The sequence below is a fragment of the Bidens hawaiensis genome, unplaced genomic scaffold (assembly GCF_021521415.1).
Source record: "Bidens hawaiensis isolate Kalapana, Puna unplaced genomic scaffold, B.hawaiensis_p1.1 tig00006805_1, whole genome shotgun sequence".
NCBI lineage: Eukaryota > Viridiplantae > Streptophyta > Magnoliopsida > Asterales > Asteraceae > Bidens > Bidens hawaiensis.
This window is the reverse complement of record NW_027491464.1, coordinates 379115-451203: the sequence shown is the minus strand read 5'-3', so window position 1 is coordinate 451203 and position 72089 is coordinate 379115. Positions and strand designations below refer to the sequence as shown.

The following is a 72089-nucleotide window of genomic DNA, read 5'->3' as shown; positions in this document are numbered from 1 at the left end:
TTGAGGACGAGATTAATTCAAAGGTAGGGAGGATGTAACATTCCAAAGATTTTCATACCAATTTTTGACAATTTAGGAAGTTGAGGGACCAATTAGTCATTTAGTTAAAATAAAAATATAAAACTCTCTTGAAGCGACACATGTCCGATGACTAATGGGATGAAATCGACATGTGTATGATGACTAATATAGTGAAGTTGACACATGTCCAATGACTAATCAAATAGATTGACATGTGTCGCCACATGTCACATGAAAGGACATGTGTCATCACAAGAATGAATGGTAGCAAGAGACGGTCCGACCGACGGTATAAGAAACAACTATAAATAGCGGTCATGGGTTGCTCATTTGTGAGATCCCGAACACCAAATCACTATCACTTCCACGAAGTTTGTGCCACAGAGTTGGAGTCCCGACGTCACTCTAGAGTTTTGATGTTTCATACCCCGACACCCTACGTATAGTCGAAGTACTCCTCGTTCGTCCATAAGCGTTATACCCATTTTAAGGTAAGAGTTATGTTTAAGATATTTCACTTCATAGTTTAGATCCTAGTCGAGTGTATAGCATAAACCTTAGATAGTTTATAGATATATTTAAGCTATTTATATACAAAGGCTTACTTAATTAAACGCTTCTTTATTATTAAGAAATATAAGTTTAACATGCAAAGGTGATTGTTAATTGATTTTCTTCTAAACGAAGAAATATTAATTTTTATATAAAATATATTTATTAATAATTAAATAAGAAAAGCGTGACGGGCATGTAGTAAGTGGAAGGGTGACAATACCGGTAGTCGAGTTTCTTTCTTAAGGAAAGTATTTCGTATAAATCCCAGTTAACCATGGGACCCGTTTACTTTCCTGGAGGGCTTGATGAGAGTGTTCGAACCTATTAGGCCAAGGCATGCCACACAAAACGTCATACGAATTAAAGTAATCATTTTGAATAAAAATGACTTATATATCAAAAGAAATGGTTTATCAAGATTTAAAGCTATAAATTGGACTTAATATTTGAAGCTAGATCATTCAATCTATAGATAAATTATTAAACTAGTATTATCGAACTATAGGTCCGAGATAATCGTTCATCAAATACAGAGAAATTGTTACTTGAACAACTCATCAAAAGGTGAATACGCTCAATACTTATACCTTTTTACAAAGGGGGTTATTCCATAAAATAGTAACCAACTTTGAAAGTTGTTCCAATCAGGTCACTGAAAAAAACTTTTGTTCCAATCAGGTCATTAAACTTTCAATTTTGTTTCAATCATAGATATTTTACCTGGATAACATGTAATCTGGGTTTTTTTAATTTATCAATGTTTTTATTTTACATAATAACTTTTAAAGGTTACGAAAATTAATAAAAATGCGAAATATAATATTAAAATTCCGAAAATTTGCAAAAAAAAGTTTGGAAAATTGCAATAAAATGCAAAAATTGTAAAAAAAATGAACAAAATGTTTAAAACGTCGAAACGGGTTAGGATCAACTGATTCGGGTTAGAACGGGTCAAGGTTGGAACGGGTCAAAACGGGTTTCGGGTCAGTTTTTTTTTGGACCAACGAATCAGCTCGTTTTCAACACGTTACAGCTCGTTTTAACAACAAAAGCTCATTTAAGCGATTTTTTCAATTCGTTTCAGCACTTAACAGCTCATTTAAGCAATTTTTCAGCTCGTTTCAGCACATAACAGCTTGTTTAAGCGATTTTTCAGCTCGTTTCAGCACCTAACAACTCGTTTAAGCGATTTTTCAGCTCGTTTCAGCACCTAACAGCTCGTTTAAGCGATTTGTCAGCTCGTTTCAGCACCTAACAGCTCGTTTAAGCGATTTGTCAGCTCGTTTCAGCACCTAACAGCTCATTTAAGCGATTTTAGCTCGTTTCAGCACCTAACAGCTCGTTTAAGCGATTTTTCCGCTCGTTTAAGCGATTTTCTGCTCGTTTCAGCACCTAAAAGCTCGTTTAAGCGATTTTCAGCTCGTTTCAGCACCTAATAGCTCGTTTAAGCAATTTTTCAGCTCGTTTCAGCACCTAACAGCTCGTTTAACGATTTTTCAGTTCGTTTCAACATCTAACAATGATTTAGGAACGGGTTTTAGGTTTGAACGAACCGAATATTTCGTTACCGGTACCGATACCACGAATTCACGATTTTTGGGACCGTGATCAGTCGGTACCGGTACGGTCCCGATTTCATCCCTACTCTAAAGTATTAAAACACCTATAAAATTTTTTTTTTCTTTTTAGATCAAGAAAATGTTTTTTACATAAACAAAAAAAATGTGTTAAAGAAAACAAAAAGAAAGTTTTATAATATGAAAAAAGGGGGGAAAACTCTTTAAAGTATAAAAGAAACTGTTTTAAAATAATAATGATAATAAAAGATAACAAAATGGTAAAGGAGAAACAAAAATGTTTAAATCGTATTAATACAAAATGTGATAAGGGAATACGTTTAGTAAAAATGAATGGGATGGAGAAACATTTAGTAGCACCGGTTGTTATACCGTCCATACTCTATATCTCTTATTCTCTTAACTACAATCAGATTAGAATATTTTTATTTACTAAAACTAATAACAACAGTATCTTTCTAAGTAACATGACTAACTAAAATAAGTTTGTTTTTTACGGACTTTCTAGAAAGAATACCAAAACCCATAGAATACGATAATTATCAGATTATGTGTGAAGCAAATCTCCCCTTTCGTATAAATTTTAATAATTGATTCAAAAATAATATAAAGAAAGAACGAGCCAGAAGCACGTGATCGAATAACTCAAAAGTAAAACTATGATAATTGATAAACGTACGTATTTTAATTAACGTCATATCTGGTTGAGTCTTTTAAATTGCTGTAGGATCTATTAAATCTATTAATTAATTACAGACACCCAGTTAATTTTTTATTATCCTATTAGAGTCCGTAAGCGTGTGAATTTTTTTATAAGATACGAAAAGGGGTGGCAACCTTGACCCAAATCATTTCAAATGGGTCAATTTGGTTTGTTTTAAAATTCAAATGGGTTGATTTGGGTCATAGGTTTTAATTAAATGGGTCAAAATGGGTCACTTGAAATTCCACATTCTTATTTTTGGGTCGATGTGGGTTAGTGTCTTAAGGATAAGTGACATGTTTGGGTTGAAACGGGTTTTAGATTGGAACGATATCAGTTTAGGTTTCGGCTCGGATCAGCTTTCGTGCCGAGACGAGTTTTAGCACTGGATGGGTTGGGTTTCGGTTTCTATCGAGTTTTCGCACTAAACGGGTCGATTAAGGTTTTTGATTCGTTTTCGTCGACATTTCAGTTTCGGTTAATTTGTCGTTTTTTTTTTATGAACGAGGATAACGGCGAAAATATTTTAGTTTTTTTACTTTTTTTGTTATTCGTTTATATTTTGAGTTATGATTTTTTATTTGTTTTTTTTGAATTTTTTTTTGAGGGATTTTGATCTTAATAGAAACCATCAAAAAATATTCAAAAAAATTAATAAAAAAAATCATAACTCAAAAAATAAAACAAAAACAAAAAATGTAAAAAAACTAAAACGTTTCGTCCGTTGTCCTCGTTCAAAAAAAATTGACAAATTAACCGAAACTGAAAAGTCGACAACAACGGAACAAAAACATGCTGAAACAAGCTGTTAAGTGATGAAAGGAACTGAAAAATCGCTAAAGCAAGCTGTTAAGTGCTGAAACGAACTGAAAAATCGCTTAAACGAGCTATTAGATGCTAAAACAAACTGAAAAATCGCTTAAACGAGCTGTTACGTGCTGAAACGAACTGAAAAATCGCTTAAACGAGCTGTTACGTGCTGAAACGAAATGAAAAATCGCTTAAACGAGCAGTTACGTGCTGAAACGAAATGAAAAATCGCTTAAACGAGCTGTTACGCGCTGAAACGAACTGAAAAATCGCTTAAACGAGCTGTTACGCACTCAAACGAACTGAAAAATCGCTTAAACGAGCTGTTACGCGCTGAAACGAACTGAAAAATAGCTTAAACGAGCTGTTACGCGCTGAAACGAACTGAAAAATCGCTTAAACGAGCTGTTACGCGCTGAAAGGAACTGAAAAATCGCTTAAACGAGTTGTTACGTGCTGAAGCGAACTGAAAAATCGCTTAAACGAGCTGTTACGCGCTGAAACGAAATGAAAAAACGCTTAAACGAGCTGTTATGTGCTTAAACGAAATGAAAAATCACTTAAACGGGTTTTGACTCAAACCCGTTTTGACCCGTTCTACCCTTGACCCGTTCTAACCCGAACCTGTTGACCCTAACCCGTTCCGACCCGAACTAAAACAACCCTTTTTTAAGTAACCCGTTTCGACCTTAACCTGTTTCGACCCAACCCAACCCATTTACCACCTAATTAACTAACACAACAATTCTTCGGTTTAAGTTTATTTAATTTAAACAATTTGAAATTACTTTTTATGTTGAATCCGTGAACACATTTAACATATTTTAATTAGATAAAAAAATGTTACTGCGACTAATTTAAACAAAATTCACCAAAATCATCATCTTGACCAATGAACTTCTTTTAAACTAAACATGTAATGCATCACATGTGTTTCATGGATGGCTGCAGACATGGTTTCAGGTTTGATTATATATCTTAAGAACAAACTTCAAGATAGATTATTTGTTGGAATACATTTGGTTTATTCTATATAAATAAAGATAATTTATTCTTATAGAAAATTATATTAGTTAAAAATGTTTACAGAACAATTATTAATATAAAATGCATATTTGACAAAGAAAAATATATCTAAAATTGTTTCCTCAATACAATCATCCCTTGATAATATTTGATAAACAAGCGATTGAAGTTTAAGTTATTGGCGATATATTCAACACGTTTCCTTTAAAACGGTACTCATCCGTTCACAATTTGTTTCCTAGGATACAACAACCAAGAAGTAATAGATGTACTTTCGGGATTAATAAGCACCTAATATAGTATGTATGTACCTGAAATATAGGACCGTTCCTGAGAATACATAAAATTTCGGGGCTCGGGACTTGTAAAAAAGGGGGCGTATAAAATCACATTTTAAGTATGTTATAAATAATTTGACAATTTACCAATCAAGTTGAATTTTCATAGTCCAATCAAACCAAAGCAATAGTAATAAATAAGCAAGTTATTAAATGACTCTATAAAACATAAAAAATGTTTTTGTTTATTAAAAAAACACTAATGGGAATTAAACTCACGACCTTTGATTCCAAGCCCTAGCATTCTTCGCATTGCAACAATTAGTAATTTTGTAGACTTTTCATTTTAAACAAATTTATATATAATATACACATAATTTTCTTATAATTATGGGCATCTCTAGAAATTGTACCTGCAAGGTCCGTCGCCTTCCTCGCCTCTCTTTGGGCCGGCTTTGTTGAAACGAGAGTGTAGAGGGCATAAAATGCCGAAAACTCTTCTTCTTGTGTGTGAGATTTTTGAAACACTTGTATATGTTTTCAAGTGTTCATAACTACTCTTCTTTAGTTCAAGACTTGTGTTGAAAACAAGACACAAAAGCCTTCTATTTGTACAAAGCATAGGGTTCTCATAAGGAGTGTAATATCAGTTATAAACATTAAGAAAAGTCTAATCTCACTAAGGATGAAGTTAACATCAAACAAGCATTAGTCTCACATTGACCAATATTTCCAACATTATTCCCTTTGCAGATCATACAGAGAATAATATTCATGTCTACAAATAAAACTAATTAAGAAACTAACAGACGAAACAAAACTGAGTTTCACGCTCAAAATAGTTACTTCTTGTTCCTGTTAACAAACAACCCTAGCAAATCTTGCTTGTAAGGCAGAAACGATTTCATCTTATCGCCTTTCTGTTCCGCTCTTTTCTTCATGTAAAACAGTTCATGATAAGACGGAGATGCAGGCAACGACATGGTTGTCTTCAGTCTTCCGTCCACCCGGTGTCTTTCTTTTGACGCGCTGTCCTCCCCATCGCTGTTGCTTCGACGTAGCGAGTTCCAAATCCTCCACCTTCTCGAACTCGATCCAGAACCACTAGAACTCTTCTTTTTAACTAAAGGCCTCCACATACAGAATAATCTTCCAGAATGTTTTCGGTTACATTCATTTTCATCCCCCGCTTCTGAAGATGACAAAGACGACGAGTATAACTCATGTCCATCAACCGAAGACTTATGTAACTGAATAACATTCGGAGAAGAGAATTCAAAATCATCTTCATTAGCATTACGGAGTTCATAGAACTGAGATGCATATTCATGATTTAATTCGGAGATGACTTTAGCAGCTGTTGATGCTGATGCAGTCAAACTATCATCTGAAGAGTAGCAACTGAAGCTCAAACAAAATGCTAAATCATCGGGTGCGCCTTGAAGTTGCATTGTGTTGTTCGTCTGTTTAATTAGTTAATTATTTTCTGAAAAGTTAGGGTTTGTTTTGGAACATGATGTGAAGTTTGGGGAAGCAGCTGGTATTTATAGTGTGGTGTGGCCGTATGGGATCAGCAGTTTACTAGCCGCGTGGATTTTTGATTGTGAAGTTTTACCGATTTCTTTAATTATGTTCACAACAAGCCAAGCTTTTCAAAGCCAGAATCATCGTGGAACCTATTCTTAGATTTAAAAAATTTGTGCACAGCATAAGTTAAAAATAGAAGCATATAATATGTTTGTAGAGACCGGAGCATAACCATAAGGGCTATGCATGGAGTGGCTACCAATGCGGACGAATTATGACACGTGGCGCCCAGTCAGCAAAGAGTTGAAATTTGTTTTTTAAGTGTAATGGTGTAAGAGCTACAAGTTGGGTCCACAATATTTTTTTTTATTATTTTCTTTTTTATAATTAAACTAATCAAATAAAAACCAATTTATTTAAATAATTAAATAAAAATGTATTAAATATAAAAAATACATAAAAACTAAAAAAAACACACCAAATAATAAAAAAAACACACCACAACAAAATACATATAAAAATACAAGTAAAAAAACTAATCTACTCGTCTTCTTCTTCGTCTTCGTCCTCGTCCTCCTCTTCGTCCTCAACGGGACGATTATCCCACACGTGTTGAACCAAATCCGCTTTCAGTTGGTTATGTATATCACTTGATGTGAGCTAATGAATGTTATACGTTCGTTGGTCTTGGGTTGGTTCAGGAAACTGTTCTGGAATGCTTCCTGGTATATAGTGTTGACATATTGCGTTTCTCTCGTCTTCTAAAATCATATATGCAATATGATACACGTATACATCGCATCGCTCATTTTTGCCAACGTCCATACACGACAAGGGTTTTTCACATAATGCCAACGTTTTTTTAGAACCCCGAAACACCTCTCGATATCCTTTCTCGCGGACTCTTGCTTCTTCTTAAAATAATCTCTTTTTTCTTCGATCGGGTCTTGAAACGTCTTGACGATGATCGAGTACTCTAGATATATCCCATCTCCCAAATAGTATTCGTGACGATAGAAGGTATCGTTGGCATAAAACGGTAAGACCGGTATGCTACGGCTGATGTAATACTCTAGCACGGGTGACACGTTGAGAACGTTTATGTCGTTGTTGGACCCGACTGAGCGAAGTAGGCTGACCAAATCCAGAGGTCGTGTGAACAAATGGCTTGAAGACTAACCGTTGGCAACCCATGGTCACCACGAGTGTATTGACCTCGCCATGCGGTTGGACAGTTGGCCCACTCCCAATGCATGCAATCTATACTCCCGATCATGCCTGGAAAAGAATGTTTGCTTTCGTGTACATCGTATATGCGAGTAAGGTTGTTTGAAGTAGGAATTCTCAGATAACGACGAGAGTATAATTGTATTATTCCTATACAAATAAATTATTAAAAACTATTTATATTAAAAACAATAGTTAATACAAACAATTTAAATTTTACCGATGCAAAAATTCTCAAACGCATCTCTCATTGTTTTCTCAGTCATCTTTAAATACTCGTCATTGATATCGGTCGTGTTGCCGTATGCGAGGATGCGTAGAGCCGAAGTACACTTTTGGAGGTGGAGAATCCTAAATATCCTCTTGCGTCAGGTTTCTGTTGAAAATACTCATACTTCCGCTCCATATCTCCAACGATGCGCAAAAATAAACGCTTGGACATCCGAAAACGTCGAAACATAGCGTCGTTATATGTAGGTGTGTCGTTGAAGTAGTCCTTCATCAAACGAGCGTTCGCTTGCTTACGATCCCGAAGGATATATGACCGTCTACGTGGAGGCGTATAGCTAGTAGAGCCAGACACCATGTTATTGGTGACGGCCCGAACTGCGTTCGTGACCTCTAAATGCTCTTCCGCCACTTGTCGATGAATCTGATGAATTCTTCGACTCTCGTTGATTAATTGATCCCAAATCTCGACAGAATTCGTGGAATCCGGGGAACTCATTGAGTTTGAAAAAGTATGAAAATGATTGGTATTTTTTATGTTTGAATTTGTGTATGATATGGTTAAAATGGTTTAATATTTATATTAAGTTTTTAATTTAATTTTTTTTAGTTAGCCGTCATCCCCAACGGTAACATTATTATTATATTATTATTTCCATCTCTCACCGGCGACAATATCACCTTGCCCCCGCCCCAAATCGCCCACATATCGCGGGGGGGGGGGGGGGGGGGGGGGTTCTCGCCCAAACCAACACCCATTACACATGGCATAAGGCATGTGTAGTGGAGGGGCTAAAAATGGGGGCGAATAGCGACACGTGGCGCATCCATAATATTAACGCATTTTTTCAATTCGTTGTCGTTGCAATAATGCAGCCTCTTCGTGTAACCCGGCCGCTTTGAGGGATTCGTATTCTTTACTCATTTCCCGCAATTTCAACATAGCGGCAATATTTTCTTGTTGTTTGTTGGTTTCTCTCATGGCATTGTTGAGTTCCTCGACACACTTTTCGTGTTTTTTGATGATTTCTCTCATGGTAGCGGTGAGTTCCACGGAATTCAGTTGGTTCGGGTTGTTTCTAGGATTCATTTTGCTAGATTTTTTGAAGAAGGTTTATGTTTATATAGATATAAAATGAAGAAGAAGGATATGAAATGGATATGAAATGAATATGAAATGAAGAAGGTGTATGTTTATATAGATATATAAATATAGGTGTATGTTTATATAGATATATAAATATATTGTTATAATTAATTTTTTTTATTGTTGACCGTTTGACAATGGTCAAATTGTTAAAATATTATTATTTTTACACAACTTTGGGCAACAATAATCATCCGCCCCCGCCCCTTTTCGCCCAAAAATCGCCGGGGCGGTGTTCCAAACACTTTTCGCCCCTTCTCGCCCAAATTGTAGCCCCATTACACATTGCCTAACCATCTTATATATAAAAGTTTAAACAAAATAATTAAAAATTTAAAAGCATTATATGTTTGTCTTGCTTCATAATATGATATATATGAAACGAAAGTCGATTCGGTCTTATATGGGGTACTTATATATTCCAACTATGTTGTGAAGTTTAGTATAGTACTAGTTAGGGGTGGAAAAAAATTGCAAATGGGTTGCTTTGGGTTAATATCGATAATTCCTGATATTAGAAGAGTTAGGATGGATCAAAAGAATTTTTCAAGTATGTCAAGATGGGTTTAGGAAATGCTATTGACTTTTGGTTATGGGTTAGAATGGGTTTGTTTATAGGTTAGAATGGACTAAAACAATCTTCATCCAATTTTATTTTAAACAAAACCCATGAAACTGAATAGAAACCGAGAAATCGAAATCTTTGAAACCGAACAGATACCGAAACCGACCGAAATGAAAAAAAAAAGCAAAACCAAACCGAAAATAAACAAAAAAATTCGAGCCTGAACCGATAAAAAACCTGGTTTTTTTTTATAAACGAGGATGACAGTGGAAATACTTTAGTTATTTTACATTTTGCGTTTTTGATTTATATTTTGAGTTATTATTTTTTTATTAATTTTTTTAATTTTTAGTGGTTTTTAAAACCCTTTGTATTTTAATCTTCAATTGGGTCAAGATGGGTTAACTTTACCCATCTTGACACATACTCATCCTAACCCTCTATTTTAAAAATCAATCATGACTCATACCCATCCTGGCCCATACCCGTTCTAACTCATCACCCAAAATCCAACCCACCCACTCACATTGTATTACTTTACCAATTACCAATTGTATTATTATTATTATTATTATTATATAATACAATAAAGAGTTTGGTGCCGCAAAGTCTAGGTTGGGACACTTTGTGGCACCATATTAGTCTATTTTTTGTTTGTTTTAGTTTCGGTCCGTAACAAACGTAACGAAAACCGACTGAATGTCAATTTTGTTTTTGCTTTTAGTTTTGGTACCGCAAAGAACGTGACGAAACCCATCGAATTCAAGTAGACTCAACACACGTTTTGTTTTAGTTGTACCGTAACAAACGTAACGAAAACCGACCGAATGTTGATTTTGTTTTGTTTTTGTTTTTGTTTTAGTTCTGGTACCGTAATGAGCGTGACATAAAAAACTGAATTCGTGTGGACTCACTGACTCAAGTCCGGGATCGACAACAGGGTCAGGTTTTACCAACGCCCGAGTTTACCGACCGACACCACCTCATTGGTCAACCTCAAATTTTATTATTTTTTGTTTTTATTTTGGTTTTAGTTCTAGTACAATAAAACACGTAATCGACACCGGCCAATTTACGTCGACTTACCGCCTCAACACATGCGACCGACAACGCTTGAGTTTTACCAATGCCAGGTTTTAACGACCCGCTCCGGCGCAACGCGCCGCATAAATACTAGTTTTAGACAAAAAGAGAATGGTGGTGCCGCAAGGTTCCTATCGAGCCATGTGATGAACCACCATTGGACCACCTCACTTGTTTTTCTTTTTTCCTTTTCGGTGGGTTGGTGGCACGTGGTTGTTAAGTTTTGATTTCGTAACGAACGTAAGGGAAATCGACCTTATTCGCATAGACTCGCCGCCACCACGCCCAGGACTGAGAACGCTCGGGTTTTACCAATGCCCAAGTTTTGCATCGTTCGCTCGGGTTTTACCAATGCCCAAGTTTTACTAAACGACGCCACTCCACCGGCCAACCTCCATTTTTATATTTATTTGCTTTTTTTCCCTGTTTTAGTTCTGGTGCTTTAACGAATGTAATCAAACCTAAGTTTATAAGAGTAATTAGACCCATAACCGGAACTAAGTGATGTGTTGAAATAAACACGTGTATTTATAAGTAATCAAACCCCTGTTTGAATATGTTTTGCTGTAAATCAGATATAAATAGATGAGTAATCCTTTGAGTGATTTACATGTATTGATGGAATATGAGATGAATTAGACGTTACGAAGGTTTGTAATCAAAAGATCGAGTTGAACCAAAGAATGAGGCAAAAACTAAGACATATATGTATGGTCCATACACATTCATGTACAACATGTGCCCTAATCCGACACTCCGTGGTGGACATTTATATTATTTATGAGTCATCTGAGTTAAACACCGGTCCGTCCTCCGACTCAGTAAGAGGTCCAGATCGACGTCTAAGCCGGGTCTGAAAATATTGATTATTAAAATTCAATTTACCATAAACTTTTAATAACATAAATAAAAATATTGTAATTTTTTTATTTTTTAGATATGCTTCCAAAAAAATTACACTTTCACTCGCGTTAGCCACATGACAATTGACATATATGATGTCCACAAAAAGGGCCTACTCAAGTTGTTACCAACGACTATAATATGGCATCATCCATCAGCACTTCTTCAAATATATTTTTGAAAAATCCTAGTATATATGATTTAAAATGGTTTCGTTGCTTCTTTATAAATTGATAATTAAAGCAATAGATAACAAAAGCCAAAAAAATAAAATCTATTCATTTAATTGAAAAACTAATATCATAATACATATATATATATATAGGTGGGATCTAAAGAGAACTCCTTTTAAAGAGAGAACTAGAAAACTAGTAAAGAATTATTTATAATTATTTTTAAAAAATTATTTTGTGTTTTTTTTTCTTTCCTCCTTCTAATAAGATGATATTGATACTAAAAAAAAAACCTTGTCAGTGTAGTACTGTAATGCATATGTGCACTAATGTCTATTTCATATATACAATAGTGTTTTATTGCATATAATATAACACAAATACATTATCTAAATACACACTATTGAATATATGCAAATACGACACTAATAATTGTATGCAAAACACATTATCGCATATATGTAATACAACACTAATGCACATATGCACCGATTTTTTACTTGAACCTGAAGTGAATCATTTTTCTCATAATTGTTTACAGCTCTAAAAGTAATCGCGTTGCATTCAAATAATTTCTAAAATGCTTGACATCGACTATCCGCCTAGTTAATTAGTTAAAGTCATGAGTCAAACTTACACATTTAACTGATTCCCTGTAGAGACGACCTTACTTACTCATACTAGTTATAGGTATTTTTGAGATTATATATACTTATTTTTAATTAGATCACGGCATCTACATCACATAGTGCTTTAGTTACTCAAGTTATGTCAAGAATGAAAATGATGGTAACGAGCTCACTAAGACGTGGCATTGGGTTCGGTTGCAATATTTTTAAGCATTATAAGTTAATATTATGTTATTTAGGAAGTTCATATACTAAATATGCAATTTGGGTAAGTCCATTGAGCCATTTGTTTTTTTGTTTTTTTTTTGGCTAATCTTTTTATTTACTCTCTTTTCACCCTATACTTGAATTGACACGTCCAATAATTCCTACATGTTATAACTAAAAACCATTTCCGGGTCGAACTCTATGGACATGTTTAGATAAACGGGGCATGTTTATGCCAACTCAACAGAAGGTCATGGATTTGTAAATATGAAATTACTAGCATGAATGTATGGTAATTATCATCTGCTTAATCGTATGTAAGTCACTCCACCGCAAGGCAGGATGGATTTGAGCCTCACGTTAGCAATGTTAACAGATGTGAGGCTCGGGGATTCACATTAATTATTATCGGCCTAAACGTATGTAAGATCGCTCCACTGCAACAAGCAGGATGGATCTGAGCATTGGGTTAGCAATGTTATCATATCTGAGCCTCGGGGTTTACAACAAGAAGCAAAGAATCTAGAATTAGAAAGACAATGTAAATGTAATAGTTTATAGCGGTTGAGAAACTTAACTTGCATTTACTCGTTAGCCTCCTACCAAGTAACTAGTGTTATCTTTAAATCAGTATAAATCATCATTGTACACTTATGTATGAATCATCACATTTTGTATGGACGGAACCTCGACGAATGTTTATTGACAATTTACGACGACTTCCGTTGATGACATCTCTTATTATTATAAATAGATATTATTTTAATTTTTATAACACGTATAAATAGAGGTGCACAGAAAACCCGAATTCGAACCCGATACATAGGGTATGGTTTTTAAAGGTAATACCTGGACTCGAACCCTACCCGAGTATTGCCAATACCCAATTTTCCAATGCACCATCTCAAGTCCCGTGTCAATAATCAAATACGAACTAAACGAATAACTCTCGTTTATATTAATAAGAAAATCTAATTCTAAAAACTGATTACAACTCTCTCAAACCCTAACTCGATTTGACTCTTGATGAACCCTAACTCGGTTACATCTAACTCACCCTATATGAACCCTAACTCGGTTACATCTCGAGTGTATCCAGATGAACCCTAACTCGGTTGCATCTCACACCCTAATCTATAATGTCAAACCATATATTGGTTTATATAGACTAACCTAACTTGCTGCCAAGACATTACCTATTATAATTACAATACAATTAGGAAACATGACGTAATTAGGAAACATAACCAACTTTGACCTACCTGTCAATATTAGTCCTTCAAGTTCACCAACATGTGACTTGGAGTCTGAAATTACTTCCAACAATCACCCCCTAATTTCTGACTCGAAATAAGTGGTTCTTCAACTCCAAGGATGCCTCTTCTGCCCTGTATGATTTGACCCATGAACTTAACCTTCTCGGTTTTCACAACCATCTTGGCCTTGATCTTCCCGGAACTTTTCTTGATCCATATATGTGTTCTTCAGCTCCCCCGAACTCGACTACCTCTGTGACCCTGTCCCCGACCATTCACTCGGCCGTATGAACTTGAATAACCACTCCTTTGGCTGCAATCCCGGTCATCTAATCGAGCGAACATCACTCTTCCTTGATCTTCTTTTATTCCCGAATCAAAATAAGAACACCTTTCAAATCCTTGGTCAAAACATAACTCGTTTAACCCGAATATAACGAACCAACCATAATTTGCCGCGATTGGTAAAATCAAACGTACAGTTTCCATTCTCGCCACCGGGGCAAAAACCTCATTAAAGTCTACCCCGTGCTCTTGCACGTACCCCTTCGCGACTAATCTTGCTTTGTACTTTGTTATTGACCCTTCTGCATCACGTTTGGTTTTAAACACCCACTTCAAACCAATCGCCTTGTGACCCGCTGGTAGGTTACATAAGTCCCACGTATTGTTTTGTTCAATTGAGACTAATTCAGATCTCATTGCTTCTCGCCATTTCTTTGAATTCTTTGCCTCTTCAAAGGTAGCTGGCTCTTCATCTAGGAGAAGACATTCTCCTTCACTTAGCATTACATAATCTTCATATCTTTTCGGTGGGACCGATTGACGACAAGTTCTTCGCAACTCAGGTTCAGGAGTTTCTTCCGGTTGGTCTTCAAATTCAGGCACGTTAAGGTTTGTTGGGTCTTCGTTTTCAACTGGAATTTCTTGTTGAACTTCTTCTTGGACATGCTCGATTATAAATTCAACCCATTCAGGTCCGGTTCCGACTTGAAACGAGTCGGTATGTCGAGACCAGTCAAAATTTTGATTTTCTTCGAAACGGACATCCCGGCTCACATAAATACGGTTTTGAGCCGGGTCGTACAACCTATAAGCTTTTGATCCCGGTTCGGTTCCGAGATGTACAACCTCCATACTCCGATCATTTAACTTGTGAAGGTTGACATTGGGTATCTTCATGTACGTTAAACACCCAAACACTCGTTAGTGTGTTATGTTGGGCTTTCGGCCCATCAAGGCTTCATAGGGGGTTACCATCTTCAATGCTTTAGTTGGTACCCGATTCAACACGTAAACCGAGTGTCTCACCGTTTCCCCCCATAAATTTTGTGGAAGGTCCATAGCTTTCATCATACTTCTTGTTGCATTAAGGACCGTTCGGTTTCGCCTTTCGACTACACCGTTTTGTTGAGGAGAGTAAGGAGCCGTAAACATTCTTTTTATTCCTTCTTGATCACAATATTCGGTGAAAAGTTTGTTGAGAAATTCGCCACCTCGATCACTTTTTAGAGTTTTAAAGAACAGAGTATATTCCAATATTATTAAATCCAATTAATCTCCAACACCATCATACTTGAACCTGATTCATACCCAAACCCGAATATTTAAAAAACCCGATCTGTGCACCTCTACGTATAAATAAAAAAGTTATCATGAAGAAAATGGACTACACTACCTCATTATCGTTATTTTTATACCAGAAGTACATACGCACCTATTGATAAGGGCACGCCAGTGTGAACATCATACCTTTTTTTATTATTACTTATATTGTTCTTTTTTGGTTAGATAACCAAACTAATTACTCAAATAATGTTTTGGTCCCTCTCAACAGTACTTCATTCCCCTCTGAATTTTCACAGCACAAAAACATGACAATAACCCAACACTTCGAGAGCTTTGCTTTGATATAAATTGGTTCGGTTCAGTTTCGAATCAAACCCGTTTACGTGTTGGTTAGGGTCAACTTGACAAGGATAGACCCGTTTAACTACTTTTATTTCCTTTTGAATTATGTTTAATGCAATAAATTAAAATGTTCCGTGTGTGTTATGCCTAAATATAAATCTAAACTTGAATTTTTCAATCAATATATAATTGTATTTGTTACACATTATTTTGTATTTTTTTTTAAATGTAAACTTAAAGTGTTAACATGTTCTGTGTCAAACGGTTACCATCATTTGTTTTTATGATTTTCGATCTATATAAACATGTTGTGACAAATCAAAGTTGTATTAAAGATAGTTTATTTTTCTATATTATAGACTATACCGGTGTTAGTATATCGTACCGTTGGAATAAAATTACATTAGCACTGGTATTAGTATTATTGGAATGATACTCGCGGTATTTCTTTTTATGGTTTTCGATCAATGTAAAACACATGTCTCATCCTTATGGACATATCATGACTTTATTTTTTCAGTTGTTTCCTTCCACTGCTTATTACGAGTGTTGTTATCGTAACAACCAAACGAATTCCAATCGAACTCCACTAGTTACCAAAAAGCGCCCACCGGAGAGGGTCGTTATCTTCTCATCATGCCCTCCATGTTCGTCTCTCCTTTTTACATCGGCCAAAAGCGCCCACCTGTGAGGGTCGTAGACATTATTATAAGTATTGTAATATTTTATTAAAATTTAAAACGTGTCATTAAACATTCTCGAAAGAAATAGATGACGTAAAACCAATGACAACATCATACAAGATTGGTTAGTGTGTCCGTGTGTGAATGAAGTGTAAGAATGATATATAATATTATATATTTATATATGGTTATTATAATCATTTATATTATAATATATCAAAATATTAATTATACCTTATTATATATTAGTTTGGTAATTGTTGATGGACCATATTACCTATAATTAACTAATAAAGGGTTTCTCCTTGGGTGTATATATATAGAGATAAATATTAACATCATAACCTAATCACACACATTATAATTTTGTGTGCCTCCTCTCTCCTAAACCCTAATACCATCCTTAACTATACATCCTAAAGGGGAACTCGACTAAAATGACAAACATGTATCTCATACTCTGCTGCGATTACTATTCTCAATGCTGTAACAGGTTCATAGGTTTAATATTTATTATGTTTACTATTACTTACATAAATAACTGATCAACATGTGGTATCAGAGCAATGTTGTTTAATCAATTCTTTATGTATTCCATACATCCGGAATTAAAGTTGGAAAACTGTTTGATTAAAAACTGATTCAAATTCGCATAATAAAAATTGATTGACCATAAACTTTAGTGGATGTTCTATATTATTAAAACAAGTTTTCACCTCATCATATTCGAGACCATATAAAGCTTGTTTTTAAAATTTTGATAAGAAAAAAATAAGTGTTAGATAACAGTAACGTAAATCAACTATTTCGATGTAATATGCTTTCTGCATCTGTATAATCATTTTTTCATCTCTCTAATTCTTCGAAATAAAGTATACATATTTGTTTATTTATATATTCTTCAAATCTTGAAAATTAATGAGATATATAACAGATATATATAGAACAAATTAATATTAGAAATAAGATTTTAACCCTTAAAGCATTGGGATTTGATTATATTTAATAAAAGGTATTATTTCATCTCTAAGTTTCGAGCGTCACTATTATTATTATTTTAAATTTAAATCGAATTATAAACTTAGATGAGCACACAATATTTTTTATGAAAATATGATCAAAATCTTTTATAACTAGTTGCATCATCTTATCGGGTTAGATTCATGGTTTTACGGTTTTGTTTACGCGTTATTTATTGTTTATGATTAATTAAATTTACGGGTTTTCCAATTAGTTTATGGGATTCTAACTATTTACGAGCTAAAGCGTAAACCTTACTAAGCCGTCAATTATTTACTGAAAAATGTTTTGTAAATAATTAAATCTTATAAGATTTTACAAAACATAAAAATGCTTAACTTTAATGAATTTTTTGATGTATCGCTTCTGCCCAAAGGTGATGTGTTACATCTACCCTATCAGTCAAGTCTAACTAAAGTTTTTGTTAGTTTTTCCTATCATGATCAAAATGTATCACTTCTGCCCAAAGGTGATTTGTTACATTTTAATCTAGCAAAACTAGCTCGTGCATAATTAAAATAATTGTCCCACTTCTGTCCAAAGGTGATGTGTTACAATTGTTTTGCACACATACTTAAATAAATTGTAATTCTGCCCAAAGGTGATTTATTTTTTGTTTAAGTAGAACTTTTAATTATAGTCTATTAGTTTGATGTTAATAATAGGCATATCACATCTTCAATAAAATATAATGATGCTCACATTAATGATCCTTCATTAATCTAATGATCATAAAACTTTAATCTATCTTACTTTAATATCCCATAGCATTACTCACTATAATTTTTTTCCATAAATAACTATCTAATTCAAATCATCCACTCTAATATTAAAACGTAATATAAGTTTTACATCATAAAGAGTTTCAATAATATTTAGTTCTTCTCAGTTTTAATATCCTTTAAGACATGATACGACTATCCTACTGCTCTTTCTAATAACAATCATTCTATTGAAAACTAGAGCATAACAAATGGGATGAGTCAATCATAATGTCTCCTATGATAATGACAATCAAGAACAAGAACTTATTTAAATAAATGTTATCACCAGAGTTATTTTTGATTTAGTTTTTCCTAAGACTAATCAAAATAACTCATAAGATGCATGCATTCCTTCTAAATTCTAACTATAAGGTTAAATGGTATCCCTGAATACATCATAATGTACAATTCCATGACCCATAAAATTAAGGGTTCACACATGAAAATAAGTACAATTTTATAGTACATTACATACTAAAATTTTCAATAGTATAATTTGGTGCCTTAAGAATTAACTATAACACTCAGAAGTACCAAAGGAAAATGAGTGTGGTGATCAGCAACATATACACAAGAAAATAAATGTATGGTATTGGAAATAAGATGTTATTCAACTCACTACCACTAAAACCTAAAAGAGGATAATTCTAAGGTTCATAGACAAAATACAAGTATTACTTCCAGCTCTAAGTTCTCTAAGGAGAAGTCTCTTTGCAAAAATATGTCATTAGATTAGGCATAAGCAACAAGACTATCCGTAATTCAAAAGAACAGCTGGCTAAAATTGATATTTGTCTGCTAATCCTAATATTCCCATTAACACATGATTGGTGAGTCTACTTCTGTATGTTTACCCGAAATCAACAAATAACGAACATGAGTGTTAGTGACAAATTTAAATGTTAAGGTTATTTGAACCATGATAAACTGTCTTTTAGTTACGCTTTATGATACCTTAAATATTCTGGAGATTAATCAGAATTTAGTATCAATACTTAAGCTACATTATGACAGTTGTGAGGTTTGCATAGCCAATATAAAGTCACTCTTACCTTAAAATCTCATATTATTTGTTATCAATATCTGGATTGAAACATTTATAAAATAGAATTAGATGATACTACATACTTTCACAACTTTTGTTATCATGCAAATAAGAATTTAACAAAAGATAAATGAGACTTATAAAATTCATTCATTAAAACCAAATTTCATGAGAAATCATGACATGGTTGATGGGGGTGAATTTCATCTAATATCATTCTTAGTGATTTTAATCATGTGTTAGATGCCCTAAACATTACTTGGCTTAAGGAATAAGTATGGGTCCACTGTAAGTTATATTTTTACTGGCATTCGTGGAACTTATTCAAAATTCAGAAAAAATTATTTTATCATTTAAAAAGCTATTTACTTGTATCTAATCTGACTTCTATGGTCCATGGTTTTAAAGAGGTCCATTCATATATACATAATACGATTTCTTCTAAATATGTCCCTAAGTTTATTATGACATCTGGACGTTAATGAAATCAAATCAAGTCTAACATATATATATGAGAAATTCTCGTACATCATTGAAACTCCTTATGTAGTTTTTCTAGAGATATTAAAGATTAGTGGTAGCCTTAAGTGTCTCAATCATAACTTACAAGATTTGCAAGAGGTGGGGGTGTGAAAACTTGATATTATCTGAATTGCACCTCTTGTACATGACACTGCTCCATCACAACACTATTTTACAAAACTTATCTCTTTAGAATCTACTACTACTACTACTACTACTACTACCACCACCACCACCACCACCACCACCACCACCACCACCACCACCACTACCACCACTACTACCACCACCACTACTACCACCACTACTACTACCACCACTACTACCACCACTACTACTACCACTACCACCACTACCACCACTACTACTACCACCACTACTACTACCACCACTACTACTACCACCACCACTACTACTACTACCACCACTACTACTCTTACAAAAGTTTCATTGTTGCTTAAATGTGGGCATATTCAGACTTCTTAATAAACTAATCCTCACCAAGAGAAACTACAACAACTTATATTATTAACTTGTTTCTCTATTAGAATCTATTGGTCTTTAAATATTAACCATAAGCATGTAAATTTTCTAAAGGTTTCTAAGGTCAGTGGGAGTAGTAAAAGTCTTTATAATGACTTGTTAGAAGTACAAGAGGTGGGGGGAAGAGAGTTATTAAATTTTACTTCAAATTTAACTCCAATTAGACCTCTTATACACCATACTGCACCAACTCTTACACACTTAGAATCCTGAAAATGATAGCAACCTAACCAAGAGCTAATCCTTAAAACCGAGACTTTTAAAATTACCCAATAATCAACCCAGGAGGCCATCTAGGTATTAAAACCTACTAACACTGATGATTATGTAACCTTCCTAACTAAAGTTGAAATGGATGCTGTAAAGTTTAATGATCATACCCCTTATAATTAAACCATTAGCATCAATCATAATTGACTCCATAAGTCAGGCTAACGTTTTGAGATTTGGTTGATCACCTAAGAGTGTTCATAACTAAACTAAATCCCAATACGAAACGTTAAGACAATAAGAAGCATGATTGATTATTAAAGGTTATATTCAAGGATAAACCAATTATCAAATAATCTTCTTACCTATATTACAAAAGATTTCTTTAAGGATCATTATTGTTCTAATAGCTTATAATAGTTAAGAGCTACATTAGATGAACATTAAAACAACTTTCCCTAACAATCGGCTTACATATTTATATGTTTATAAAACAACCTAAAAGTTATAAACTGGAGGTCAAAGAACATTTAGTCTATAAGTCAATAAAATCCATATATGGGTTAATGCAAACATCAAAATATGATGAAATCTTTATACAATTATTTTCATAAAAAACAAGTGGATTAATGTACCTACCTCAAGATGAGTAGGAGTAACTAAAAACAAACTTGTCCTTATATAGATGACATTCTTATGACAAGTATATGTTACATGAGTCAAAGCATTTTTTGCACATACTTTGATATTATTGATCTCAAAGATATTCCTTACACATGCAACAAACAGTATTGCTCTACTTTAGAGGATAATAGAATCACATAGATTATTTCCTTATGCTTCATCAAGTAGAAGCCTTATATAAGTTCAAGTTTATACTCGTTTAGATATTACTCAAATTGCAACACACTATATGTCTAGATTAATGTGAAGCATTTAAAAAGAGTATTAAATATCTTTAAAAGAAACGAAAGACTGAATTTAAAAGAAGAAGTGAGAATTCAAACCGGTAGATTAATCTAAACTTTGTCATATTCAAAAATAAGAAAATGTAATTTTCGGGATATATTTTTATGTCATTAGACAAATCTATCTCATGGATGAGTCATAATGAACTGATAACAACAACCTAAGTCATAACGACATAATATGCTGATTAATTACAACGTTGTTGTCAATAAATGTTGATGAACATTTATTAGTGGACTCATAAGTTTTTATTAAACTCCATATAAATTATATATTGAAGACTTATTATGATAAAGTCAGCTACCATGTTTTCTCAAACAGTAACAGTTTGAGATGTGCTGTATTAAATTTTGATATGAAATTAATTATTCGTTTATGAACGAATTGAAGAATCTTAATTTTCATATCGAATACATTCATGATATGCTTAAGGATCCTATAACTAAAGGTCTATTACCCATAAGTATTATAAAAGCGCTTATAATCATGAGGGGTTTATTGATGACCGCGTACAATTGCATATCGTAGTATGAATGATTAACTATTAAATTTCCTCATTAGTTTTGATTTTGTACGTCTCTTAATATATTTAGCATGCATATGACATATAGACGAATTAATATACAAATCAAACGTTCTGAAGGGCTTGCTTGAAAATTTTGATCATCACTACTTAGGTTTTAAATAAGGAATGCAGTATGATTAATGGGGGTCTTGAGCTGATGTTCAATTCAATGACTGTATTTCCCTGCTCTGATTTAAGTTTAAAGCTAAAATGAGTGTTAACTCCTAATCAGGCTTATCTAATACTCATAATAAATGATTACTCGGCCAAGTGGGAGAATGTAAGAATAATATATAATATTATATATTTATATATGGCCATTATAATCATTTATATTATAATAGATCAAAATATTAATTATACCTTATTATATATTAGTTTGGTAATTGTTGATGGGCCATATTACCTATAATTAACTAATAAAGGGTTTCCCCTTGGGTGTATATATAGAGAGATAAATATTAACATCATAACCTAATCACACACACATTATAATTTTGTGTGCCTCCTCTCTCCTAAACCGGGTTCCTTTCAAGAACCCTAATACCATCCTTAACTATACATCCTAAAGGGGAACTCGACCAAGATGACAAACATGTCGATTATCTCACACTCTGCTGCGATTACTATTCTCCATGCTGTAACAGATTCATAGGTTTAATATTTATTATGTTTACTATTACTTACATGAAGAACTGATCAACATGAAGTCTCACCGGTGTTAGACCAAAATAATTAAGAAGTGTCATTGTTGAGATAAACTTTGCGTACGTTTATTTATTTTTATTTATTCATCAAATACAAAGGCATGTATAAATATGGAAGAGTTAAATGTAATAAATTTGAGAGGGTATTTGAATTAACGATATCAATGTGTTGGATAAGAGGGTAGGGGCATCTGCGGGGCTATCCCTTGCGAGTACCCTTTACTCGAACGCCTACACACATTAAACATTCTTATTCGACCAAACTCAACATTAATCTATCAAGCTTCTACACACATGCAAACAAAATGGAAGAGGGATTTTATTCATTCCACCCTATGACTGCGACGTTTAAGTCAGTGCATGTATGAGTTAGTGCATGTATGAGTTGTATTACATATAAGTCCGTTTTGAATGAAATATACATCGAAATGGATAAAAATAGACATGTCACAATGACATTTCAAAAAATATAAAAATATCATAATTCAAAAGTTAAAAAAAGAAAGACAAGAAAGAAAATTCAAAATATTGTGTGTGAAATATGGGTGTTGGAAAAAAGAACAAATGGTAAGTGTAGAGTGCTGGGTTCCAGTGGTGATCAGTCAATGGTTTAATGATTAAACCCGGTTTTAATGGTTTCATAATTATTAATCATTTTAATAATTAAATAAGAAAAATGCAGCGGAATATTAAACGAGTAATCACCAAAAACGGAACCATACAGTATCTGGTTACATACGATACGAGTACGAGTAAGAAAACCAAAGAAACATAAATATTAACTGACAATATTTAAGTTTACCTCGGTTAATAAATAACCGGTTGAGACACCGAGGGCTAACTGACGATGCTAGGTGACCAAACGAGATTAATAACCGACGGTGGCGGAGCACAAATGGACCGGCAACGAGGGTGACACGAGGCGCGAGGCGACTAGGCTGGTCGCGGCTGCGGCTATCTGGCTGCGGCGGCTGGCTGCGGCTGCTATCCGCCGGCGGTGGCTGGAACCGAGAGAGAGAGAGAGAGAGAGAGAGATGGTGGCTAGGGTTTATTCAATTACTTGAATTATTAACCTAATGACATATTAACTAGTTAATATAACTAGTTAATCATGTCGGACCACCAAGCCCATATTAAGCCCAATCTCATTAAAGTCCATATCTCGTTTATTAGTCATAATCGGTTAACTAGTGTCAGCGGTCTATATCCGTTACCCAAGGTGTAACTCTTACGGGTCATAACCCGGTCGGCCGCGTTGACTTAAGCGGACCGGTCCATATTTCCAACAGTCTCCCAATTGGACGGATTCGGTTAAGTTTCTCAACGCTGACAACCAGCGGTGCTCTAGCTACACATGAATGCCCCCAATAGGTTATGACATTTTAAATTCATTAACCAAATGATCTTGGAATACAATATTGCAAGATAATGAAAAACATAGTAATCGTTGTCATCAATCCTTTCCGTATAAGACATCAACTGAACAACGAGACATGGATCATATCAATCTCATATGGTGTTCAATCATTATCGTTTTCGTTCTCGAGTCAAAGTGGTCCAATCAAACACACAGTAAGTTTGGGTGAGGCTTCACACTTTACCAGTTTGAATCAACGAAGGCGCCAAGATGTCTAACTGTTACATATCATGTAAGAGTACATACAACTCCCACTGAACTTCAGAATACTCCCAACCAATTCCTTTATAACTGGCAGTTATGCGACAGCGTTTGACGTTGATCAAAGAATACCTTTTGTAAACGAAAGTTCTAATATGTATCTCAGGTCTAAGGATACTAAATGAGCATACCAATATCAAATGCATCTTATGACTAAGATCCATGAAGACGATTTAATGCGAGTTACATCCAACGTCATTCATAATGAGGTCTGTGAGTTTGGAAGTCAACCCTTTGAGTCCAAAGTCAGAATAGTCTTAATTCAGAATCGTTCCCACGAGTCTGACCGACTACGGATAATTTAGAATACAATATTCATGGATTAAACGTATTAAAAATGAACACAGTTATAATATTCAACGTTTGCATTTAACCATTAAATCAAAAGTGAACTCAAAAGTATAATTGTTTAAATGTCCATACATCCAAATACTAAATCAAAACAAATTACTAGCTAATCTAAGACCGATAGCATCCCTATGATGGTCATGCTTGTCCTGAGTCATCGGCTTAGTGAACGGGTCTGCTAGGTTTTGATCTGTGTCTACTTTGCTTATTATGATGTCACCTCGTTCCAGTATCTCCCGTATGAGGTGGAACTTCGTTAGAATGTGCTTGGCTCTGTTATGAGATCTGGGCTCTTTGGCCTGAGCAATAGCACCTGTGTTATCATAGATCACCTCGATTGGTTTGCGAATACTCGGAACCACATCGAGATCGGTGATGAAATTCTTCATCCAAGCAGCCTCTTTAGCAGCATCCAATGCAGCTATATATTCGGATTCAGTGGTAGACTCCGCCACTACACTCTGTTTGGAGCTCTTCCAATAAACAGCTCCTCCATTGAGAGTGAAAACGAAACCTGACTGTGAGCGAGAATCATCTCGGTCAGTTTGGAAGCTATCATCAGGGTAACACCTTACAGTGAGCTCCTCTTCCACTCCCCCAAACACCAAGAACATATCTTTGGTCCTATTCAAGTACCTTAGAATATTCTTTACAACAGTCCAATGGGCAATGCTAGGACTCTGTTGAAAACGACTGGTCATGCTCAAGGCATACGAGATGTCAGGTCTAGTACATAACATAGCATACATGATAGAACCAACCGCAGAAGCACATGGAATTGCTTGCATATGCTTAGATTCAATGTCCGTTGCCGGAGATTGCGATTTGCTCAACACGGTTCCTTTAGTCATCGGAACAGCTCCTTTCTTGGAGTTTTCCATTGAGAAGCGTGCCATTACTTTGTCTATGTAAGTACTTTGACTTAGCCCTAGAATCCGCTTAGATCTATCTCTATAGATCTTTATTCCCAGAATATATGCGGCTTCTCCAGGATCTTTCATTGCAAAACAAGATTCCAACCAGTGCTTAACTTCCTCAAGCATAGGAATGTTGTTTCCAATGATAAGTATATCAACCACATACAGGATGAGGAATAATATAGTGCTCCCACTAGCCTTTCTGTAAACACAAGGCTCATCTTCATTTTTGACAAAACCAAACTCTTTGATTTTCTCATCAAAGTGAAGATTCCAGCTTCGAGACGCTTGCTTGAGTCCATAAATGGGCTTGTTCAATTTGCAAACCTTATTAGGATATTTTGGATCGACAAAACCTTCAGGCTGAACCATATAAACATCTTCAGAAAGATGTCCATTAAGAAAAGCGGTTTTGACATCCATTTGCCATATCTCGTAGTCATAGTACGTGGCTATGGCAAGTAATATCCTTATTGACTTAGTCATAGCAACGGGCGAGAAGGTTTCATCTTAGTCAACACCTTGAGTTTGAGTAAAACCTTTCGCGACTAGCCGTGCCTTATAGGTTTGCACATTTCCATGCATGTCGGTTTTTCTCTTGAAAATACATTTGCTCCCTACTGCCCGACTATCGGGGGGTAGCTCAACCAAGTTCCAAACTTGGTTATACTGCATAGATTGCATCTCGGCGTTCATGGCATTTTGCCATTTCTCGGATTCCGGATCCAAGATAGCAGATTTGTAGTTAGTAGGCTCGTCGCCAGACTCGACTACTAATAAGACTTCGGGACCATCTAGATGCCATAAGTATCTAGAATTTGGTACGGGAGTCCTACTACTTCTGCGAACGCTCGTGTTCACGTCTGATGTATCAGCAACAACAACTTGTTGATCAGATGCTCCAACTTCCTCAGCGGTTGTTTGTGGTTCTTGAATTTCCTCAAGATCGACAATGTTATCTCCAGTTCCTCGATTGAGAAATTTCTTTTCAAGGAAGTGGCATTTCCTCTTGATAGAAATCATATTTGTATCAGGATGAAAGAATTAATAACCGCTTTGGTTATAGTATCCGACGAAAACAACTTTTACACCGCGGGGATCAAGCTTGTCAATAGACTCACTTGAGATGTAAGCATCACATCCCCATACTCTAAGGTAAGACAATTTGGGCTTCTTTTCCTTATGCCATATCTCATATGGGGTTTTGTTTATCTTCTTGGTTGGAGCTACATTGATAATGCGGGCGGCGGTCATAAGGGCGTGACCCCAAAAGAAGTGAGGCAAGTTAGTTCTACACATCATCGATCGAACCATGTTTAGCAAAGTTCGATTTTTCCTCTCGCTCACGCCATTATGTTGGGGTGTTCCAGGTGGAGTGAGCTGTGAAACAATTCCATTCTCTTTTAGATGAGTAATAAATTCTGAGCTGAGATACTCTCCACCTCGATCTGATCGAAGCATTTTAATTGTTTTTCCAAGTTGTTTTTCCACTTCGTTTTGAAACTCTTTGAACCTTTCAAAAGTTTCGTGCTTGTGTTTCATAAGATACACATAAGCGTATCGACTATAATCGTCGATAAAAGAAATGAAGTATCTTTCATGGTTTCTATTAATGGTTCTGAAAAGGTCCACATACATCACAATGTATGAGTCCTAACATCTCACTTGCTCGTTTACTTTTATGAGTGAAGGAGTCTTTGGCGAGTTTGCCAGCTAAGTAAGATTCGCAATCATCAAACGAGTCCGGTCCTGTGGATTCAATAATCCCTTCAGATTGGAGTCTTTTAACTCTTTCCTTGCTTATGTGGCCAAGTCGGCAATGTCATAGAAAAGTATCATTGATGCTAGTCTTGATACGTTTTGAAAGATGATATACGTTATTATCAGGTTGAACATCAATCTCATAAATACCATTTCGAGGTTTAGCCTCAAAATAAAAGATATCATTTAAGTAAGCAGAAATAGACATGCCATTAAAAACGTACTTAAAACCTTGTTCAAGCAACAATGAAAATGAAATGATGTTTCTGGTCAAACAAGGAGCATACAAACAACTGTTCAAAGGAAAAACTAGGCCAAATGGACAAGTAAAATGAAAAACTACAGTTTCCATAACTGGTACTCTCTTCCCATCTCCAACGATGAGTTCCATGCTGCCTTTATTCAGTTTCTTCCACTTCTCAGGTTCCTGCAAGACATTAACAATCTGGAAACCACATCCGTTATCAAATACCCATGTGTTGCTAGAAACAGTGAAAAGTTCAATAACGTATATGGAAATACCTCGAGAAGTGCCTTCACCATTGGCCTTCCTCTTTGCTAGCTCAGCTAGACGCTCGTGGCAGTTACGCATCCAGTGCCCCATCTTGTTGCATTTGTAGCACTGGCGCTCCTCAGGAGGCGGAGGCGGTGCCTTTGCAACTTTCTTGTTAGTGTTGGTGGCAGATTTGGCAGCAACAGTAACTTTCTTCTTGCCTTTTCCCTTATAACCTTGACTCTTGGTTTTAGGCTTCTTTATACCAGCAGATCGGATCATCAAAACTTGATTGGTCCTAGAAGGAATGTTCATCTCAGCCGTTTTGAGCATGTTGTGCAGCTCCGGCACTGTCTTTACCTAGCCATTCATGTTGAAATTCATTACGAACTGGTCATAAGAGCTGGGGAGAGAGTTGAGGATGAAATCCGATGCCATCTCATCAAGCATGGGATAATCAAGTTTCTTGAGCTGATCGATGTGCCCTTCATCTTAAGTACATGCACACTGACGGGAGACCCTTCTGCAATCTTGCAACTTATGAGTTGTTTCATGGTATCGAACCGTTCCTGACAGGCTTGTTTCTGGAACATGCCCTTGAGTTGTTCCAGCATCTCATAGGCACCAAAGTTTTCTAAGCCTTTAGCAAGCTCAGAAGTCATGGTGGCTATCATAATACAGGAGACCTCAGCCGAGTCATCCCTATGCTTGTCAAGAGCTTTTCGAGCAGTGACTGTGTTTTTTTCAGGCTCGTTTGGAACAGGTCCATCGAGAACATACAGGTGCTTTGCCCTAGTAAGAACGACTCTTAAGTTGCGGTGCCATTCGATGAAGCTGGTACCGTTCAGTTTCTCCTTCTCAAGGATAGACTTAAGGGCGTAGGGTGAATTTTCGTTTGATGACATCAGATTAATAAAGCAAAAGTAAATTTAATTAGTATTTTCGATGTTGTAGTCCTATTATTAGTGACCCAATAACATTAATGAAATAGGAGCATGAGAATCTGGCTTCCAGTTATTAAAGGTAGCTGTAGCACACAACATTAATAAGTGGTTAGGCAGACTGACAACAATTTTCAATTTTGAATAGAGCACAACTCTCGGTTATGTGGCCTATAGGGACAACGATTGTCTGTATAGATACGTTTAGCCTCATCTTTGCCCACTTTAAGTCTCCAGACAGCTTTAGCACGTAACAGGAGAGTAAAGTAATAGTTGTCCTAGTACAGTGACGTGTGAAAGTGCCGGATGTATCAACGAAACGCTTTCACCTTGATGGAATAGTCTAGAAAACAAGTGTGGTGCTTTAGCTCCAAACACTCGAAATTTTGCAGTATGCCTCAAGTGTGACTTGTAGTAGAATTGGCACAAACTATTGGTTTTATATTGGGATTAATTTTAGAATTACCAAATAGAGTAAAAGTCAAATTTTACTGTATTTATTATCGGGACAATAATGATGAACCCTTTCATCTCTTAGGACGCTTAGTTTTAAATAACCTGTTAAAAACTAAGTTTGTCGCCATTCGTCTAACCAATTTTAAGTTAATAGAGAACTACTAAGTTATAAGGTTTTGGAAAATCAAATTTAGTTTAATTTTGCAAAAACTTTATTGGTTAATTAAAATTTATTTTAATATATTTGATATTAGGTCGGTGGTATTATAACCTATTATAATAAAGCAAGCAACCACAATAGCAAACAAGAATATGTAAATCTTAAATGACCAAATAGGTGATTGGTCTTGCTAGAGCCTATTAGCAAGACCAATCGGGTCAAGGGGTCACAACACAAACAACCACAAGGATAGACTCTTGGTGTATCCGGGCATCTTTGCTAACTCCCACTGATTTCAAGAACTCCACGAGCTCGTCCTCGGTTTTCCTTCGGGTCTTCTTCATTACAATATTCACTAATACAAGTAATGAAAAACTAAACCCTATCTATTACAATTTTGAACCAACAAAAGTGGCCAAAAACCATAAAATACAACCGAAAAATAAATACAACTTCTGAACCATCCATATGGCCAAAAAAACAAAAACCATTCAACCAAACAAACAAGGTCGGGCCAGATTTACATATTCAATAAAAATAAAATTGAGCAATATTTTGGTCAAATAAAATAAATAAAAATTGACCAAACCAAGATTGCTCAAAAAACATATCTAGATCAAAAACTTCAACTAGCTTGAAGTTTATGATGTAGATCCGGTGAAAAGACCGGATTCGACTCGTATGTTGTAACCAAGGCTCTGATACCACTGTTGGGTTCCAATGGTGATCAGTCAACGGTTTAACGATCAAACCCGATTTTAATGGTTTCATAATTATTAATCATTTTAATAATTAAATAAGAAAAACGCAGCGGAATATTAAACGAGTAACCACCAAAAACGGAACCATACAGGATCCGGTTACATACGATACGAGTACGAGTAAAAAAACCACAGAAACATAAATATTAACTGACAATATTTAAGTTTACCTCGGTTAATAAATAACCGGTTGAGACACCGAGGGCTAACGGACGACGCTAGGTGAGCAAAAGAGATTAATAACCGACGGTGGCGGAGCACGAATGGACCGGCAACGAGGGTGACACGAGGCGCGAGGCGGCTCGACTGGTCGCGGTTGGCTGGCTGCGGCTGTCTGGCTGCGGCTGGCTTGCTGCTGCGGCGGCTGGCTGCGGCTGATGTCCGGCGGCGGCGGTGGCCGGCGGTGGCTGGAACCGAGAGAGAGAGAGAGAGAGAGAGAGAGAGTAATAGAGATGGTGGCTAGGTTTTATTCAATTACTTGAATTATTAACCTAATGACATATTAACTAGTTAATATAACTAGTTAATCATGTCGGGCCACCAAGCCCATATTAAGCCCAATCTCATTAAAGTCCATATCTCGTTTATTAGTCATAACCGGTTAACTAGTGTAAGTGGTCTATATCCGTTACCCAAGGTGTAACTCTTACGGGTCATAACCCGTTCGGCCGCGTTGACTTAAGCGGACCGGTCCATATTTCCAACATAGAGTATAGAGAGTAATTTGTAAGATTATATATATATATATATATAGGGTTGGTATCATTTAAGAACTTTAAAAAAGTTAAGAACTCTTAGGAACCCTTAAAACCGAACAATTTTTTTAATTTTTTTATATATTAACATTATTTTAGAGTAGTTTTATCATATTTTATATAAAAAAATTTGATTACATATATTAATCACAAGTTTACATATATGTAAAATTTATGTACTAACAAATTTACATAAGTGTAAAACAAAACATAGATATGTATAAAAACTAATTTTCAAAATTGTAATTGTAGATATAGATATAGAAAATGATAAAACTACTCTTAAAGAACGTTAACATTCAAAATTTTTTTATTAAAAACGTTAGTTTTCAAGGGTTCCTTCAAGTTCTTAAATAATTTAACAGTTCTGTAATGATACTCATCCTATATATATATAGGTATTGGATCATTTCAGAAGTTTTTTCACAGCGAGAAGTACGAGAAGTGAAGGTGTAACTTCATTAATCCCTTATTTCACTCTCTTTCTTATTATGTAGGTGTGTATATACGTGTGTAGGTACGTATTTTTGTATATGTGCATGTATGCTTGTATGTGTGTAGGTACATAGGTTTGAATGTGGCTCGGTTGATTTGTATGTGTGTTGGTAGGTTTAAATGTGCATAGGTACGCATATATGTGTGTGTAGGTAGGTTTGTATGTGTGTAGCTAAGACATAAATACAACCAACCTACATACATGTATATAACATCATAAGAAAGGAAGTGAAATTAAGGATTAATGGAGTTACATCTTCACTTCTCGCTGTAATATCACTTCTCGCAAGATCCATCCCCCATATATATATATATATGATTTAAGATCATGTAAGAATTATTTGAAAATTGAGAACAATGAGAACCATTTTGAACCACAAAAAATCATAAAACAAAAAAAAAATACAAAAATGATAAAAGTAAAAAAAAAAAACAAAATTCTTAATTTATCATCTCAGTTTCATAAAAAAAAACGTATCGGTTTAACTAAATTATACATATATGTATAATATGTACATACATATTTTTTAATACACATATGTACAATTTAAGGTAAATGATAATGTACATATGTGTACTTTATGTAACTAGAGATTAAATGAAATTATACACAAGTGTATAATACGGAGTTTTTATTTTGACAAAATAGCAAAAGACGTTCTTTATGTTTAAACGTTTTTTCAGTAGACGTCTTTTAGCAAAAGAAATGGTAGAATACATGCTTCATGTTTCAAATTTCTTTCACTTTAAGTCCTTTAGTCCTAACCCAGTTAAAATTTTTCGTCAAATCTAATCATGTGCAAGGCACATGAGGGTAATTTTGTAACTTTACACAATTTATTTAATAATTAAAAATAAATAATATAAATATATTTAAAAACAAATAACCCTCTCTCTCTCTCTTTACAATCCATATACATCATCATCTTCCTTATATATCTCTCTAACATAAAAAACCACCACCATCCACCAAGCACCACATGCCGCCGCCACCATTCTTCACCTGCCACAACGGCCACCAGTTTCCACCAACAGAATCTAGCAGAAATTTGGGAGGTCACCGAAGATTCAAACCCAAACCCCTTATTGGTTTTGAATTATCTGCAGATTAGTAAAAACCCTGAACCTTCAATTCACCGCCGCAGGTTGTGAGAATAGCCACTCGTTTACCTTCGTTTTTTTTTTGGTAATATGACAGCGCCTCACCGGAAAGCCGATCAGTTGCCACAGGTGATTCAATGTTTTTGCCGACGTCGAAATCATTCGAACCAGACCTGCCGGCTAGTGGTGGCCCGTGGTGGTATATGGCGATAGCCGATGGTGGTTCTTTAAGGTATAAAGAGAGAGAATATGGAGAAATAATGAGTTGCTTTGGGGTTTTAAGGGTTTGATCAGGGGGAGAGTCTGGATTATTAAATGAATTGTGATTTTATGGTTTTATTTGGGAACTTTGTGTTTGATGTGCAAAGAGATAGAGAGACATATTTATGTATATCTTTAATTTCTTTTTGTAACACCCTGGCTATAGCGGAATACGCCCGGGTGCGACGTATGATCATATTATATTGAAGTAATCCATGAGCAAGTAATTTTGAGCAAGTAACAAGTAACACATAAGTCCATGTAACGAATTGTAGTTTGTAAGCAAAATCATAAGCAATTGGGTTTTGTAGGATACATATGTTACCCTCAAAAATTATAAAAGAGTAGAAAGGGGTGTGAAAAACTCACCTTGAAGTTGAAGACAAACTTGAAATCAAACCGAAAGTGCGTAAATGAAATCAAAGCAATTGAACTTCACGAACTTGAATTAAAAGTACAAAATCAATATTAACTAACAACTTATAAAAAGTAGATAAATCGGGTTGCCAGGATTTTTATATATTTTTCATCATTTTATGAAGTTGGATATTATAATATTATTTTCACAAAATCCTAACGAATTATTAAATCTAATATTTATAAATTACTAGGTTAATACTAAGTTTGACAATTATAATGTTATGGAAAATTTGAGTGTTGTTGGTATATTATATTTTGACCAAACGAATACGTTAACGAATTTTAAAGTCTAACAAACGATAAATAAATATACAAATGTTTTACGAGCCTTGACGAGTTTGAAATTTATAACGTTTATGAACTATGGATCTTAACGGAATTTTAGTTTGAAAATAATTATGTTAGCGTATTATAAAGTTTAACGAAATAATGGTATTTAATATAATATTAATCGGGTTAACACGAAGTTTTAACGGAATCGAAAGTTAGGTTTTAGGTGAAAATGATAAATATAGTTTATAATTAATTTTACTTAACTTAATAATTTTATTTGATTTAAAAATTATTTATAAAACAATATATAGTTTATAATAATTAATATAAAGATTTTAAAAATAAACCAAAAAACGCATTGGACCACCTTGCACTTTGATAATATAATCAGAATAATAATTTAAATATTATATCTAATGTTCATCATCTTTCTCATACAAACCCTAGGTTTCAATTCGTTCATTTGGTTCCATGTTTGCTTAAACATTGTTAGGGGTTTTGATTATCGGCTTAAAATGATTCAAAAACATATAAGTATTACCTGAAATTGTTATGGGATGATGGAGAACCATACTCACCGGAAAACAAAGTTTAACGAACAAATTACTGATAACAGAGAGTATGTTAGTGTATATTGATGTTTGGAAAGAGTTTAGTTGAAGATTAGGATCCTTTTTATGGTGCTAATTGGAACGTTTGGTGTTTGATTCGAGTTATTAGATTTATGAATATAATCCGACGGGTTAGAGATTAATACGAGTTAATGGGTTGTTAAATGACGAAATAAATCACACAATAATGTTTATTATTAGTGGAGAAGTCGTTTGGCATGATTTAACGAGTCGAGCAACGTTTAAATGCGATTATTGGTGTTCTTCGACGCTGATTTCCGGCCGCCGGAGGTTGTCGCTGGAAAAACGCACGGGGACAGGGGGCTCGGGCTGGGTTATTAAATATTATTTTGAATTTGATTTACACTTTCAATTCTTTAACTTTCATATTTCTTTTAAGTAGAATTTAAAGTATATTTACACAATAAACCTTGAGCTTTAGAATGTGTTAGAAATGAAAATAAAAGTTTAATGAATTTGGATTTTTTTCGTATTATACTTGATAGTTCGTGACTCGTTTAAGTAAAACTTTAAATATCAGAGTTTTGTAAATTAAAAGAAACGGACAGAAAACGATTGAATTATACCTTGGATTATCAAGAATATTTTATAGATAATAAACAAAATATATGAATACATCGAGACATCATAAGATGAAACTTGAAATATATAGTTATATTAATACATATATGTATAATAAACATGTTTTTTTTGTGTGTTTCCATTCTAATCACTTCCTTACATCCCGTTATGCTCGTTTTTACTGATAAAGCAAGTCCTGAGCCATAATAACTTCATTTTTCTCATTCTAACACGATGCAAACGTCACTTGTTTATCCCGTTTCATTCCAAACATCTAGTTTACATTCAAGTTTACATTTTTCTTCCATGATAAGACCTGATTTGCCTTAGTATCAAATCCAAGGGCAAGCGAGTTCTGAGCTAACATGGCGGGCATGCGGCATGTTATGAGCTAACATGGCGGGGAGGCGACGGGTTATGAGCTAATATGGAGGGGAGGCGGCGACTTAAGAAACATGTCGTCTCGATTTTCTAATATAGAGCCGAAGACAAGTTAGTAAAGGGGCAAATGGGGAATTTGAATTTTATAGAGACATATTTAGAATTTCTCTCTAAAAATTGACCTACTTTGGAAAGAGATTCCACTTTTGTCCTCTAAATTTTAGAATTCCAAATATCCCCATCTAATGCATCTTTGACTATGTGTCAGGAAATCTAACGCGTTTTTGGCGACGGGTTTGTAAAAAACATCATGAAAGATGCGTAAGACTTTCTAACACATCGTCAAACATGAGTTATTTATCCAAACACATTGTCAACGACATGTTAGCATCTAAAATACATAGTCCAAGACGTGTTAGCCTCTTACTTTTTCTTTAATATTATATTAATATAACTAATTCTACTTATATTTGTTTTTTTTATAACTTTTACTATATAAAGTTTTATATTACTACAAATATACCGATAAAACATCCTTATTTTTATCTATATGTATTGGCATAAATTTTATTTAAAACCGTGTGTTGTCAAATTTTATGAACATTCCGATATTAATTTCACACGCCTCGAGTTTAAGTAAGTTTATGTCGGTTTGCTGATAAAAATAATCAGGTCCCATAAGTATATTTAAAACAATATAAAACTTTATATATTAAAAGTTATAAGAAAAAAAAATATAAGTAAAATTAGTTATATTAATATAATATTAAAAAGAAAACAAACAAGAGGCTAACACGTCTGTGATTATGTGTTTTAGATACTAACACATTGTTGACCATGTGTTTGGATACCTAACTCATCTTCGACGATGTGTTAGGAATTCTAGCGCATATTTGACGATGTGTTTTACAAACACGAATGTTCTACTTATGTTTGTTTTTTTTATAACTTTTAATATATAAATTTTTATTTAACTTAAAATATACCGATAACACATGTTTATTTTTATCTATATATTGGCACAAATTTTATTTAAAACCGTGCGGTGTCAAATTTTATGAACATTCCGATATTAATTTGACATGCCTCGGGTTTAAGTAAGTTTATGTCGGTTTGTAGATAAAATTAATCAGGTCCCATAAGTATATTTAAAACAATATAGAACTTTATATATTAAAAGTTATAAGAAAAAAATATAAGTAAAACTAGTTATATTAATATAATATTAAAAAAAACAAACAAGAGGCTAACACGTCTTTGATTATATGCTATAGATACTAACACGTCGTTGACCATGTTTTTGGATACCTAACTTATCTTTGACGATGTGTTTTACAAACACGTCATCAAAAATGCGTTAGATTTCTTAACACATCGTCAAAGATGAGTTAGAGGGGAGACATTTTTGAAATTCTAAAATTTAGGGGATAAAAGTGGAATCTCTTTACAAAGTAGGTCCATTTTGAGAATTTTCCCTTATAAAAATACTAGTTTGAGAACCCGCGCTTTGTAGCGGGTGTGTTTTAATATAATTTGCATACCATCATTTACACTTTCGGTCTCCGTTTCAACCTTATCTCACTCCCAAACCATCCGTTATAATAATATAATTGATTCGTTTTCAGCTTTAATGGATGAAAGAATTTACAACATTCATAACATCATTCGAGTAAAGGTTACATATATAATACCTGAAGGACTAAATCCATAACATTGCTTTATAAAATTAGAACTAGGTCAAAACCCTTAAGCATCTACCCCTACAAAAACCCTTTCTTTTTCTACTTCATTCATCATCCATGGCGGCCATACCACCATCCACCGCCGCCGCCATTTCCGCCGTAGACGCCTTACTGAAATGGAAGACCAAACAAACCGATTCCCACAACCCGCAACTCTTACCTTCAGACGAATTCATCTACCTCAACTTCACCCTAAAAAAACTCCCAAAAAAAACTAACAAACCCTAACAAAATCCCACTTACTAATCCAATCATCTCACTCGATTCATCGGAACTCTGTTTAATAATCGGCCGACATACCCAGTTTGAATCGAAGCGGAAGCTGTGTGATTCGTACGATATGTTCTTTGCAGATAAACGGGTTATTCATCTTTTGCCTAAGTTGTTAGGGAAGCAGTTTTTTAGGAAGAAGAAGTTGCCATCGGGTGTGGTTCCGGGTTGTTGTTTTTCGGGTCCGGGACGTGTAGTGTGGTGAAGGTTGGGAAGGTTTCGATGACGAGAGATGAGATTGTGGAGAATGTGGTGGCGGCTATTCAAGGGGGTGTCGGGTTCGTGGGGAAGAAGAAGTTTGGGGGTGTGAGGTCTTTGCATTTGAAGTTTGCGGATTCGGTTGCCTTACCGGTGTATCAGGCGTTGCCGGATATTAAGTTGAAGATTGAGGGTGTGAATGACGGTTCGCTTGTCGATTAATAGGTTTGAATTCTGCATTTTTGTTATGATAACTTGTTTCGGATTATGGTATTAGTGCAATGTTTTGTTACATTATTAGTTTATGAGTTTTATCGAATGAAATCGTAACAAGGAATTTAGTTTTTGAATATTGAACGTGTTTTTAGAATCAGTTTTGCAGTTTGTTATTGTTGATGATTTATAATTATAATTTAAAATAAACTTTGTATGAAAAACATGCTGTTTTCTTATTAAGTTTGAATTAAAACCGAATTGGAGCTGTAAATAAACGAGCCGAGCTGGCACATTTAGATTCCAAGTCGATATGAGATTGCTTGTTGGCTGGCTGGCTCTAGCTTTATCTGAGCCGAACTCGAGGTCAAATTCATAGTATTCGAGCCAAAGGTGAGCTGACTTGTTTAACATACTTGTGTGAGAACCCGCAACCGCAACGGCGTCGGTGTTTTCAGTTTGTAACTCCTCCGTTCATTTCTCAGACTCCTCCATTTACGGAACTGCCTGAATCTGGAGGTGTTAAGGCAATCAGGTTTCGATGCTCTTATCACTTTCAATTTGTATAGAAAATTTGTAATTATAGAATTTTAAGCTACAGTTTGTTAACACAAGGGAACTAGATAAATTTACTTTGAATTCTAGAAACAACATTTGATTTAGCTTTTTTACGTGTTAAATTACGTCGCTGTAATGATTTGTTCAAACAGAAATTACGCCATTATACGAGCTTCGTCCTGCTGAATTTTTACTTCTTTTATACCTAAAATTACACACTAAAAAACACTCATGTTACTAACACTGTAAACGAACTGAACCGAACCGAATGAAGCCTTGTTCATGTTCATTCGTTTAGCCCTCAAACTTGTTCACGGGCGGTTCATGAACGCTAACCGAACGAAAAATCTTGTTCCTGCTCGTTCGTTAAAGAACTGAACTTGTTCACGAAAGCAAACAGTCATCCGCTATTTTAAGAAAAAAAGACATTATTCTTAACTAAATATAAAGTTAAGAAACTTGAGATGATAATAGTCATACGCATAATCATCGCCCAGTCGGCGGTTTTATTCTTATAATGTCAACGAAGCACATGTTAGATTTGGTGTTAGTTAAAGCAGGACTTTATAAAACAAACATTAACCGAATGGACATAAACAATAAAATTATAAAGTTTAAATATTATGTTGGTTATTACAAAACAAACCTGTATCTAATGAACATAAGCAAACATAAATGAACATATTAGTCATTACCGAACGTTTACGAACACAAATGAACGGATGCAACCTCTGTTCATGTTCGTTCATTTAACTAAACAAACAAAATTTCTTGTTCGTGTTTGTTCATTTATTAAACGAACGAACGTAAACTAACTTTCAGCCGAACGGTTCACGAACTGTTCGCTGAACGTTCGGTTCGTTTACAGCCGTAGATGTTAGTATTTGAATTATAATAGTTACAAAAGCAAAATGGATATAGGAAATGTGGTTTTGATATTAAATTTCCCTATCTGAGTTGTATCTTACCTAGATTCAAAAATCATGAAATATATATATATATATATATATATATATATAACCTAGTTTCAGTTTCCTTGTTTAAATTAGGATGAATATGTGAGTCTTTTATGTTCTGATTTTGATTGCAGTAATAAATATATAATTTGATGCACAAATTGTGAACTTTATGCATATGTTTTTAGTGTTGTTGATTGTATAATTTTGAGTTTAAAAAATGAGGTTGATTGTATACATTGAGGATTCGAGATGCTACTGAAAATGTATACAATATGTTAGTATGTAATCTGTCTTTTTCATATATACGTATTTGCATCTGTGTACTCTACAGGTTGCCATTCACTACTATGGTCGGTTAGCTGCAAAACAAGGATGGCGCTTTGATTCAACATACGACCACAAAGATGAAACCGGTGAACCGATTCCCTTTATCTTCGTTCTTGGTTAAGGCAAAGTAAGTGTTTAATACCTACCAGTTGTGTGTTTGACAAGTTATGTTATATAAGGAATTTACAGAAAAATTAAGGATATTTTTAGTATAAGATATTAAAACTGATTATTGTGTAGAGTTGTATAATGTACTCTTTTATGATCCACTATGAGAGCATTTGTTTCATTTTTTAATGTAGTTCAGGTGACAGCAGGGATCCAAGCAGCTGTTAGATCAATGAAAGTGGGAGGTATTATCCCGCCATCTCAAGGATATCAGAACATGGATCATGAGCCCGTTCCACCAAACTATCAAATGGCCACTTGTTTCCTCGGTTTTGTTTTGTGGGACTCATCTTCATTTGTGTTTTGAAAGTATTTTGATAGGCAAAGGCTGTTCACTACCATTTTCAATCCTACACGCCTTGCGAACGGAGAAGGCTTGACCTTGGGGATTATCATCATATTTGACATTGAATTGGTCAGTGTGAAACGCCTCTGAATGTTCGAATTTTGTCATGTGCATAATCTAAAACATGACCGGATATATTTGCATCCATACATAATTGTGGTTACCAAACAAATATGGATATCATGATTTTTGTTGTATCCGAGTATCACGATTTATTTCTCTAATTCATTATACCGTTGGATGTTTGTGTGATTTTCAAACGTTACTACTCATCATGGCATTTCCTGATGCTATCTGCTATCTTCCAATGGATCGATTGATTATCAGTTGGGGAGTGACTTCCGATCCTTGGATATTAATTTTGAACTACTGCAGACAATCACTTATAATTTTTATAAAATGTGAAGTTACATAATAATCAGGTTATCAAAAAGAAACAAAAACATAGCCTCTTTTCGTTACAACTTACACCCAACCGGTTAGTCACATCTCTAGTTTCATCAACATCATAGTGCCGAACCACCCAACCAGTTCAGAGCATCTCTAGCCGCACCACACTCAGGATACCCCCCAACCGCCTCATCCACCATCGCCTTCTTCTCATAACGCTCTCCCAACAACTGATACATTATCCCCTTTCAGCTTCACTGAGGTCCTCAATCGCCGGTCCTCGCTTACTCCCTTTGACCTTAATCTGGCTCTCTTCAACAACTCGTTCACAGGCGACAACGCCACGTCAAGCGCCTCCACCGCTGAGAGCTAGGGCTTTGAGGATGTGCGATGCGGCGCTGTTTGGATCGAGTGTGGAGGCTTGTTTGGTGGAAGTTGTGTGATTGGTTGTGGATCTGGATTTGGCTAGGAGCTGAGTGCCGATGACGAGTGGCGTTTGGCGGCGTGGCTTGAACGGTTTTTGTGACGGAATTTGGTTAAGAGGTGTTCTTTGCATAAACAGGAATATGAAGATTGTGATGAGAATGAATGCAGCTTGCATCGCTAGATAGGTGGTAATCATTTTGATGATCGGAGAATTGGGAATTTGATTGATGTTTTCTAATGAAAAACTATGACTAATAGTTGTTTCTAATGATAATAGTGTTACAAGGCAGCCTAAAACTGACCGATACAAGGATATTTATAGTTTTAAAGGTGAGTTACTTTACACAAGTTGGTTATTGTACAATCCGATCTCATCACAAAATCCCCCCCAATTCCACTCTGAGAATTCCGGAGTCTGTTCCACGAATCTTAAAAACCTTAAAACCTATTCAAACTCTACATTTCAACTAAATATAGCGTAATCAAGCTCGATAATTCTACAACTCTAGTCAGCACAAAAATGGATAAATTGAAGGTTTAACACACACAAAAATCAAACCCTAGATCATTGAATTTGTCTTCGAAAGCGGTAATAGAACGAAGATTAAAACAATACAATGATAGACATGAGATTACACTAAAACACGTTTACTTTTTGTATATTTTTCATATTGACCTAAGTGAGGGTGACTAGTTATTGATAACTAGAATAATAAACTTGTCACACATGCTATATGTTATAATAAATTTGTCACATATGATATGTTGCATGTATTATATGTGATTTTTGAATCAAGCAATAGGTAAGTATATTTTAGTATACATTCTTGTGTATATTTTGATTTTTGATTCATGAAACCTAGTATCCAAATAATCGGATTTGTGAAAAAATGAATCAAGGATGATTGTTAAAAGAAATTTTGTGTCTTATTATAAAAGAAAGGATGGAAACCTTTTTGTAACTAAATATTATTTTATAAATCAGTAAAATAATGAAAGACATGAGATTTGATTGTATAAAAATGTTCCTTGATGATTAAATATCATAAGGATATAAGAATCATGATTTTTGTGACCTTTGGTTTGAATCTGCTTGTTGACAGATTCTGTGTTTTAGATTGTAGATTGAATAACTTGATGATATGTTGGTGTTTCTGATTGATTTTTGATTCTATGATTAAGTACATTGAATCTAGTTTTCAAAAAGTCAAGAATCGTAATTTTTGGACTTCGTTTGACTGCTTTTTATTAATTTACAAAATCGGGTTGCAATCCTGATTGAAAGATAAATTTTGTGAGCCGTGTTATAAATTGAATAACTTGATATTAAAAATAGATATGGGTGTGATTCCAATTCTGGAATGTTATAAATTGGGATGTTGTAACCTGTTACAAGCGTCCTCATTATTGAGTTCCATGAACTCAGATTACCATATTAACCAAAATAAGAAACAAGACGTATTAGTATTCTTCGCTCGATAGCCTGACTTGATCGGTAAATGAAACTCTTATATACAAATTCATCTTTACGAACCATCATCTCCTTGATCTATAGAAGCCTTATTTTCTAAATTCTTAACATTTGTATCAGTTCCGCAATGGTAGCCGTAACTATTACTAAGCTTACTTGGAAATGAGATTGAACTGTCGAGACTCAACCCCCTTTACTACTTTTGAAATTTTGTGTGACACTCGTCAATTTCAGGTTAACTCCGTTAGTCCAAACTCCGTCAATTCAAACTTAAGATCACTTGATCTATAACGCACATCTCATTTCATTTAAAATAGAGTTTTAAATGACGCTTGACAATTACTACATGTGTAGTCTTTCGGGATTGCACCGAAACGCAAACGAGTTGACGCAAATCATTGGTGAACAAACGAAAAACATCCAAACAATAATTATGTGATAATTATGTGTTAGGCTTATGTGTTATTTGATAATATCATCTAGCACACTAACTCAAGATGCAAACAAGTTATTTTATGCTAGAAAAGAAATAATTAGAAGTTGAGGGGCCTTAGTGTAACATATTATTATTAATAATATTAATAAACCCTAACTCTCCTCCCTCTCCCTCACACCCGATCGGACCCCCCTCCCCTCTCTCTTTGCGACGGCAGCCACACCCACACCCATATCACACCCGTTTTGATCTTATTCTTCATAATCGGAGCATCCCACACTCGTTCTAAGCATCTCTCACCTTTTTCTTGGTTGTTTCTGCGTTTTTAAGGTATAAACATGAAACCCTAACTTTGTAAATTATGTATTAAGTGTTTATGTGCTTGATTTTGATTAGAGGATGAATGATTATGCATTGGTTATTGATTGTGATGATCATATGTGATTTTGAACGGTGAAAGAATGTTAAATCATTGATTATTTGAAAACCCTAGAGGGTTACTACTAATTTTGATGAATAATTATGTTTATTACATGTTTGGAGATATGTCGTATGCTTAGGATGCATGTTAGACAATTGTTTGTGCTTGCTGAGTTTTGACAGCAGAGATTGTTAAACTTGAACGAAATGTAACTTGTTAAATATAAAAGCAAACTGAGCTATTTATGAGTCTAAGAGGTATTACTCTGAGTCTAGTTTTCAGAAAACTGAACCACGCCTAATTTGGAGGTGTTTTGGTTGCTCAAACGATTTAAATGTGATTAAAGGTCAAAACTGGTACTGGACAGATTGTAAATTATGTTTAGACAACTGTAACTAAATGTTAATATGGAAATTGGTCGAGGTTGTTAGCACTAAAGGGTACTATGTTGAGTCTAGTTTCTATAAAGTCTAAGTTTGTAATTTTTGGACGAGAAAAGGGTAACTTTTATTATTTTACAAAACTGAAGTGCAAATCTGAATTGTGAGACCTGCTGTTAAGTTGTTTTGTAATTAGCATATCTAATGAATTACAAGACCAAATGGGTTGGTTCCACTTCTGGGAGTTAACATGTTGAGTTAAGAACCTAACCCAATTGGTCTTGCATTACTTGGATTTTTCATTTAACGGGAATAACAAATAACATTCTGTTGCGCATGATTTTGACTGCTGTGAGTTTTCTGTAATGTTTTGGTCATTGTGAGAAATCTATGTGAAATAAAAATACAATAAAATATGTTCTGGAAACCTAACTCATGTATGTTTTTGTGACGATTTTTGGTGAATTATTTGATATGTTGTGATCTATTGAATATAGTAATCTTTCAAGTAAGATTCTGTCTTGATAAAACTAGCTGCTGAACTATGTGAAAATATATGAAACATGCTTGTTGTTAAATAATTGCTACGTTTATGACCAAATTGCCCTTGTGGGGATAATTGCTAGTAATGTACACCATTAACACTTGACACGTAAATAGTTGTTCACACACGTAACGTATCACTAATGTGCTTGTTGAGACACACACAATTCGCAAACGAAACACGAAACGTATCTTGTGCATAGGTGTTATGTGCCGAGTCTAGAGACTCGATAATAGTTCCGACACTTAGAAAATCTCCTTGTTGTTTTAGAACGCTAGTGAGAGTTTTCTGTGACGCGCATCACTTGGGTGACTTGTTTTTGGAATTCTTAGCAAACAGTGAGTTTCACGTTCCCCTTTTAACTCTTTTAAACGCTTTTCACTTGGGGGAGAATACATACTCCGAAACGCTTTTAGATTTTGTTATTAGATTATATATCACTTGTAAAGGCTAAGTGACAAACGAAACGACTGAAGTCCTTCACATCGAACCGTTTAGTATTGGATAATAGCGAGTCACTGTTGAGTAGTACTACTGGGTTTGACAAACCCCACCCAACGCTAAGCTCGACTGGAGGTCGAGTGGGTGTAATTTTGGCTAACACATTACCATGGTCGGGATAGACCTGGTGGCAAGACACATGATAAACAGTCAGCTTCGGTGTCGAACACTTAGTAATACTTGCTTTATAGGCTAGCTACCTATAGATATATAATTGATTTAACACTATCTGGTAACGCAAACGCTAAACGCAAAACGCAAAACGCAAACGCTTTATTTTATATAAACTTGTGAACTCACCAACCCCGTGTTGACACTTTTAGTATGTCATTCTCAGGTAGCCGAGGCGGGCGCGCGGTATAGGATCATGCATTACTTTGAACGCTATTGTTTATGCAACTTGTTTTAAACTATTATTATTTGGGTTTTTAAGTCGTCCTGCGTGACACAACTTTTGGTTAAAGGTTTTACGCTTCCGCATTTATTTACTCTCAAATGTTTTCGTGGATTGAAAACTTTATTTATGGTTTGATTATAACTAATGATTCCGATCCTGTTAGTTCACACCCTCTGACGGTAAAACTCCGTTAGTGGATTTGAGGGTGTGACATTTTGCCATTTCTTTACATCAATGGATGCTTATATTATAATGTGTTCCCTAAACTCTTAAAAAGTCGTAGTTGAATGCATTAACTTTTACAAACATTGATCGGATATTCGTTTAAAAACCTCTCGGTTTATTTTATCTTAATATCTCTAATCAAGTGAATACTTGAATCTCATTTGGTTCCCAACAACATTAAAATCGTTAGCCTCGGCACTTCCTATTTGTTTATACTGTCATGCGTTCAGGCGCTTTCACTATCAAGAAACTATGGTTATAGTTTCCGTATACCATAATCAAAATTTCGAGTACGAAATTTCTTTCAACAAGGGGATGATGTGATAAATGGAAAATTTTGCTTAAATATGAGTAACACTGCCCAAATATTAGTGGCACAAACATATAGACTAAAAGTCTACTGACGTACTGAATGTACAGTGAACAAACATATAGACTGAAAGTCTACTGACGTATTGAATGTAGAGTGAACAAAAATATAGACAAGAAGTCTACTTAATAACTAAGACCAAACACATAGAGGAAAGTTAACTGGTGTACTTAGTAGCATATCAATTTTCGAGATGAAAATTCTTTCAACAAGGGGATGATGTGACACCCGGAATTTTTAGGTTAACTCCGTTAACTAAACCCAGTTAAATCCTGCTGACTGTGTCAGTAAACTCCCTTAGTTCTGTTAACTAAGTTAAGGAACTCTTATACCTGTAGTGTCATGTATGCATACATTGAGTTGGTCGTGACGTTGGTGACCTAAGTGAGGGTGACTAGTTATTGATAACTAGAATAATAAACTTGTCACACATGCTATATGTTATAATAAATTTGTCACATATGATATGTTGCATGTATTATATGTGATTTTTGAATCAAGCAATAGGTAAGTATATTTTAGTATACATTCTTGTGTATATTTTGATTTTTGATTCATGAAACCTAGTATCCAAATAATCGGATTTGTGAAAAAATGAATCAAGGATGATTGTTAAAAGAAATTTTGTGTCTTATTATAAAAGAAAGGATGGAAACCTTTCTGTAACTAAATATTATTTTATAAATCAGTAAAATAATGAAAAACATGAGATTTGATTGTATAAAATGTTCCTTGATGATTAAAGATCATAAGGATATAAGAATCATGATTTTTGTGATCTTTGGTTTGAATCTGCTTGTTGACAGATTCTGTGTTTTAGATATTAGATTGAATAACTTGATGATATGTTGGTGTTTCTGATTGATTTTTGATTCTATGATTAAGTAAATTGAATCTAGTTTTCAAAAAGTCAAGAATCGTAATTTTTGGACTTCTTTTGACTGCTTTTTATTAATTTACAAAATCGGGTTGCAATCCTGATTGAAAGATAAATTTTGTGAGCTGTGTTATAAATTGAATAACTTGATATTAAAAATCGATATGGGTGTGATTCCAATTCTGGAATGTTATAAATTGAAGTAGGAATCTAACCCAGTTTGTCTTGCATCAATTTGACAAATATAGAATTTTTGGCAAATATTTGTGTACTGCTGTGTTAAAATAGTGACTGAAATTAGGTTGTTGTAGAATGTGAATATTCTGTATGTTTTTGTTCATTTTATAATTATAAGAAAAATATATGTTATACCTAATATTTGAAAGAATACGTGTGAATTATTTGGTAATTTAATCACAAGTGTTGGTTGGTTGGAAAAATCAGTTTTGATGATTGAAAACTTGTTAAGGATGATTAGCATATTGGTTAGTAAAAATAATTGTAGTTTTTAATAGAATGATTGTGGTAAATTGGATTTTGACTTTATGGGTCAACTTAGAACTATTTGACTAAGTGGTTAGTTTTACTTGTGAAGTGTTGAATGTGGTAGAAGTTAGACTTAGTCATAAGATTGTATGAAAAGTGGCTAAGTGAACATTACTTGATTATTGTTAAATTGTGACTAGGAACATCATGTAATCATTCAAAGTCTAGAATATTGGTCAAAAGTCATCAACGGGCCGTCGGTCAACATTTTGGTCAAATGTCAACATTTTGGTCAATGGTCAACATTTTGGTCAACGGTCAATACAACTCAATTTTTAGTCTTCGGTCATCGTCACATGGACTTTTTAGTCAACAGTCAACAACTTGGACCTTTTGGTCAAAAGTCAACGATAAGTTAAACTTTGGTCAAAGTCAACGAAAAGTCAAACTTTGGTCAAAGATAACAAAAAGTCAAACTTTGGTCAAACTTCAAATAAACAATGGAATTGTTTGGATACCAAGGGTTATAGGAATTGCTTAGCAGATACTTATAGTGCTTGTATGATTTAGGAACTAGAACAACTTTGACTTAAGCAGTTGACTTTCAATTTGAACCGCATTCGAGGTGAGTTTCACTACCCCACTTTTTACTTACTCCTTTTGGGGGGAAAGCATGTAACATACAAACTTTTTGGATAATTGTAGACTTTTTAATACCTCATGGGTACATAGTGCACTTAAACTGAAGTCCCCCATGCACATTGGACGTTAACAATTGTACATTGACTCGGTAATGAAAGGTAGTACTATTGGGTTTGACGAACCCCCTCGGGGCTCTCGGTTGAGGGAGTCGCCGAGCGTTTCATTTACTAGGAACGCAATATGCACTAGTCTTATATTAGATTCCGTGGGTGGCAAACAAACTAACAAGTCAGCCTTGGTCACAATGGAACTCACACTAATGTAACATGATTGCTAGCGTAATTAACTAGCGGTATTACTAATGCATACATTATCCATGCTTTATTGCTTACAACGTTTACTTACTAAATTGTTTGTTTAACAAACTAGTTTTTAAACTCAAACCTGTGAACTCACCAACCGTTGTGTTGACCCGTTTTAGCATGTCTTTCTCAGATGTTTAAGGTGCACGTGCGAAGTTGAAATGAGTCTAGGATGCATGGGTCCCACTAAGCATCGAATCATGCTAGGAGTCTTCAATGAAATGTTATGTCTAGGCGTCTTGACACACATTTTCATAAATTATACGCTTCCGCAAATGTAAAAACTTTATTGTAAATTTACTTACCTCATTTATGATGAGCAATAATATTTAAATAGTTTCCATGATAAATTGGTTGTTAGTTATGACACATGGCTAGATCCTGGTATGTCACGCGCCTCAAGGTAAAACCCCGTTAGTCGAAAATTGAGGGTGTGACAACTACCGCCATCAACCGCTATCAACTGATGCGGTTGCCCCGCCACCCGCTGTTGCTGCAACTATTCGCCTCTTGTCACCTAGCGACATCGTCGACATTGATTTTGCTCACACATTCGTTGTAGACATCTCCGTCAACGATCTTCGCCCACCCCCACCTGCCATCGCCACTGCCATCGCGTGATTTTAGTTGTGTTTATTTTGTAGTGTGTATCAACCTCTGTGTGTGTCAATTATTGCGTGTATCAACCTTTGCATTTCTGTATTTCATTATATTATGCGTATCAACCTCATAATCAACATTTGTGAGAACCAACCAGGCAATCGTTCATTTTTTTAGCTTTAAGGGGTAATTTTGTCTTTTCATTTATTTTTCACATTCCAATTCCATTATAAATGTACCAACCAAACATATTTTGGATTTCAACGGAATCCTTTAACCCTCCATAACTTTAATGGACGAAAGAAAACTCGTTTACATCATCCATAACATCATTCGAGTAAAGGTTACACATATGATACTTGAAGGACTAAATCCATAACATTGCTTTATAAAATTAGAACTAGGTCAAGACCCTTAAACATCTCCCCCCTGCAAAAAACCCTTTCTTTCTCTTCTTCATTCATCATCAATGGCGGACATACCACCTTCCAACGCCGTCGCCGTCAGTTCCGCCGTAGACGTCTTACTGAAATGGAAGACCAAACAAACCAACTCTCACAATCCACAACTCTTACATTTAGACGACTTCATCTACCTCAACTTCACACTAAAAAAATTCCCACAAAAATGAACAAACCTAACAAAATCCCACTCCCACACCCCAAAATATCACATGACTCCTCTGAACTCTGTTTAATAATCGACGACATACGCACTTCCAATCTCATTTCAAAGCTCGCCAAACAGAAGATTAAAGCAGATGGGACTGGGGTTAGTAAGGATATTAAGCTTTCCAAGCTCAGAACCGATTACAAGCCGTTTGAATCGAAGCGGAAGCGGTGTGATTCGTACGATATGTTTATTGACAAAGATGCGTTATACTTCCTAACAAATCAGCTAAGATGAGTTAGTTGTTGGGCATTTTTGAAATTCTAAAATATAGGGGACAAAAGTGGAATCTCTTAACAAAGTAGGTCCATTTTGAGTATTTTTCTTATAAATCTATTGGTGTGAGAACCCGCGCTTCACGGCGGGTATGTTTTAATATAAGTTGCATACCTTCATTTACAATTTCGGTATCCGTATCAACCTCATCTCTCTCCCAAACCATTCGTTATAATAATATAATTGATTCGTTTTCAACTTTAATGGACAAAAGAAAACTCGTTTACACCATCTATAACATCATTCGAGTAAAGGTAACACATATGACACTTGAAGGACTAAATCCATAACATTGCATTATAAAATTAGAACTAGGTCAAGACCCTTAAACAACTCCCCTGCAAAAACCCTTTCTTTATCTTTTTCATTCATGATCAATGGCGGCCATACCACCTTCCAATGACGTCGCCGTCAGTTCCGTCGTAGACGTCTTACTGAAACGGAAGACCAAACAAACCGACTCTCACAACCCACAACTCTTACCTTCAGACGACTTTATCTACCTCAACTTCACCCTAAAAAAACTCCCACAAAAATGAACAAACCTAACAAAATCCCACTCCCACACCCCATAATATCCCATGACTCCTCCGAACTCTGCTTAATAATCGACGATAGACCCACTTCCAATCTCACTTCAAAGCTCGCTAAACAAAAGATTAAAGAAGATGGGATTGGGGTTAGTAAGGATATTAAGCTTTCCAAGCTCAGAACCGATTACAAGCTGTTTGAATCGAAGCGGAAGCGGTGTGATTCGTACGATATGTTCTTTGTGGATAAAAGGGTTATTCATCTTTTGCCTAAGTTGATAGGGAAACAGTTTTTAAGAAGAAGAAGTTGCCGTTGGGTGTGGATTTGGGTTATAAGAATTGGAAGAAGCAGATTGAGAGAGGCTGTGCGTCCGGGACGTGTAGCGTGGTGAAGGTTGCGAAGGTTTCAATGAGTAGGGATGAGATTGTGGAGAATGTGGTGGCGACGATTGAAGGGGGTGTTAGTTTTGTGAGGAGAAGTTAAGGGGTTTGAGGTCTTTTCATTTGAAGTTTGAGCATTCTGTTGCGTTGTCGGTTTATCAGGCATTGCCGGATATTAACTAGAATATTGAGGGTGTGAAAGAAAAATGTGAACTAAAGTGAGGAGCGGAGGGAATACAGTCGAAAGACGGTGGAGTTATTGAAATGTGTCTTGACGGTGATGATGAAGATGTTGAAAATATGAAAATGTTGATGAGATTAGTGGTGAATTGGATGTTGATGATGAAGATGGTTCGGACAAGAAGAAGAGTAAAAGGGATGGAGTTGAAGCGGGAAAGAAGAAAAGATCGAAAAATGGGAAGATTGACGCATGTGAAACCGGGGAAAAAGAGTGTTAGTGATGAAGTTGAAGTGGGAAAGGTGAAACGATCAACAAAGGGGAAAGTTGATGAGGTTAATGATAGTTTGCATGTGAAGCCGGCTAAAAAGAGGGTTAGTGATGAAGAAGGAAAGAAAAAGCAATCAGCAAAGGAGAAGGTTGATGATGTTAGTGATGGTTCACATGTGAAACTGGCGAAAAAGAGTGTTAGTGATGAAGTTGACGTGGGACAGAAAAAGGGAGCAACAAAGGAGAATGTTCATAATGTTAGTGATGATTCACATGTGAAATCGGCGAAAAAGAGTGTTAGTGAAGAGATTGACACGGCTCGGGTTTAAGTAAGTTTATTTCGGTTCGCAGATAAAAATAAGCATTTTCCATCAGTATATTCAAAAAGATATAAAACTTTATATATTAAAAGTTAAAAGAATAACAAATATAAGTAAAATTTGTTATATTAATATAATATTAAAAAGAAAAAAAAGATAACACGTCTTTGACTATGTGTTTTAGATACTAACACGTTGTTGAACATGTGTTTGGATACCTAACTCATGTTTGACGATGTGTTAGGAAGTCTAATGCATCTTTGACGATGTGTTTATTGTCAAAGATGCGTTATACTTCCTAACATATCAGCAAAGATGAGTTAGTGGGAAGGGGGGGGGGGCATTTTTGAAATTCTAAAATATAGGGGACAAAAGTGTAATCTCTTTACAAAGTGGGTCCATTTTGAGAATTTTTCCTTATAAAAATACAGGTGTAAGAACCCATGCTTTGCAACGGGTATGTTTTATTATAATTTGCATACCATCATTTACAATTTCGGTCTCCGTATCAACCTCATCTCACTCCCAAACCATCATTTATAGTAATATAATTGATTCGTTTTCAACTTTAATGGACGGAAGAAAACTCGTTTACACCATCTATAACATCATTCGAGTAAAGGTTACACATATGATACTTGAAGGACTAAATCCATAACATTTCTTTATAAAATTCAAATTAGGTCAAGACCACTAAACATTTCCCCTGCAAAAACCCTTTCTTTCTCTTCTTCATTCATCATCAATGGCCGCCATACCACCTTCCAATGCCGTCGCCGTCAGTTCTGCCGTAGACTTCTTACTAAAATGGAAGACCAAACAAACCAACTCTCACAATCCACAATTCTTATCTTAAGACGACTTCACTAACCTCGACTTCACCCTCGAAAAACTCCCACAAAAATGAACAAACCTAACAAATCCCACTCCCACACCCCATAATATCCCATGACTCCTCTGAACTCTGTTTAATAATCGACGACAGACCCAATTCCAATCTCACTTCAAAGCTCACCAAACAAAAGATTAAAGCAGATGGGATTAGGGTTAGTAAGGATATTAAGCTTTCTAAGCTCAGAACCGATTACAAGCCGTTTGAATCGAAGCGGAAGCTATGTGATTCGTACGATACGTTCTTTGAGGATAAAAGGTTATTCATCTTTTGACTAAGTTGTTAGGGAATCAGTTTTTTCCAAGAAGAAGTTGCCGTTGGGTGTGGATTTGGGTTAATTGGAAGGAGCAGATTAAGAGAGGTTGTGGTTCCGGGACGTGTAGCGTGGTGAAGTTTGCGATGGTTTCAATGAGTAGGGATGAGATTGTGTAGAATGTGGTGGCGACGATTGAAGGGGGTGTTGGGTTTGTGGGGAAGAAGTTTGGGGGTATGAGGTCTTTGCATTTGAAGTTTGCGGATTCGGTTGCGTTGTCAATTTATCAGGCGTTGCCGGATATTAACTAGAAGATTGAGGGTGTGAAAGAAAAATGTGAACTAGAGTGAGTAGTGGAGGGAATAGAGTCGAAAGACGGCGGAGTTATTGAAATGTGTCTTGACGGTGATGATGAAGATGTTGAAAATATGAAAATGATGATGAGATTAGTGTTGAATTGGATGTTGATGATGATGATGGTTCGGATAAGAAGAAGGGTAAAAGAGATGGAGTTAAATCGGGAAAGAAGAAAAGATCGAAAAAGGGGAAGATTCACGCATGTGAAACCGGGGAAAATGAGTGTTAGTGATGAAGTTGAAGTGGGAACGGAGAAACGATCAACAAAGGGGAAAGTTGACGAGGTTAATGATAGTTCGCATGTGAAGCCGACTAAAAAGAGGGTTACTGATGAAGTGGGAAAGAAAAAGCGACCAACAAAGGAGAAAGTTGATAATGTTAGTGATGGTTCAAATGTGAAACCGGTGAAAAAGAGTGTTAGTGATGAAGTTGAAGTGGGAAAGAAAAAGGGAGCAACAAAGGAGAATGTTCATTATGCTAGTGATGGTTTACATGTGAAACCGGCGAAAAAGTGTGATAGTGAAGAAGTTGACATGGCTCGGGTTTGAGTAAGTTTATATCGGTTCGTAGATAAAAATAAGCATGTCCCATCAATATATTCAAAACGATATAAAGCTTTATATATTAAAAGTTGAAAGAAAAACAAATATAAGTAAAATTAGTTATGTTAATATAATATTAAAAAGAAAACAAAAGATAACACGTCTTTCACTATGTGTTTTAGATACTTTGTAACATCCCACTTTTGATTATAATAAATAAATGAAATTTCGTTTATTCAATAAAGTGTCGTGTGTCGGTTTAGATAAATAAACTATAAAATGATACTCTTGGACTTTAAAAGATGAAATAAGAAATGGAATGGGCCTTAGGTCCATGGGCTTAAGGGAGTATAAATACCCCTTAAACCCTAATCCTTTCCATTTTTATCCATCTCTACACCATAGCCTACACCATCAAAAACACACACAAACACCATCATATAACCCGAGCCAAGATCCGAAGGCGAAAACAAGAGCTTGTTGGTGCTGGAACGTCGTGACAAGCCAAACCAACATCAAGACTTGACCGTGTTCGTAGTTTGACTCATTTAAGGTACGTTTATGACTTGAACTTGTTTGTTTAGGTTCGGATTTCGTCTAGAAATCATAGATCTATGTGTATATGCCAAAAACGAATCCAAAGCAACAAACCTCACTGAAATTCGTTAACAATTGATGGGTTAATCGTTTGATTTATGAACCGGGTTTACAAATGTATAAATCACACCCTATAAACACGAACATTTGGATGATTGAATGGTTAGGGTTTCTAGGCGCTGTAATTCCGAATCCAATGATACATACATAAATCATGTCGTTTCGTTAAGAATTGAAGGTTTAATTGCAGATCTGGTGAATGTTGACTATTTTGTGTTCTTGACGATTTTGACGATTTAGAAGCTAACTGTTGCAATGACTTCCTCATTCTTACGACTTAGCGGGTCGGCGACCACATTAGCTTTACCAGGATAGTACTTAATGTCGCAGTCGTAATCCTTTTTTCAATTCTAACCATCTTCTCTGTCTCATGTTGAATTCTTTCTGCTCGAGAAGTACTTCAAACTCTTATGATCTGTGTAAATAGTACACTTAGTACAATACAGATAATGCCTCCATATCTTGAGAGCGTGCACTACCGCCTCTAGCTCCAAATCATGCGTCGGATAAGTACTCTCATGGACTTTCAACTGTCTAGATGCGTAAGCTATCACCTTTCCTCACTGCATCAACACGCAACCTAACCCACGATGCGAAGCATCAGTACAAACAACCAAATCCTCGTCACCATCGGGTAGAGCAAGGATTGGAGCTTGCGTGAGTCTTTTCTATAATTCCTCAAAAGCTTCTTCTTGAAACTTACCCCAACTGAATACTACCGACTTTCGGGTCATACCGGTCAACGGTGCGGCTAAGTTGGAGAATCCTTTGATGAATCTCCTATAGTATCCTGCTAAGCCTAATAATCTTCGTATATCAGTCGGATTCTGAGGAGTCTTCCAATTAGTTATCGCTTCAATCTCAGATGGGTCCACGGTAATCCCTTCAGGATTTATCACGTGACCTAGAAATTGCACTTCTCGTAACTAGAATGCGCTCTTCGAAAACTTAGCGTATAACTTTTCTTTCTTCAGAAATTCCAACACTTCCCACAGATGCTCAACATGATCAGACTCGCTCTTTGAATAAATCAAAATATCTTCGATGAAAACAATAACTGACTTATCCAACATCGGCCGACACACCCTATTCATCATGTCCATAAATGCTGCAGGAGCATTTGGTAGACCGAATGACATCACGAGGAATCGTAGTGTCCATACCGTGTCCGAAATGCTGTCTTAGGGATGTCTGCCTCTTTCACTTTCAGCTGATGATAGCCAGATATGAGATCTATCCGTGAGAACCAACTTGAACCTAGCAGTTGGTCAAACAGATAATCAATCTGGCAAAGGATATCTATTCTTTACCGTAAGCTTATTCAACTTGCGATAGTCTATGCACATTCTCATACTTCCATCCTTCTTCTTCACGAATAACACTGGTGCGCCCCACGGGGAAACACTTGGTCTTATGAAACCTTTGTCTAAGAGTTCTTGCAGTTGGGACATCAGTTCTTTCATATCGGATGGCGCTAGACGATAAGGTGCTTTCGCGATGGGCTGGGCTCCTGATATTAAATCTATATGGAATTCTATCTCTCGCTTCGGTGGCAACCCCAGAAGATCCTCAGGGAATACTTCTGGGTAGTTGCGCACAATAGGAACATCTTTCATTTCTTTCGTCTCGGCCGTATCGTTAACAACATACGCCTGGTAGGCACCGCACCCTCGCCTTAACAAACCCTCGGCTTTTATCATCGAAATGACATTAAGCCCATAACTTTCCTTATCACCATAAAACGTCACCGCACTACCATCCATGGAATTTAGCCTTATTATCCTACTCTTACACACTATCTGAGCCTCATACTCAGACAACCAATCCACCCCCAAAACCACATCGAACCCTCCTTAGGTCATAACATACAAAGTAACAGGGAACTCATGTTCCTCTAACTCTATCTTACAGTCCTTAACCATTCTCATTATTTTAACCGAGGTGTCACTAGCGGTTTCCACTATAAAAGTTTCAGACACTCGACAACATTTCATTTTAGCTAATTTACTAAATGGGGTGGCTACGAAACTTTTGTTCGCACCTGAATCGAATAATACTAAAGCGGATATACCATTTACTAGAAACGTACCTGTCACGACATCTGGGATCTGTTTGGCTTGCTCTTGGGTCAGCATGTAGGCTCTGGTCTTTAGCATTGACGGTTCAACATCTTTCTTTCCGTTTCCTCCAGCTTCGGTACACTCTCTGGCCATGTGGCCCGTCTTACCACACCGGAAACATGCCGGTTTCTCACTGCACTCATGAGCATAGTGCCCCACCTTCCCACACTTATAGCAAGCCTTTGACCCTACTTTTCTAAAATGAAATGTTGTTGAGTGTCTGAAAAACCACTAGTGGCACCTCGGTTAAAATAATGAGAATGGTTAAGGACTGTAAGATAGAGTTAGAGGGACATGAGTTCCCTGTTACTTTGTATGTTATGACCTAAGGAGGGTTCGATGTGGTTTTGGGGATAGATTGGTTGTCTGAGTATGAGGCTTAGATAGTGTCTAAGAGTAGGATAATAAGGTTTAAGCCTTGGATGGTAGCGCGGTGACGGTTTATGGTGATAAGGAAAGTTCTAGGCTTAATGTCATTTCGATGGTAAAAGCCGAGGGTTTGTTAAGGCGAGGGTGCGGTGCCCACCTGGCGTATGTTGTTAACGCTACGACCGAGATGAAAGAAATGAATGATGTTCATATTGTGCGCGACTACCCAGAAGTATTCCTTGAGGATCTTCCGGGGTTGCCACCGGAGCGAGAGATAGAATTCCAGATAGATTTAATACCAGGAGCCCAGCCCGTCGCGAAAGCGCCTTACCGTCTAGCGCCGTCCAAGATGAAAGAACTGATGTCCCAACTGTAAAAACTCCTCAACAAAGGTTTCATAAGATCAAGTATCTCCCCGTGGGGCGCACCGTGTTATTCGTGAAGAAGAAGGATGAAAGTATGAGGATGTGCATAGACTATCGCTAGTTGAATAAGCTTACGGTAAAGAATAGATATCCTTTGCCAAGGATTATTGATCTGTTTGACCAACTGCAATGCTCAAGTTGGTTCTCACGGATAGATCTCAGTTCATGCTATCATCAGCTGAAAGTGAAAGAGGCAGACATCCCTAAGACAGCATTTCGGACACGGTATGGACACTACGATTCCTCGTGATGTCATTCGGTCTACCAAATGCTCCTGCAGCATTTATGGACATGATGAATAGGGTGTGTCGGCCGATGTTGGATAAGTCAGTTATTGTTTTCATCGAAGATATTTTGATTTATTCAAAGAGCGAGTCTGATCATGTTGAGCATCTGTGGGAAGTGTTGGAATTTCTGAAGAAAGAAAAGTTATACGCTAAGTTTTCAAAGAGCGCATTCTAGTTACGAGAAGTGCAATTTCTAGGTCACGTGATAAATCCTGAAGGGATTACCGTGGACCCATCTGAGATTGAAGCGATAACGAATTGGAAGACTCCACAAAATCCGACTGATATACGAAGCTTCTTAGGGTTAGCAGGCTACTATAGGAGATTCATCAAAGGGTTCTCTAAGATAGCCGTACCGTTGACTGGTATGACCCGAAAGTTGGTAGTATTCAGTTGGGGTAAGTTTCAAGAAGAAGATTTTGAGGAATTAAAGAAAAGACTCACGCAAGCTCCAACCCTTGCTTTACCCGATGGTGATGAGGATTTGGTTGTTTGTACTGATGCTTCGCATCGTGGGTTAGGTTGCGTGTTGATGCAACGAGGAAAGGTGTTAGCTTAAGCATCTAGACAGTTGAAAGTCCATGAGAGTACTTATCCGACACATTATTTGGAGCTAGCGGCGGTAGTGCATGCTCTCAATATATGGAGGCATTATCTGTACGGTACTAAGTGTACTATTTACACAGATCATAAGATTTTAAAGTACTTAGTCGAGCAGAAAGAATGGAACATGAGACATAGAAGATGGTTAGAATTGATAAAAGGATTACGACTGCGACATTAAGTACTATCCTGGTAAAGCTAATGTGGTCGTCAACGCGCTAAGTCGTAAGAATGAGGAAGTCATTGCAACAATGAACTCGTATCAGTTGATTATGAACTCAAGTCTATTTGTAGAAATCATCAAGGTGCAGTCGAAAGTGCTGGTAAACGAAGGGCTAGTGAAGAAAGAAAGGATTTTCGGTCAGCAAGACGAGTTGATGGATAACACTCATGGTGTTAAGACTAGGTTTGACCGTATGTGGATTCCACGCCATGGAGATCTTAGAGGTCGAATCTTAGACGAAGCCCATACGTCAAGATATTCGATTCATCCAGGAACTACAAAGATGTACCGAGATTTGAAAAGAGACTACTGGTGGCCAGGAATGATGAATGATGTAGTAGATTATGTCAGTAAGTGCTTAACTTGTTTACAAGTCAAGGCCAAACATCAGAAGCCTTATGAGAAGATGCAACCGCTAGAGATACCTGATTGGAAATGGGAACATATCACCATGGATATCATAACTAAGCTACCTCGTACAGCTAAGCATCATGATACCATTTGGGTGATTGTGGACCGTTCGACCAAGAGTGCTCACTTTCTGACTATACGAGTCAGTAAGTGCTTAACTTGTTTACAAGTCAAGGCCGAACATCAGAAGCTTTATGGGAAAATGCAACCGCTAGAGATACCTGAATGGAAATGGGAACACATCACCATGGATTTCATAACTAAGCTACCTCGTATAGCTAAGCATCACGATACCATTTGGGTGATAGTGGACTGTTTGACCAACAGTGCTCACTTTATGCCTATACGAGAGGCCATCTTGTCAGAAACGTTAGCAAGTTTGTTCATCAAAGAGGTCGTATCTAAGCATGGAGTACCGTTATCGATCGTGTCCGATAGAGATACTCGGTTTATTTCACGGTTTTGGAAGAAGTTCCATGAAGCTATGGGAACGAGATTGAACATCAGTACGGCATATCATCCTCAAACAGATGGACAGTCTGAAAGGACGATCCAAATCCTTGAGGATATGCTACGTGCTTGTGTTTTAGACTTTGGAGGGAGTTGGGATGATCATCTGCATCTGGCAGAGTTCTCCTATAACAACAGATACCATTCAAGTATTGGTATGCCACCGTTTGAGAAATGCTTTACGGCAGACGATGTAGAACCCCGGTATGTTGGGGGGGGGGATTGGTCAGAAAGAGATGGGAAGTTTGGAAGTCGTGCAAGAAACATCTTCAAAGTTTGGTCAGATCAAAACAAGAATGAAAGCCGCTCAAGACAGATAGAAGTCGTATGCTGATAAGCGGCGACGACCGATTGAGTTTAACGTTGGGGACCATGTGATACTCAAGGTCTCGCCTTGGAAAGGGATTATCCGTTTTATAAAGAGAGGGAAGTTGAGTCAGAGGTACATTGGGCCGTTTAAGATTATGGAATGTGTAGGTGAAGTTTCCTATAAGTTGGATTTACCAGAAGAGTTAGAAGGAATTCATTCAACCTTCCATGTTTCTCATCTGAGGAAATGTGTGGCGGATTGCACGTCTCATGTGCCACTAATGGACATTGAGGTTGATGAACAGTTGAATTACACCGAGCAACCAATCGAGATAGTTGACCGCAAGGAGAAGCAACTTTGTCACAAGGTTATACCTTTAGTGAAGGTGATATGGAAGCATCGCAAGGGTTCAGATGATACTTGGGAATCTGAGGATGAGATGCGCAATTACCCAAATTTGTTTATGTAATAGTTAGGTTTCGGGAACGAAACCTCTTTAAGGAGGGAAGACTTGTAACATCCCACTTTTGATTATAATAAATAAATGAAATTTCGTTTATTCAATAAAGTGTCGTGTGTCGGTTTAGATAAATAAACTATAAAATGATGGGCTTGGACTTTAAAAGATGAAATAAGAAATGGAATGGGCCTTAGGTCCATGGGCTTAAGGGAGTATAAATACCCCTTCAACCCTAATCCTTTCCATTTTTATCCATCTCTACACCATATCTTACACCATCAAAAACACATACTAACACCATTATATAACCCGAGCCAAGATCCGAAGGCGAAAACCCGAGCTTGTTGATGCTGGAACGTCGTGACAAGCCAAACCAACATCAAAACTTGACCGTGTTCGTAGTTCGACTCGTTTAAGGTATGTTTATGACTTGAATTTGTTCGTTTAGGTTCGGATTTCGTCTAGAAATCATAAATCTATGTGTATATGGTAAAAACGAATCCAAAGCAACAAACCTCAGTGAAATTCCTTAACAATTGATGGGTTAATCGTTTGATTTATGAACTGGGTTTAAAAATGTATAAATCTCACCCTATAAACACAAACATTTTGATGATTAAACGGTTAGGGTTTGTAGGCGCTGTAATTCTGAATCCAAGGATTCCTAAATCGTGTTGTTTCGTTAAGAATTGTAGGTTTAATTGCAGATCTGGTGAATGTTGACTATTTCGTGTTCTTGACGATTTTGACTTAGACCCTGAGTCTAAGTCTGGATAAGATTGGTGCGACTCGTTATGTCCAGATAACAAATTAGTTCGCCCATTCATTATGTCCAGATAACGAATCAGTTCACCTGTTCAATTTGTCAAGATAAGAAAGTAACTCACCCAATTTGTTATGTTTAGATAACGAATCAAGTCAGGATCTGATAACGAATCGGAATGACGAACCAGATGATGGCAAGATGACGAATTAGGATAATGAACTAGAATGACGAACCAGCTCGACCCCAGCCAGGGGCCCTGCCCCTTGGACCCTGCTAGGGGCTACCGCACCTAGAACCCCGCTGCCAGGGGCGCTGCCCCGGACCCCCGTTCGTTGAGGGTTATAACAAAACTAGAAGTACGATATGATTAGTGATAGTTAATTGATACATGTAATTATTATACAGTTACCGTGCACAGCTCAAGAAAGGAATAACAATTAACGATGAACGTAACCGAGTTCAGGTGAGTTTTTGCCCCATTTCCTGGTTATGTTTTCGGAGCTATGTGCATACTCGATGTGAATGTTAATACACTTACCTTAAATGGTAAGTGTATGTCTTGATGACGAATGTGATAGTTATGAATGTATGCTTGACAGTACGTGAACGACCTTCGGGTATTGCATGTAATGTTAAGGCAAGTATAGTGTAGTATGTAGGATATGTTTATATGAATAAGAAAGTATGTATGACTATGATATGTATGATATTAAATGTATGGATGTGATAATGGAGATGATAATGAAAGGTAAGGTAAGGTTAAAGGGTTGCATACACTAATATTATATGCGAAGGTTAAAAGGTTGCATACCCTAATAATATATGAGAAGGTTAAAGGGTTGCACACCCTAATAATATACGCGAAGGATAAATGGTGCATACCCTAATAGTGCGAAGGTTAAAGGGTTGCATACCCTAATAATATATGCGAATGTTATAAGGCGTAATGCTCTTTAAAACGTAAGGTATGATTATGCAAGTATGAAGTATGTACGAAAGAATGTAGTTATGAATGTGTTGTATGTGGTATGATTAACTAGAACTCACTCAGTGCAGCTGACTTTTAGTATGCACGCAGGAGAGTAAAATGAGACAGCTGGCTTGAGCGGGGGCACATGGCAGAAGAATAAGAGTCTGGAATCTGAAGACCTAAGATGTATTTATTTAATGTTTTTGATTTGAAAGACAATACGTTCGCTTAAGACAAAGTTATGGATTTGATTGTAATGCTTATGAAAGTTTTTAATATTCCACGAATGTTTTGATTAGCTTTGATATTTAAAACTGTGTTAATGAGTAAATCCAACGTCAAATGTAGGGCACTGGTAACGGGGCCTTACATACTAACACGTTGTTGACCCTGTCTTTAGATACCTAACTCATATTTGACGATGTGTTAGGAAGTCTAAGGCATTTTTGACGATAAAAGATGAGTTAGTGGGGGGGGGGGGCATTTTTTAACTTCTAAAATATAGGGGATAAAAGTGTAATCTCTTTACACAGTAGGTCCATTTTGAGAATTTTTCCCTTATAAAAATACTGGTGTGAGAACCCGCGCTTCGCAGCGGGTATGTTTTATTATAATTCGCATACCATCATTTACAATTTCGTCTCCGTATCAACCTCATCTCACTCCCAAACCATCCGTTATAGTAATATAATTGATTCGTTTTCAACTTTAATGGATGAAAGAAAACTCGTTTACAGCATCTATAACATCATTCGAGTAAAGGTTACAAATATGATACTTGAAGGACTAAATGCATAACATTGCTTTATAAAATTAAAACTAGGTCAAGAACCTTAAGCATCTTTCTCTTCTTTATTCATTATCAATGGCGACCATACTACCTTCCAGCGCCGTCGCCGTCAGCTCCGCCGTAGACGTCTTATTGAAATGGAAGACCAAACAAACCGACTCTCACAACCCAAAACTCTTACCGTCAGACGACTTCATCTACCCCAACTTCACCCTCGAAAAACTCCCATATAAACATAGGAACCTAACAAAATCCTACTTCCAAGCTCGTTAAATAGAAGATTAAAGCATACGGGATTGGGGTTAGTAAGGATATTAAGCTTTCCAAACTCAGAACAGATTACAAGCCGTTTGAATCGAAGCGGAAGCTGTGTGATTCGTACGATATGTTCTTTACGGATAAAAGGGTTATTCATCTTTTGCCTAAGTTGTTAGGGAAACAATTTTTTCGGAAGAAGAAATTGCCGTTGGGTGTGGATTTGGGTTATAAGAATAGGAAGGAGCTGATTGAGAAAGGTTGTCGTTCCGGGTTGTTGTTTTTAGGGTCTGAGACGTGTAGCGTGGTGAAGGTTGCGAAGGTTTCAATGAGTAGGGATGAGATTGTGGAGAATGTTGTGGCGACGATTGAAAGGGGTGTTGGATTTGTGGGGAAGAAGTTAGAGGGTTTGAGGTCTCTGCATTTGAAGCTTGCGGATTCGGTTGCGTTGTCGGTTTATCAGGTGTTGCCGGATATTATCTAGAAGATTGAGGGTGTGAAAGAAAAACTTGAACTTGAGTGAGCGGGGAAGGAAATATAGTCGAATGACGGTGTAGTTATTGAAATGTGTCTTGACGGTGATGATGAAGATGCTGAAAATATGAAAATGTTGATGATATTAGTGGTGAATTGGATGTTATGATGAAGATGGTTCGGATAAAAAGAATAGGAAAAGGGATGGAGTTGAAGCGAGAAAGAAGAAAAGATCGAAAAGGGGAAGATTGACGGATATTAAACCGGGGAAAAAGAGAGTTAGTGATGAAGCTGAAGTGGGAAAGAAGAAATGATCAACAAAGGGGACAGTTGATGAGGTTAATGATAGTTCGCATGTGAAGCGAGCTAAAAAGAGTGTTAGTGACGAAGCGGGAAAGAAAAAAGTGATTAGCAAAGGAGAAGGTTGATGATGTTAGTGATGGTTCACATGTGAAACCGGCGAAAAAGAGTGTTAGTGATGAAGTTGAAGTGGAAAGAAAAACGAGCCACAAAGGAGAAGGTTGATTATGTTAGTGATGGTTCACATGTGAAACCGGCAAAAAAGAGTGTTAGTGAAGAAGTTAACACGACTCGGGTTTAAGTAAGTTTATGTCGGTTCGTAGATTCAAAAAATGTCCCATCAGTATATTCAAAACAATATAAATTTTTATATATTAATAGTTAAAAGAAAAAAAAATATAAGTAAAATTAGTTATATTAATATAATAATAAAAAGAGAACAAAAGATAACACGTCTTTGACCATGTGTTTAAGATACTAACACGTTGTTGACCATGTGTTTGGATACCAACTCAACTTTGACGATGTGTTAGGAAGTCTAACGCATCTTTGACGATGTGTTTATCGTCAAAGATGCGTTATACTTCCTAACACATCAGCAAAGATGAGTTAGTTGGGGTACATTTTTGAAATTGTAAAACATAGGGGAAAAAGGTGGAATCTCTTTACAAAGAAGGTCCAGTTTGAGAATTTTTCCTTATAAAAGTATTGGTGTGAGAACCCGCGCTTCGTAGCAGGCATGTTTTAACATAATTTGCATACCATCATTTACAATTTTGGTCACCTTATCAGCCTCATTTCACCCCTAACCCATCCGTTATAATAATATTATCGGTTCGTTTTGAAATTTAATGGACGAAAGAAAACTCGTTTACACCATCTATAACAACATTTAATTAAAGGTTACACATATGATACTTGAAGGACTAAATCAATAACATTGCTTTATAAAATTAGAAGTAGGTCAAGACCCTTAAACATCTCCCCCTGCAAAAACACTTTCTTTCTCTTATTCATTCATCATCTATGGCGGCCATACCACCTTCTAACACCATCGCCGTTAGTTCCGCCGTAGACGTCTTACTGAACAGGAAGACCAAACAAACCTACTCTAACAACCCACAAATCATATCTTTAGACGACTTAATCTATGTCAACTTCACCCTCAAAAAACTCCCAAAAAAACGAACAAACCTAACAAAATCTCAGTCCCACGCCCCATAATATCCCATGACTCCTCCGAACTCTGTTAATAATCTACGACAGACCCACTTCCAGTCTCACTTCAAAGCTCGCTAAACAGAAGATTAAAGCAGATGGGATTGGGGTGAGTAAGGATATTAAGCTTTCCAAGCTCAGACGCGATTACAAGCCGTATGAATCAAAGCGGAAGCTTTGTGATTCATACGATATGTTCTTTATGGATAAAAGGGTTATTCATCTTTTGCCTAAGTTGTTAGGGAAGCAGTTTTTTAGGAAGAAGAAGTTGCCGTTGGGTGTGGATTTTGGTTATAAGAATTGGAAGGAGCAGATTGAGAGAGGTTGTGGTTCCGGGTTGTTGTTTTTAGGTTCCGGGACGTGTAGCGTGGTGAAGGTTGCAAAGGTTTCAATGAGTAGGGATTAGAATGTGGAGAATAATGTGGCGACGATTGAAAGGGGTGTTGGGTTTGTGGGGAATAAGTTAGAGGGTTTGAGGTCTCTGCATTTGAAGTTTGCAGATTCGGTTGCGTTGTCGGTTTATCAGGCGTTGCCGGATATTAACTAGAAGATTGAGAGTGTGAAAGAAAAACGTGAACTTGAGTGAGCAGGGGAGGGAATATAGTCGAAAGACGGTGGAGTTGTTGAAATGTGTCTTTACGGTGATGATGAAGATGCTGAAAATATGAAAATTTTGATGAGATTAGTGGTGAATTGGATGTTGATGATGATGATGGTTCGGATAAGAAGAATAGGAAAAGGGATGGAGTTGAAGCGGGAAAGAAGAAAAGATCGAAAAAGGGGAAGATTGACGCATGTGAAACCGGGAAACAAGAGGATTAGTGATGAAGTTGAAGTGAGAAAGAAGAAACGATCAAAAAAGGGGAAAGTTGATGAGGTTAATGATAGTTCGCATGTGAAGCCGGCTAAAAAGAGTGTTAGTGATGAAGCGGGAAAGAAAAGGCGATCAGCAAAGGAGAAGGTTGATGATGTTAGTGATGGTTTACATGTGAAACCGGCGAAGAAAAGTGTTAGTGATGAAGTTGAAGTGGGAAAGAAAAAGGGAGCAACAAAGGAGAATGTTAATGATGTTAGTGATGGTTCACATGTGAAACTTGCGAAAAAGAGTGCTAGTGAAGAAGTTGACATGGCTCGGGTTTAAGTAAGGTTATGTCGGTTAGTAGATAAAAATAAGCATGCCCCATCAGTATATTCAAAACGATATAAAATTTCATACATTAAAATTTAAAAGAAAAACAAATATAAGTAAAAATAGTTATATTAATATAATATTAAAAAGAGAACAAAAGATAACACGTATTTGACCATGTGTTTAAGATACTAACACGTTGTTGACCATGTGTTTGGATATCTAACTCTTCTTTGAAGAGGCGTTAGGAAGTCTAACGCATCTTTGACGATGTGTTTATCGTCAAAGATGTGTTATACTTTCTAACACATCAACAAAGATGAGTTAGTTGGGGGGACATTTTTGAAATTCTAAAACGTAGGGGACAAAAGTGGAATCTCTTTACAAAGTAGGTCCACTTTGAGAATTTATCGTTATAAAAGTACTGGTGTGAGAACCCGCGCTTCGCAGCGGGCATGTTTTAATATTATTTGCATATCATCATTTACAATTTCGGTCTCCGTATCAGCCTCATATCACCCCAAACCATTCGTTATAATAATTTAATCGGTTCGTTTTGAAATTTAATTGACGAAAGAAAACTCGTTTACACCATCTATAACATCATTCAGTTAGAGGTTACATATATGATACTTGAAGGACTAAATCCATAACATTGCTTTATAAAATTAGAAGTAGGTCAAGACCCTTAAACATCTCCCCTGCAAAAACACTTTCTTTCTCCTTATTCATTCATCATCTTTGGCGGCCATACCACCTTCCAACGCCGTCGCTGTTAGTTCCGCTGTCGACGTCTTACTGAAATGGAAGACCAAACAAACCGACTCTCTCAAGCCACAACTCTTATCTTTAGACGACTTCATCCATATCACCTTCACCCTCAAAAAACTCCCAAAAAACGAACAAACCTAACAAAATCCCAGTTCCACACCCCATAATATCCCATGACTCCTCCGAACTCTGTTTAATAATCTACGACAAACCCACTTCCAGTCTCACTTCAAAGCTCGCTAAACAGAAGATTAAAGCAGATGGGATTGGGGTGAGTAAGGATATTAAGCTTTCCAAGCTCAGACACGATTACAAGCCGATTGAATCAAAGCGGAATCTGTGTGATTCCTACGATATGTTCTTTGCGGATAAAAGGGTTATTCATCTTTTGCCTAAGTTGTTAGGGAAGCAATTTTTTATAAGAAGTTGTCGTTGGGTATGGATTTTGGTTATAAGAATTGGAAGGAGCAGATTGAGAAAGGTTGTGGTTCCGGGTTGTTGTTTTTAGGGTCCGGGATGTGTAGCGTGGTGAAGGTTGTGAAGGTTTCAATGAGTAGGGATAAGAATGTGAAGAATGTTGTGGCGACGATTGAAAGGGGTGTTGGGTTTGTGGGGAAGAAGTTGGAGGGTTTAAGGTCTCTGCATTTGAAGTTTGCGGATTTGGTTGCGTTGTCGGTTTATCAGGCGTTTCCGGATATTAACTAGAAGATTGAAGGTGTGAAAGAAAAACGTGAACTTGAGTGAGCAGGGGAGGGAATATAGTCGAAAGACGGTGGAGTTATTGAAATGTGTCTTGACGGTGATGATGAAGATGCTGAAAATATGAAAATGTTGATGAGATTAGTGGTGAATTGGATGTTGATGATGATGATGGTTCGGAAAAGAAGAATAGGAAAAGGGATGGAGTTGAAGCGGGAAAGAAGAAAAGATTGAGAAAGGGGAAGATTGAAGCATGTGAAACTGGGAAACAAGAGGGTTAGATCTGGATTTTTTTATTTATATATTCTTTAAAGGAAATAATCATAGATCTAGAATATTTGATGAACAGATCTGAGAACCGAGATGAAAAAAAAGAGTAATTCTTTGCCGATTCCTACGGATGGCGCCAATGAAGAAACATGGAATGAATCATAGTCGGATCCATGTATAAGTTCCCCGGTCTTCGAGAAGAATGATGTAACAACTCGGTTTTTATCGAACTTGTAATTCAAACTTGTTTAACCCGACCCAATTCGCAAACCGTGACCCGATTAACTTTCTTGCACCTTAATCCTCGTCAATAATTCAAAATTTGATTATGCATATTATCCTCTATCCCATAAACAGCCTAACCAACTAGATTAATTAGGAAAACGTGATCAATTGTGATACGAACTAACTATATTAACTAACCGTTCTATCTAAAACTAGTATATATCTATTCAGTTCATTATAATACAATTCCTTTCGTCTGCACCATCCCTGCAACCTCGCGAACTCAGCCATTGAAGCAATTGAATTAATTTAATATGTTGATAGTGTTTCGGATCCCGTCTTTGGCCGTCAAGTTGCGTCCATCATGCACCATCAATACCTCATCGTTTCTGGTAATTCATATATGTAGCATGTTCGTTGTTAAGCCATTAACAATAACCTAACCTTAACTTAACAACAACATAACGGTTTAATCAATTGTGATTTCTAGGGTTTATGTTCAATTGGGTTTATATGAGTTTCAATATTTAATACATCGTTTGCATCTCTAACCAACTAATACACCTAGCACAGACGGCTAAGTGTGTGTGCGTGTCTGGTGGGCCGTCCGTCTGCCCAGGTTCGAGCCCGGCCAGCTCCTTCGTTTTGTTTTTTTATGTTGTTATTGTTTTTATGGTGTTAAAATATTTATAAGTATAATTAATATTAATATCAAATAAACATTTTTTTTATTAAAACCCAACACTTTAATCCGTGTTTCTCGTCGTTGGATGTTTTTGTAAATTTGCTTATATTAATTTTATACATCAAAATATATATTATATATATGTATCATTCTTTAAAAGTTGTAACAATTGTAATTTTAAACGTATTAGCTATATTTAAATCATTAGACATTTGTTAAAGATTCCAAAAAATATTTTTATATATATTTAAACGATTTTTATTGATATAGTATAGCTCAACTCATATTTATATATATTTAAACTAATTATATATAAAATTGGATTAGATGTTATTGATAGGTAGTATAAAGGTGACTTATAAAATATAAAAGTAATGACTATTATAATTAAATGATAAAATTGTTATCGCAATATTATTATTAATAGAAATCCAATCGATCAATCTATAATATTCTAATCTCAATCATAACTCAAATCTTATCGAAATCCTAAATTCATTATACATGTTATATCATTTATAATTGGACTCATACTATTATTATATTTAATTAGGAATCCTAGACGGAAAATCCCGAATGGTTCATTATTCTTACATCCGCACTTGTGTTTTGTTCTGCTAATCAGGTGAGTAATCACTCCCTTATTTTACTTGTTTTCAAATGCTTTGGGGACACTTGCGTACCATTTTTCAAGCTATTTACCCTATTATTTCTCAAACATAAACTGTGATCTTTATGTTGTGTAACAATTGAATGACTGCCTGTTACTTGATATTTGCTTACTTTCTTACTTGAATCGCATTCGAAGAGGTCCAAGATAGTCGCATTATAGCATGATCATACGATCGTCGTAGTGGCCGGAGCCCGATCGCATTGGCAATGGTTTCACCGACAATCATTACTTGCTTAACGATTTCATTGTTTATACTTACAGATAACAGTTTTGCCTATTTTTATTCATTAAATTATAAAATTATATTACCATTTTTGTTTGTGTCAAAACTGGTGATCTACTCACTCAACATGTTTTGTTGAAAAATATATATTTTGAACGCATTTGCAGGTTATAGATTGGATTGCTTATCGAACTGAAGCTCACGTAGAGGTGACTTTAGGATAATAAACATACACAAGAATAGTTGGTTTTGTATTTGTATTTTTTCTTTATTTTTGTTGTATTTAACTTTGTTTGATAATAAATAAATTAATTAGATATTCTCGCTTTACAATTTTATGATAGTACCTTGAGAGCTGTGGTAATCAGTTCACGCCCCGACATATTCGCCGTAGGTTGGGGTGTGACAGATTGGTATCAGAGCCGATGGTTTAAGATAAGCCGTTAGTGGTGCCTTAGTAACATGCTTAGGAGCCTCATACGTGCTTATTTGTTTACCTAATGTGTTCTATTTGATTGTTTACAGCTTACGCAATTACTTGCTAGATTAGATACTTATTTAACTGCTTAGTTAATTATTTTATTTTATTGTCATGCACACACAACTCCGAAGCTATGCTTCTTTTTCAAAATATTTTATTACTCCGAGACTATGTCTCATTCTCAAAATATTTTTATAACTCTGAGGCTACGCCTCAATCTTAAAATATTTCTATTTAATTTTATTAGATTGCCTTTTATTGTCGAAAATTTCCTTGCGAATTTCCTAGCTTTGTTTTGCTCGTTTTCACTTAAAACTAAAGAGTGTGACAAGATTCCCCGCCTTAGTGGAAATTGTCATGCGACTGACACATTAAGCATTTAACGTAATCGGCCAAACGGTTACACCCTTTATTGTGTTTTGTTGTTTTTAAAATGTCTAGTTGGGTGTAAAACCCATGGGACGCCATGGACACGCTAACTGTACATTTTCACAATTTGTTAAATTTGCGATATTATGTTGGAACATTATCATCCGTGGTGATACACGAGATGTTTCAACTTTTTATGTTTGAGTTCGTTTTTTCGTTATTTAGTTTGGTCGGTCAAGTCGCCATGTAACGCTCATTGGCCGACAAACTCAATTGATTCGTTAATTCGTTAATTAAGTTGGGCCATTTAAATTTCCATGTAATGCTCATGGGAGGCCGACTAACACATTTGTTTTGGTTTTGGTATGCTAATAAGTTGGGCAAAAAAAGTCATGGAAAGCTCATGGGAAACCCAACACATCGAAGAATATTCGTTATTTGTTTATTTGATTTTATACGAAATGATTTATAATTTGAATTAATTATTCTATTGTTCTATTATTAAATTATTCTATTACTTACTTACTAATTTTTTTTTGAATCAAGATCTATTGATTCGATCCATTTATACAATCAAAACATTTTACTCTCTTGATCAGATACAAATCATTCATTTATCAAGACTTGGTTATCATGAGCCAACCAAAACAATTTACACTCTATTATTTAAATTGGTCTTGACCTATTCATCTTATCACGTTCTTATAATATCAATACCTCAAGGGATTTAAATAATATAGCACAATTTAATACTCATGATATCATACATAAACCATTAAACATATTTCAAGCATTCAACCTCAAATTCTAATTTGTTAAATACATATTAACCTTTGATAAAACTTTTTCTCATCAAATCAACTCATCGATTATCGATTTAGATTCTAACTTATCCTTAAGTTATAAATAAACATCAGCATCACATATTTAAGTTTCGTTTTACACAATAACTTATATAAAATCTACACAACTATAAAATTTTCTTGTTAAATCACATCTTTACTAATCATAGAATGTTATCTAAACATTAAACAACATCAATCGTTTATTCTCTATAACCGCTTCATAGCCACATGTTTAGTCAAGGAGATAGCTCTTGCGATCTCTAAAATATAAACTCAATTTCCAAAACATAAATAAAATCAACTAAATCTTGTTCATTAAACTAATTGTTGGTAGTTTTTATTCATTTACACATACTCAACCCCATAACAACACCAATAACAAACGCAAGTGTAAGGCCCCGTTACCGGTGCCCTACATTTGGTGTTGGATTTACTCATAAACACAGTTCTAAATATCAGAGTTGATTAAAACTTTGCGCGGAATATAAAACTTCAACCATAACAAATTACATAACTTTCAAATCTTGTCTTAACAAACATCCATAGTTATTTAATATCAAAACATAGTCTTTAAAACATCATAACATTTCCTTGAGATGCCAGTATCTTCAATTCCATGCCATGTGTCCTCATCAAGCGAGCTGCCTCATTCTACTCACCTGTGTGCATACTAAAAGTCAGCTACGCTGAGTGAGTTCTAGTTAATCAGGTATCATACAATACATCCATACACATTCATATATACGCACCCGAATGTACATATACACACATAGTTCTTTACCTTCCTTCGTACGTTCATACTATCATACCTTCCTTCTTTCCTTTTATACGTACACATTTAGATATACCTCGTCCTAAAACATTCACATATATTATTAGGGTCTGTTCCCTGCATTCGCGGATATTGTTAGGGTCCGTTCCCTACGTTCGCGAATATTATTAGGGTCCGTTCCCTACATTCGCGGATATTATTAGGGTCCGTTCCCTACATTCGCGGATATTATTAGGGTCCGTTCCCTTTCTAACCATACCTTCCATACCTTTCTCTACATTCATATTTATAACTTCCATACATACATACATACATCAATTATATATATCATATATATATATATATATATATATATATATATATATCAATCATATCTTTAAACTATCCCTTGACGATACATGCAATATCCGAAGATCTTTCATGCATCACCAAGCATTCATTCATACATAAATCATATAAGATATACATTTACCACTTAAGGTAAGTGTATTAACAAATCACATCGAGTATGCACACAGCCCCGAAAAACATAACAAGGAAGTGGGGCTAGAAACTCACCTGAATGCGGTTACGT

The 72089-nt window shown here is 35.8% G+C and overlaps 6 pseudogenes; all 6 read left to right on the top strand.

Moving 5' to 3' along the window:
* Window positions 1-37047: 37047 nt before the first annotated feature.
* Window positions 37048-37680, top strand: LOC143633600 (putative ribosome biogenesis protein C8F11.04; annotated as a pseudogene).
* A 12199-nt stretch (window positions 37681-49879) lies between these two features.
* LOC143633599 (uncharacterized) lies at window positions 49880-51190 on the top strand (annotated as a pseudogene).
* Window positions 51191-51926: 736 nt separating this feature from the next.
* On the top strand, window positions 51927-53231 carry LOC143633598 (uncharacterized; annotated as a pseudogene).
* An 8970-nt stretch (window positions 53232-62201) lies between these two features.
* LOC143633597 (uncharacterized) lies at window positions 62202-63169 on the top strand (annotated as a pseudogene).
* A 1012-nt stretch (window positions 63170-64181) lies between these two features.
* Window positions 64182-65195, top strand: LOC143633596 (uncharacterized; annotated as a pseudogene).
* Window positions 65196-65197: 2 nt separating this feature from the next.
* LOC143633595 (uncharacterized) lies at window positions 65198-67253 on the top strand (annotated as a pseudogene).
* The last annotated feature ends 4836 nt before the right edge of the window (window positions 67254-72089 follow it).